The 72,089-nt window shown below is 40.3% G+C and overlaps 1 protein-coding gene across 1 annotated transcript; it reads left to right on the top strand.

Annotated features, from left to right (window-relative positions):
* Positions 1–18,416: 18,416 nt before the first annotated feature.
* Positions 18,417–19,558, top strand: LOC145095854 (uncharacterized). Its single transcript, XM_079033673.1, has 2 exons — positions 18,417–18,720; positions 19,128–19,558. Exons 1-2 carry the CDS (start codon positions 18,417–18,419, stop codon positions 19,556–19,558), a joined length of 735 nt encoding a protein of 244 aa, XP_078889799.1.
* Positions 19,559–72,089: the final 52,531 nt, after the last annotated feature.

Here is a 72,089-nt window from a genome sequence, read left to right as displayed (position 1 = left end):
ACTCCCGGATCTTGTAATCTAAACATGTAATTGGTGTTATAAAGCATCTAACAAGTATTAAAACACATTTAGTAAAGTAGACTCACAATCTGGGATGAAAACCCGAAGATCCGTCAGAGAGAATATGGCTTTTCTCTATTTGGAATTGTGAATAATGAATTAATTTAATTCAGAAAACTATTTATTGTCCTGGAATATTTTGGCAGAAAATATTTTTATTCCCGATATAGGACTGTAATATTATGAAACTTGGAATGCTCAAATTTCACAAAACCAGGAGCATCCACTCTCCTGATATCACCTTAAACATAAACCCTAATGTACACAAACTTTTTCGGAAAAGTATGAAAATCACTGAAACTGGACTAGCTTCTATTGGATAGATAATGTTCGTACAAATGGAAATTTCGGGTTGTCACATCATCCCCCCATTAGAAGGAATTTCGTCCCGAAATTAGAATTTAAGCAAATATAAAGTTACAACAATTAAGCGAAAAGATGAGGGTATTTCAACTTCATCTGATCCTCGCGTTCCCAAGTGAATTCCGGTCCTCGCTTGGCGTTCCAGCGAACCTTCACGATAGGGATGCGACTTTGTTTCGTCTGCTTGACCTCACGGTCCATGATCTCTACAGGTTCTTCCACGAAGTTGAGGCTCTCGTTGATCTCGATCTTGTCGAGTGGGATTACTAGAGTCTCGTCGGACAGACACTTTTTCAAGTTAGATACGTGGAATGTAGAATGTACGTTACGAAGTGTGTCGGGTAGGTCGAGTTTGTAAGCTACGGGGCCGACTCTGGCAAGAATCTCGAAAGGCCCTATGTACCTCGGATTTAGCTTCCCACGCTTGCCAAAGCGTATCAAGCCTTTCCAGGGTGAGACTTTGAGAAGGACTCGGTCTCCCACCTGAAATTCCAAAGGTTTTCTTCGTTTATCGGCGTAGCTCTTCTGTCGGTCTCTAGAGGCTTTCAATCGTTCACGGATCTGAACGATTTTCTCTGTCGTTTCCCGAATGATTTCCGGACAAGTGAGAGTACTGTCGGAAGCTTGCCCTCTTGCTAATTGGGTATCACCCATCTCAGCCCAGCACAGAGGGGATCTGCACTTTCGGCCGTAGAGAGCTTCGAATGGAGCAGCCTTGATGCTCGTGTGATAACTGTTATTATAGGAAAATTCGACAAGGGGTAAATGAGTATCCCATGCCTTCCCAAAATCAATCACACAGGCTCGCAACATATCTTCCAGTGATTGGATGGTCCTCTCACTCTGTCCGTCGGTCTGTGGATGGTAGGCTGTGCTCATGTCCAACCTTGTTCCTAGGGAACGTTGTAGTGATTGCCAAAATCTTGAGGTGAACCTACTATCTCTATCGGAGATAATGGACATAGGTACACCATGCAACCGTACAATTTCCCTAATGTATGTTCTCGTAAGTTTCTCCATCTTGTCGGTTTCTTTGATAGGCAGGAGGTGTGCAAACTTGGTCAATCTATCAACGATGACCCATATGGTGTCAAGTCCACCCGTCATCTTGGGTAACTTGGTTATGAAATCCATAGTGATCCGCTCCCACTTCCATTCTGGAATCTCTGGTTGTTGCAGTAAACCAGAGGGCTTCTGGTACTCGACCTTAACCTTTACGCAAGTAAGGCATTTACTTACGAAGGTAGCAATATCTGCTTTCATATTAGGCCACCAGTATAGCTTTTTAAGATCCAGGTACATCTTATCTGAACCTGGGTGGACGGAATACCGAGTGTTGTGCGCCTCGGTCATGACCAAGTCTCGGAAACCACCGTGTTTCGGTGTCCAGATCCGGTTCATGAAATATAAAGCTCCGTCACCCTTGGCTTCAAAGTTCTTGTCCATTCCCCTAAGGGATTCACTCGACACATTTTCAGGTTTCATGGCCTCAAGTTGAGCTGCCTGAATTTGCTTAGTCAGGTGTGAATGGATGGTTATTGATAATGACTTGACCTTGCGACCAGAATATTCCTTCCGACTTAGGGCGTCTGCTACTACGTTGGCTTTACCCGGATGATAACGAATATCGCATTCGTAATCACTGAGTAGTTCGACCCACCGTCGTTGTCTCATGTTGAGCTCCTTCTGATCGAAAATATGTTGTAAACTCTTGTGGTCGGTAAAGATAGTGCTCTTCGTTCCATACAAGTAATGTCTCCAGATCTTCAGAGCAAATACTACTGCTCCTAGCTCAAGATCGTGGGTCGTGTAGTTAACCTCGTGTGTCTTCAACTGTCTTGAGGCGTAGGCGATGACCTTACCTCGCTGCATCAGAACACATCCGAGTCCTTGATTGGATGCATCGCAATAGACTACGAAGTCTTCTATTCCTTCGGGAAGGGATAGTATTGGTGCGGTGCACAAGGCTCGTTTGAGCGTTTGGATCGCTCTTTCTTTTTTCTCTTCCCAGTCAAAGGCCATGCCTTTCTGGGTCAGGGTTGTAAGAGGCTTCGCTATTCGGGAGAAGTTCTGAATGAACCTGCGGTAGTAACCAGCGAGACCTAGAAATTGACGAATTTCTGTAGGCGTTTTCGGCGCTGACCAGTTCTCAATGGCCTTTATTTTGGATGGGTCCACGTGGATTCCCTCTTTTCTTACCACGTGTCCTAAGAATTCGACTCTCCGGATCCAAAATTCACATTTCGAGAACTTCGCATAAAGTTTCTCTTTTCGTAATGTCTCTAGAACTTGTCGCAGATGATCACCATGCTCTTTCTCACTTCTGGAGTAGATCAGGATGTCGTCAATGAAAACGATAACGAACTGATCTAAGTAAGGTCGGCATACTCTATTCATCAGATCCATGAAGACTGCGGGCGCATTGGTCAATCCGAATGGCATCACCACGAACTCGTAGTGTCCGTAACGAGTTCGGAAGGCTGTCTTCGGTACATCCTCCTCTAGCACTCGTAACTGGTGATATCCGGATCTCAGATCAATCTTGGAAAAATAGTTCGCCCCTTGCAGTTGGTCGAATAGATCATCTATGCGTGGCAGAGGGTAACGATTTTTGATCGTCAATTTGTTGAGTTCTCTATAGTCAATACACATACGGAATGATCCGTCTTCCTTCTTAACGAACAAGAACGGTGCTCCCCAGGGTGAGAAACTTGGTCTTATGAAGCCCTTGCTGAGCAGTTCGTTAAGTTGACCAGAGAGTTCTTGCATCTCGGCTGGTGCTAAACGGTAGGGCGACTTGGCTACTGGGGTAGCTCCTGGGACTAAGTCGATTCTGAACTCGACTTGTCGTTGCGGAGGTAACCCGGGTAGTTCTTCTGGGAAAATGTCGGGGAAGTCGCTCACTACTGGGATGTTCTTTAGTTCTTTCGTTTCTAGGCTCGTGTCGACGACGTGTGCAAGGAATGCGTGGTATTCTTTGCGCAGGTACTTCTGTGCTTGAATACTAGATATAATGCGAAGACTCGCACCAGGTTTGTCGCCGTAGACTATAAGAGTTTCGTTAGATGGGAGGTTTAGATGGACTGTTTTCTCGTAGCACATGATGTCGGCGCGATGAAGGCTTAACCAATCCATGCCGATAATAACGTCGAAACTTTTTATTGAGACCGGCATAAGGTCGATTGGGAATGAATGGTTATCTAAGGTTAGAAGACAACCTAAGTATATGCTATTAGTACTTTCAGTTTTCCCATTGGCCATTTCTACTGTGAATTGTTCATTAAGTGCGTGTGGTTGTTGCTTAAGCATGCGAGCAAATTTGTGGTTTACGAAGCTTCGCTCCGCTCCACTATCGAACAGAATGCATGCATAGGAGTTATCAAGGAGGAACGTACCAGTCACCACTGTCGGGTCAGCAACTGCTTCCCCGTGGCCTATAGCTAGTACCCTCCCTGCTCCTCCAGTATTCCTCGCCTTGGGGCAGTCTCTTTTAAAGTGGCCTGTTTCGCCACATCCATAGCAAGTTGGGCTCACGCCTGAGCCAGGAACCTGGGAGATCGGTTGTGCCGGGAACTTACAGAATCGGACGGTGTGTCCTTTTCTGTTGCAGTTAGAACACTGCATTTCATGGCAGGCGCCGTTGTGGTGGAAGTTGCATTTGTTGCACTTCGGCAAACTTCCAGCATACTGCTTCTCCGGAGCAGAAACAGCAGTAGGGGTTACCGCGGCATGCACTTCCACGATTTGTTGTTTCTTTGCAGCTCGCTGCTTCTTCTTCTCATCCCAAAACTTCCGCTTGGTGCCAGCGGGTTTGGAGGGTTCTGGGATGGCTAGGGTGGTTGTGGTTGCATAGGTCTTGACTTCATGGTCAATGAGTCTTTGTGCCAATCGCTTGGCACTGTCGAAGGTAGCGGGGTTGGATGCTAAGACATTCCCCTGGTACGGAGGCACTAGCCCCCATACGTATCGTTCGATCTTTTTCCCTTCAGTGGGAACCATATTGGGGCAGAGGGCCACCAGTTCGCTAAATCGGGCAGTGTAAGCGATCACGTTGGTGCCCTTCATGGTCAGATTCCAGAGTTCATGTTCTAAATTCTGGACTTCGCCCCTCGGGCAGTATTCCTCAGTCATGAGGTCCTTCATCGTTGCCCAGCCCATGTCGTTAGCCACGACAAGAGTTAGGGCTTTGACGTGGCCGTTCCACCACGTTAGGGCTTTACCCTCAAAGGTGCATGCGGCATATTTTACTTTGCACGCAGCAGGGCATGAACAGATTTCGAAGACTGATTCAGTCTTCTCGAACCATTGCGAGAGAGCAATGACTCCGCCGGTGCCATAGAAAGGCTTCGGCTTGCAGTTTGTGAAATCCTTGTAGGAGCACTCCCTTGAGCGTACAGGGATTTCGATCGGAATAGATTCCACAGGGGTTCCACCTCTGCTGGCATCTGATGAGTGATACTGAGCCATGGCAGTTGCCACTGCTGCAACTACGGCAGCATTCAGGGCTGCAGTATCGATGACCGGAGGCGGTGGAGGCGCAGGATTATTCCTATTCTTGGGAGATTTGCGAGGAGGCATCTTTCAGCTATAAGTTTATAAAGATAAGAAAGATGGTAAGAATCAATTTGTAAGCAACATGAGAGTGACACATGGACTAACTAACCATAGCCCAACAGTTGAATGAGTGTTTGAAATCACAACAAGGAATATTAGTAGGAATACACAAGTGTACAGATTTCCCACAGATTAGATAGATTTCAATAGCACGGGTATTACTGATGTAATAAGTTCAAGGAAAAATCGACCTAGCAGTAGGTCTTACATCATACCAAAAGGATAAGCTTGACAGTTCTTAAATTCCTAATTAGAGTACTGAAAGTTAGGAATATTTTACAGACAAGTGCTACTTAGAGCATAAATGTTTAAAGGCTAATCCCTAAATCAAAAGACAGAGATGTACTAGACATCATCTAATGGCGATGGGAATTCCTCGGGCGAGCCCTGAGGTCGGACACTTGGCGAAACACCTCTTGAAGGTGTCGGTCCTGAGCTCTCTGACGAGCTCGAAGTTCTAAGACTTCAGCACGGGAGGCAGCCAACTGTTGCTGCAGAGTTTCGTTGGTTCTCCGAGTCCGTTCCATGTCTTCTTCAAGACGGCGGATGCGGACCGTATTGACACCTGAATTGGCATCAATCTCCATGACCCGGTCGATGGCTGCTCGACCTTGCTCGGCATTACGAGCTATTCTGCGGATGATAACAGGCAGAACTCTGTCAGCAGAGCCACCATCGCTGACGTTGTAAAAGGTTCGGTCCCCAAAGTATGGTAAGGGTTGACCCTTCTCATCACTCCAGCGATTTAAGTCGTTTGCCCACATGGGAGTAGGAACTGGAAACGCTGGTTGAGGGTTGTCGTTCGGGGCTTGACCTACAAGCGGTAGGTTGTTGACTTCAGGCTCGAAGTCAGATCCATCAGAAAAGCCTTCTGCGAGGTGATCATCCAAAGGAATTGGATGTTCATCTTCGGGCTCTTCATCGATCCAACCGGCATTGCTTTCATTTGGAAAGTACGGGTCGCCATGATGGAATCCAACCATTTAGATCTACGCGAGAAGAGAGGTATGAGAATATAGTATACGTGTAACTAGTAGTACTAAAATACACCTATTGTATTCTAAGTTTAAGTTCTACTGATCTTCTTGTGGTATTGTTGGTAAGGTTTTAGACTTGTTAACATATCACAACCATTCTAGGGCATATGCTAATCACTCCTAGGACCAGCATAGTTGATCAGGCTATGCCATTCCCAGGACTGACCATACATCCCCGAGCTCACTTGTGATATTTAACAATCGTAATACTTTTGTTCTTGTCATTGTGACACGGATTTTAGTATGAATGCAGACTAGTATACTTAATTAAATATTTTAATATTTAAAGTATAGACTCTTGGTCAGAGTGTTTTAATCCCTTTTGGGTTTATAGATTAGTATATCTTTTATGGGTTGATATACTTGATTCACTATAAACAATGCTCTGATACCAATCTGTCACACCCCAAAACCAAGAACGGCGGAAACGTTCTGGGGCGGAGGACGTCATGTATAGTATCACAACACAGTAAATGTAAATAAGCAAACAACATCATCCATTGCATTAAATATATAATTTTAATACAAGTGTGTTCTGTACAGTTATAGACACCAAAATAATGTAAAACAAAATAATATGAGATGAGTCTTGAATGCACTCCATCTTCTCAAAAGCTGGCCTCGGTACCTGTCTACTGATGACCTGAGAATACAAGTTATTTTGAAAGAGTTTATCAGCATTAAGCTGGTGAGTTCATAAGTATTTTAGTGTCAATGTTTGTTGTCAAAATGTTTGAACCTGTCTCAATGTATAAGTTTGTAAAAATGTAAGTAAGTGTTTGAAAGTGTTTGTAAAAGTTTGAATCTCTCAGAAAATCCTATATTTTCTATTAAAGTAACCTTCTACCAAGGCTTAACTGTTTTGTATACTCATTTGTTGTAAAAGTATGTGATTTCCCAAGTGTAACTATCATTTAATAAAATATAGTATGTACATTAATGCTTAAGTGAGGTTATCACTAAAATATGTAATGGGTAAATCATTGTAGTACTGTAGTTTTGTATAATAAGAACTACTGCTGTACTAATTACTACTACCTTAAACCGGATTTATATTAAGGTATAATGTGATAAATTGCACCATGCTATCGACTGGTAACAACGACATAATGAATAGTCGTAATAAAAAGAAATGACGTTTGGCACCCGCAGACCTGCAGGTCCGGCTGTAGCTAGCAGCAAGGTGTAGGATAGTCAATCCAGTATAGATCTATACGCAAACTCATGCTCTCCCTCCAAGAGAATTCTGGCTACAACTCGGGCCATGACATTTAAGGCATGCTCCGACACAGTGGATCACAATTGTTAACGTATTCATGTGTATGTATTGTTTCTCGTTCTAGTATAGATGTATATGTCCTGTTTCTAGTGCAGATGTATATGTACATGTTTCTGGTATAGCTGTATATGTACTTGTTTCTAGTATTGCTGTATATGTACTTGTTTCTAGTATGGCTGCATATGTACTTGTTTCTAGTATAGCTGTATATGTACTTGTTTCTAGTATAGCTGCATATGTACTTGTTTCTAGTATAGCTGTATATGTACTTGTTTCTAGTATATGTTCCTGTGTTACCCCGATGGTAACTAACTATTGATGTACTGATAAGTATGAATATGGAAGTACTTTTATGTCTATACATGTATATATGATATATAAGTAATATGGAAACGACCTTCGGATGGTCACCCGAAATCCCACCAGACCACATCCAAATCGAGAAAAAGGAAATAGGGCGGATGGCCTTCCTAAGCCCTTTAAACATTATTTATATATCTATACATATATGGGCATGCAATTGAATATATAAAAGCATAAATAAGTTTTCATAAGACATTTGAAGCATAAATACAATTTCAAGAGAAGATCGACTTGATGTCGATCTATAAAACAATTTGAAGGCATAAGTTGATAAAACAGTTTAAGTATAAGAAGCATTTGTTTGAATCACAGTCTATAAATAAGTTTGGATAGTAAAAGAGTTTGTAAAACATTTCAAAGTAAAGCAGTTTGATAAACAGTTTGAACAGTGGTAAAAATCGTTGTTTTCCTAGTTATTAATCACATGTGATTAAATGCAATCACATGTGATTGAAGCAATAACTATAAGTATTTGACTTGTATTCCCCCCCATAAAGTATTTAAAACATTTAAAATCATTTCAAAGGTTGATTCAAGGGGTATGAACTCACTTGTGGTGAGTTGTACGAATCGCAGTGTCGGATACCGTGCTAGGTGGCAAACGGAGACTTGTTTACACGCACGAGCCTAGTTATCATATAATAAGCATATATATAACTAATTAGACAGATTATAACTTAATAAATAAGTTAAGACACTTAGGAACATGTAAACACTTTTTACAAGTGTTTAAGGTCCAAATGGTTGCATCTAAGTTGCTACGGGACAAGGCAAAAGGGTTTGAAACATCAAATGGCCTTGCATAAGAGTTCACCACCCAACAAACCCCACCCTTTGGAGTTTACGGCCGTAAACTCATGGGTTTATGGCCGTGAACTCCTCACATGGTGGTTTTGGGTGTTTTAAAGTGTTATCTTGATCCTAGTACACTCCTAGCTTTGTTGGAATAACACATGAAGTAGTTTAAGGCCCTAGAATGCTCCATAGGGGAGTTTACGGCCTAAAGTGCATTTACCCTAGAGTTTACGGCCGTAAACTCCTATGGGGTGATGGCTTTTAATTGTTTTGAGGCACTTACACATCAAGGATGGCTTCCATGATTTTATCTAAGGCTAATGGGGACAAGAGGCACACTTTTGTGCCTTCACTTGGAGTTTATGGCCCAAGATATGTTCCTTGGCCGTAAACTCCTTTTAAGGAGTGATTATGATGTCTTTTTTTCTCCATTCAAGTCCCATGTGTTCAAGGTAAATTGTCTTAAGGCCTTAGGGGTGTTTGGAACGCTTTTTACCCTAGAAAAAGGGGTTTACGGCCCAAGATAGGTTCTTGGCCGTAAACTCCTATAAACTTAAGATTTTGAAGGGTTTTGATGTCTAAAATAGGCACAAGCATTTGAGGGTTAAAGTCCTTAAGCATTAGGGGTGATTTAGGGCACTAAATGCCCTTGAAAAGGGGTTTACGGCCCAAGAAAGTTCTTTGGCCGTAAACTCCAAGATCTTGTGTTTCTTGGTTGCTTTTTAGTCCCAAATGTTTATACACTAACCCCTAAACAAGTTGTCTAACAAGGAATCGGGACTAGGAAGCCTTTAGGCTCCGTTTTGGAGTTTACTCCCCAAGAACGTTCTTGGGTGGTAAACTCCCGGATCTTGTAATCTAAACATGTAATTGGTGTTATAAAGCATCTAACAAGTATTAAAACACATTTAGTAAAGTAAACTCACAATTTGGGATGAAAACCCGAAGATCCGTCAGAGAGAATACGGCTTTTCTCTATTTGGAATTGTGAATAATGAATTAATTTAATTCAGAAAACTATTTATAGTCCTGGAATATTTTGGCAGAAAATATTTTTATTCCCGATATAGGACTGTAATATTATGAAACTTGGAATGCTCCAATTTCACAAAACCAGGAGCATCCACTCTCCTGATATCACCTTAAACATAAACCCTAATGTACACAAACTTTTTCGGAAAAGTATGAAAATCACTGAAACTGGACTAGCTTCTATTGGATAGATAATGTTCGTACAAATGGAAATTTCGGGTTGTCATAGTCTGCATCTCGGGTGGTGCCAATCGGTACGGAGCCTTGGCGATAGGAGCTGCACCTGGCAGTAGGTCAATCCTGAACTCGGGCTGCCTCTTCGGAGGCACTCTGGCTAATTCCTCTGGAAACACATCAATGAACTCTCTGAAAACTGGAACATCCAAAACCGAAACCGGATCCCTGACCTGCATATCCACCACATACACCAAGTATCCTGCACACTCGTGTTGTTATACTGTTGAGCCCTAGCGGCTGAGCAAAACCCTGAACCTAATCTCATTCCCTTGTCGTAGATAACTAGTTCTCCCCCACTTGGGGTTCGAACTACCACCCGCTGACCCTCACAGTCGATCATGGCACCATAACGACTCAGCCAGTCCATACCTACTATCACACACACATCCTCTATAGGAATCAGAATCAAGTCTATTGGGAAGGATACCCTAAGTATCTCCAAAACGCAATCCCGATAGACCGAAGAAGCAGAAACCCCGAGTTTGTTGGCTATAGAGACTCGCAATGGACACTCTAGCTCTCCTACAGGCAAACCAAACTCCCTACAGAACGATCGTGAGACAAATGACCGACTCGCCCCTGAGTCAAATAATACCAAAGTAGGTAAGGAGTTCACTAAGAATGTACCTAATCATTGGTACAAACATATAAGGATAAAACATATATAATCAATAAGACAAAGGATAGAAACATACCAGCCACCATATCCATGTTGTCCTGGCCTCCTCGGCTTTAAGCTAAAAGGCGCATCCCCGAGCCCTCGGGGGTTCTGCTCTACCCTGACCCCCGTCAGTAATCCTAAGTGTAGCTGGTGTGGGAGCGTGCGTCGGCTTGGCGGCTAGCAATGGACAGTTGGCCTTCACGTGGCCAATCTGATCACAATGGTAACATATACTTACACTCAGAACTGGGGCAGGCTGGCGACAATCCCATGCATAATGCCCCTCCTTGCCACATGTGTGGCACCCTCTACCAGATTGGAAAACCCCATAATGAGCCTTCCCGCACTTCCTGTTGGAACCTGAAAGTGAACCTCAAGCAATCCTAAGTTGACATTCCGAAGCTCAAACATTTCGGAGTAGATGTTCTGGAGTCAATTATGAAGGAGTAGTCCAGAACTTAGTACGGACCAGAAAAGAAAGTGAAGAGAAGACTGAAGACATTTTGGAGTGACTCTCACGTCCGGAATGAACACTGATCCGTAAGAACCTTATTTTGTCTTAAAGTATTTATTGTATTTGTACTTGTTTTGATGTAACGTTTCATAGGACTTAGTCTATTATCTTATTTGGACAATCAGAATGTCAGAAATATTTCTTTTGTCCGGTCTTATGTAAACACTTGGGTTAATTCGTTGTAACTTGTACTCCTATATAAAGGAGCATTCAATACAAGTCAACAACAAATATTTCATTCGCTTTTGGCATCTTTACTAAGTTCATTAAAACGTTCTTGTTGTTCTTCATTTATTAACTTTACTTTGATAATTTACTCTCTCATTCTTCACTTAAATGCATTGATCATTTGTTGAATATTCTATCTAAGACTTGACCGGTCTTTCCAGGCTAGACTTGAACTATTATTAGCAAGCATACATTGATCTTAAGCATTTACTCAAGGTTTGACTTCTCAAACCTTGTCCCTACGCATCAATTTTGTTCTCACAATTGGTATCAAAGCTTGAGTGGTTGTCCTTTGAATCCATAAAGATCATATTATAATTGATTTGAAATCACCTTGGTGTTTCAATCATTTCTGTGTCAAGGATAAAATTTCTTCTATATACCACTTTAGCTTGAAGATATCTTAACTTCAATGGCTGCTTCTAATCCTCAGCAAATGATTTCAATGCAAATTGCAAATAGTGTGTGTGGACGTGCCCCATTACTAGTTATGGAAGAATATGATCACTGGAAAGTTAGAATTGAAATATTTTTACTTGCCAAAGATAAAGATGAAGAAATCTGGAGATCCGTCACAAAAGGTCCACATGTTCCTATAAGAACTATTGTAAGAGATGCAGTTGCTCAGCTCATGCGTCCTCTAACTGCTGATGATATCGAGAAGCTACATGCTGATCAAGTTGCTTTCTCAGAAATGGTGTTTGGTTTTCCTCCTTCACTCTTTGAGCACATCAAGCTATGCAAATTAGACAAAGAGATATGGGACACCCTTCAGGACTTGATTGAAGGATCTAAAAATATGAAAGACAAGCGACTCACCTTAGTTGTCAATGACTGACACTTTCACCACCACTCCTGGTGAGTCAGTGGCCTCTGCTTCCAACCATTATCACATTGTGGTAATCAACATGACTGCTCATGGGATTCTCCGAACTCCTTTGGAGTACAATCTCAAATTTATAAACAGTCTGGGCAAAGGATGGGGAAATGTAAAATCTTGTCTCCAAAGTAATGGCTCCTTGAAAAACCTGAAGCTTTATCAACTCTTTGATGAAATTCAAGGCCATGAGTCCAATGTTGCTCAAACCATAAGGGAACTCTCCGGAGGTCCTCTTGCTCTTGTCAGTTCTTTCGAATCAATCATTCTGAACTCATCTACTTCGGATTCCTTCAAACCCATTGTTCCATCTTCTCAAACATCCAGACCTACCTTACCCACACAAATCTATAATGTCGATGATTCCGAAGCTATGGACTCTGAACTCCGTTTCCAAAACCGGTTCCATGCTCCTCACTAAAACAATCCTCAATCGTTTTCAGCTCCTGAACCTAAACCCTCCGAAAATCCTCCTGCATACAAACCGAACCTCCTTAAAACAAGATCTACTTCAGAACCCTCTTAGAGTTCAAAATCAAACAAACCAAAAATTGTGTGTCATAAGTGTGGACATGCAAACCATTTTGCTAAAGATTGTCTGGATGATGCTCCACTAAAGCCAAAGGTCAAGGACTCTGCCTACTACGTCCGAAGAGCACAAGAGATGGCTGAAAGTGAAAAAGCCTTTGTCACAACAGTTTCAAGAGATGTTGAAGGATATTGGTCCTCCGAGGATGATGATGATATGACAACTGGAAGGAATATGTTTTTGATGGCTAGACAAACGGTTGAATGAGATGAAGGGTATTGGTCTTCTGGGTCAGAAGATGAAGATGATGATGCTGAACCTCACTATTGCTACATGGCGACTAACGATCCACCAGGTCGAAGCATCGTTCATCAGATAAATCTATGATCTCTGATAATAATTTTGACTTGTCTCTCTGTGAACCTTATCTGACCCAAATTCAAACAAATATGAACACCATCTATAAAGCCTATGAATCTGCAATAGACGCGAGTGAGAAGAAGGAGTGTGAGTTAAATCGTCTTAGGTTATGTTTCAAGGACAAAAAGTTAAAAATCGAGTCTTTAGAGCATGAAATTGTAATGTTAAGCGATGAATGTATCATTTTGAAAGATAAATGTGAAATCACCTATTCCGCACGTAATGTTTTGATTTCCGATAATAAACGTCTTAATGCCAAAATAGATCCTTTGCATAATTCTGTTGATATGCTTGAAGCTGACATTCAGATGACTCATAATTTTCTACATCCATGGTCTAAAGCACCTGGTCTCGAAAACGAGTTTCTAAAAACAATTGCTAGTCCCCTGAAGGAATTGCAAAATTTGACATTTATGGGAGAAGCTCCGAACATCAAACATTCGGATACCCCTGTTTCTCCCTTGTCACCCCTTCCGGAGACTACATACCACTTTGAGTCCCTAATTCCCGAGTTCAAACCAATTGTTGTCAAAAGTCCTGATTCCACGCAAATTCCGCCTCTGACAAACCTGGACCTGAATCGGACCACGAAATTTCATTACAGTCTCCCAAATTGTGTAGATCATGTTCCTAGGAGAAATCACACTAACAATTGTGTTGTTGAAGAAATTCCTAACCTGACAACTGAAACTGATACCTCTGAGTTTGTATGGGCATCCTTAGATGATAAAGTTGGAAAATGAAGCAGTGTCTCCTCTGATTCTTGCGAATCGGATTCCTTAGTTGTCTTAAAAACTAAGTTGGTTCCCATTACTCCTAAGTTTAATAATCCATCCGCAGGACAAACCTCAAAGTCCTTGTTGCACACTAAGAGAAAACCAATGTTGAATAGGAAGGATATTGTAGATCCCAAAGTAGAAGCTAGAAACGCGCTTAAGAAGGAAGTTAAGACTAGACAAAATTCCAGGTTCATTGCCAACTCCAAACCAAATGTATCCAAGAACTCTCATGCATCAACTCATAGTCAAAAATCCTTTGCTCCCACTAAGATTCTCAAAAGACCTTCTGTATCCCATAGTCGTGTAGAACCTAAGAAAGCAGAAAGTTCTACTCAACCTAAATCTCGTGTGAATGTCACAACACTCCAAAACACCCCTCCTCGGATAAATTCATCTGTTTTTATCGCAAAATCTGATGGCACAATCTTTAAACCAAATCCTTCAAAATCAAATGTGTCATCAAGCAAATCCACAAATGAAAAGAAAACCTCTTCTTCTTTAAAGAAAAATTTTGTGTGAAAAATAAAATCTCCCATTATGAATGTAACAGCCCGGAATTCCAAGTATTGTAATAATTATGTTTTTGGGGTGTTTTAAGAGGGGACTCGGCGAGTTGGAGCCTAGAATCGCCGAGTAGGATCGCAGACCGGGTCGCGGGTTCGCGACTGGACTCGACGAGTCCAGATATTGACTCGGCGAGTCTGCGCTGTTTAGCGAAAACCCTAACCGTTCAGGTTTGGGACGTATAAGAGGCACTTATTGGCCGTCATTGTTCATTTTAGCCTTCTGAGAAGAACCCTAAATCGATTGGGTGCATCTGGAGCAAAGTTTAAGGGCCATTGTTGATCTTGGAAGAGTTGTTGTGCAAGGAAGAGAAGGGCTTGGCTAAAGGAACAACAAGGGAGTCACGTTCTGAGGATTTGGGGACACAGAGGGCACATTATTCAGGTAAGAATTCGAGTTATGCTCTGCTATGTTGATGTGTCATGGAATTAGGGTTTATGGAACCCCTTTTGTGACTAGATTGAATGTTACCCTAGTCCCCCAAACGATTGTGACTCTGTATTAGGACCTTTGGAGGTCCAGAATGTCCCATGTCTGTGCATTTCGGGAATTGATGAAGGCTTTGGATTGGAATCCTTATGCCTTAGGTCAAAATGTGAATTATGAATCATGGGGTGTATCATGAGCACTGAAATGAGGACCTTACGTGGTGGATCAGTCTAGGAAGGCCAGACTTATGAATGGTCGGAGCAGTTCTGACCTTAGAAGGCAGTTTGAGCGGTTGCATGGCATGGACTCGCCGAGTCCGATGAACAGACTCGGCGAGTAGCTTGAAGAATAACTGGGACTCGTCGAGTTGTTCTTCAGACTCGGCGAGTTGAGTCGGGGTGGCCCCGCGATTCTTCCAGGAGAAACTCGTCGAGTAAAAAGGGGATACTCGACGTGTAGAAAGGGAATCTTAAGGAATCGGTGAGTCAAGGGCGAGTGGACTCAGAGTCGTTGAACTCGGCGAGTCTTGGGGTGACTCGGCGAGTTAGGTCACGGGTTAAGTGAAGTTCTGAGTATGGGGACTCGGCGAGTCATAGGGTTGACTCGGCGAGTAGGGTCAGTCAGGGGTTGACTTTGACCTTGTCTTTGACCAAGGATTGACCAGTGGTTCAAGGGGTATTTTAGTAATTGTTGTTTATTGTTTGAGTTCAGTGCATTGGTGACTGTCCAGAGGTGGAGATCATATCAGTGATCGAAGCAGCTTGAGCTATCTGTTCAGTCGGCAGTTTCGAGGTGAGTTATCCTCACTATATCGCTAGGGTTTATGGCACCAAGGCCGACCCTTTTTACCGGATGGAAATCCGGGAAGTTGTCATTATATGTTACAGGTCGGAAGGCATTACTATGTGGACCGGAAGGTCATGGCCTGGAAAGGCGTATGTATGCATTTAGTATGTTGACTGATTCATAGGGTAATGTTATGATAGTGACCGACTAGACCGGTATCTTGTTAGAGTAATGTTATGATATGTAATCTGTTGATCGATTGTTGTCTATGAACTACCATATGATTATTCGTTATGTTGTATATGCATTTTATGCTTATGGGCCGGAAGGCAATATATGTTATGGGCCGGAAGGCAATATGTTATGGGCCGGAAGGCGATTATGTTGTGTGATGGACCGGAAGGTCAGGGCCTGGAAAGGCGTATATGTGGTTGGTATCCTGGGGGTATCTCACTAAGCTTTCGGGCTTATAGTTGTGGTTTTATGTTTCAGGTTCTCAAGAGCCTGTGACAAGGCAAAGGCGTGATCGTACCGTTCCTCGCGTTAGTGTTTTATGAATTGAACCTGGGAAATACTCTGTAAATGATGTATTGAAAACCTTTTTGTAACAACATTATTAAAATGAGTGGCTTTTGAAAAGTTTTAATTGTTTTGAAATTTTGGATGTTACAATGAAAAAACAATTCTGGAAGTAACAAATGTTACCAAAACTCCAGAAGTCAAAAGTCCGAAGCAGACTATTCCGAAACTCCAAGTCATTTAATATGACTACTGGTTAGGTGAAAAGACATTAACCTTTTGTCTATTTCTAAGAGATTCGAAGAATTCCACTCAGAAACACAAAGTTGTTCCAAAATCACAATCAAAGTCCAAAGCCTGTGCCTATGTCCCAAAGTCTAACTTGGAGCCTAAAAACTCCATTACTCACTAATTTTGCAAGCACTTTGTGCTTCGGAGCAAGAAACAATATGGTATATTGATAGTGCTTGCTCCATGCACATGACGGGGCAGAAGGAATTTCTGCGAGACTTAAAGCTTACTCTAAATATTGGTTACGTGACATATGGAAACAACTCAAATTCTCAAATTCGTGGTTATGGAATCCTCACCAATGGAAAATTCTCTATCTCAAATGTGGCTTATGTAGCTGATCTGAAACACAACTTGATAAGTGTTGCTCAGCTCACTGATTCAAATTGTTGTGTGGAATTTTGCAAAAAGTACAACTATGTAATGACCGAAGACCAGAAAGAGTGCCTAATCAAGTCACTTCGCAACAATGACATGTACCCGCTAGACATCAACATGATTATTGGTAAACCACAACTCTGTCTTCTCTCCAAGGCTGTTACTAACGTTAGTTGGTTATGGCACCGAAGGCTCGCTCATCTAAATTTTTGTTACATGAATGATCTTGTATATGGAAAAATGGTTAGAGCTTTACCTCTACTCAAATTCGAAAATGATCAGCTGTGAGCTGCTTGTGAGTGCGGTAAGCAATCAAAGAAGGGTCATCCTATTATCATCGAAAAATCCATTTCGGAACCATTGGAGCTTCTACACATTGATCTTTGTGGACCTTCCACTGTAGAAAGTCTTCATCATAAGAAATACATTCTTGTGGTTGTTGATGATTTTACACGATTCACTTGGGTCTTCTTCCTTCAGATGAAATCCAAAACATCCTCAGAGCTCATTAATTTTATCAAAGGAATAGAAGTTCTCATCAAACTCCCAGTTAGGAGAATCCGAAGTGACAATGGCTCGGAATTCACTAATTCTACCATTGAAAACTTCCTCACCGAAAAAGGAATTGACCACAACTTCTCAGCTCCCTATACCCCACAACAAAATGGTGTAGTCAGAAGACGATATAGAACTCTTGTTAAAGCTACTCGATCCATGTTGAATTTCACAAATCTGCCACTCTACCTTTGGGCTGAAGCAGTATCTACTGCTTGCTTCACTCAAAATCGAAGTATCATCAATCGACGCCTCAACATGACACCATACGAAGTAATGAATGGTCGGAAGCCAACAATCTCGTTTCTACATGTCTTTAGATGCAGGTGCTTCATCAAGAACAACCAAGATCAGCTTAGCAAGTTTCAACCTAAAGCTAATGAAGCCATCTTCTGGGTACTCCTCAAAATCGAAAGCTTATAGAGTTCTTAACCGGATAACTCATGTTCTGGAAGAAAGATTTGATGTTACCTTTGATGACAACGTCGTCCGGAATTCTGGCCCAACTCACATTACTACTCACATCATGGAGTCCGAACCCTCAAACTATCCTCAAAATTGATTTTGAAACACTCTTTGGTCCTTCCGAAACAGCTCTTGATTCGGAATCTCGATCAAGACCAACCCTCATTCCAATCTCCTCTTCGGAAGTTCCTGTCTCACAAAACGTCTCCGGTCTGATCCCAAGCCTCCCTCCATTTGATTTTGAACCATTTTAACCTTCTCAAGTTGAGGGGGAGAATGCTCATCCCTCTCTTGAATCAAATGTGGATGGCTTCCAAGATGCAGCTGCTGAGTTTGATAACTCTAATCCTCTCAACAATGATGAAAATGAAAACTTCTTTGAGTTTACTTCTGATGATGATGTCAATCTCCCTGGTTCAGAAGTTTAGGGGGAGCATCATCCCAACATTCAAACCATTCAGGGGGAGCAAATCAATTCCACTGTTGATATAGGATCAACTGCTGCACAAGAACTACCACGATTACATGTTTGGACCAAGGATCATCCTCCGAACCACGTAATCGGTAACCCCAATGCTGCTATATAGACCCGTTCTGCTACAAGTATCCAAAATGAATGCCATTTTTCAGCATTTATATCCATGGTTGAACCCAAATCCATCAAGGAAGCATTGGAGCATGCTGACTGGATTACATCCATGCAGGAAGAACTGGCTGAATTTGACCGAAATGAAGTGTGGACTCTCGTCCCTCCTCCTCAAAATCATCCCATTGTCAGTAGAAGATGGGTATTTCGCAACAAGCTAGATGATGCAGGAGTTATTATTCGAAATAAGGCAAGACTAGTGGCCAAAGGATTTACTCATATTGAAGGCCTTGACTACGATGAGACCTTTGCTCCGGTTGCACGTCTTGAAGCTATCATAATCTTTCTTGCTTATGCTGGTCACAAAGGCTTCAAAGTTTACCAAATGGATGTTAAGAGTGCATTTCTTAATGGTGAACTTGACACTGAAGTGTAACTTCAACACCCCCCGGAATTATTAATCTTTCCTTTCCAAACCATTGTTACAAACTCCGGAAGGCTGTCTACGGACTCAAACAAGCTCCTCAGGCATGGTACGAGACTCTCACTGATTTTCTCAAATGCTCCGGTTTTCAAAGAGGTATTCTTGATCCCACACTATTCCGAAGATCAAATGGTAATCATCTCATGCTAGTGCAAATTTATTTGGACGACATCATCTTTGGATCTGCGTACCCATCTATGGTTGCTGACTTTGCTAAACTTATGATCAATCGATTCCAAATGAGTATGAATCGGGAGTTAAGTTTCTTTCTTTGTCTTCAAGTCAAACAGACTAACAGAGGAATTTTCTTTCACCAAGAGAATTACATTTTAGAACTCCTCAAGAAATACTCAATGGACACATGTGCCTCTTCAAAGGTACCAATGGGCTTCGGACACAAGATCTTTGCCGACACTTCCGGTGTTCCTATTGATGAAAAGAAGTATCGTGGAATGATTGGATCTCTACTCTATCTCACAGCAAGTCATCTGGATATAATCTTTTCAACATGCCTATGTGCCAGATTTCAAGTCAACCCAAAGATGTCCTATCTTTTGGCTGTGAAAAAAAATTTCGATACCTTAAAGGTACCAAGAGTTTTCGAATCTGGTACCCAGCAAATAAGAGCTTCTTACTTCAAGCTTATTCATATTCGAACTATGGTGGTCTTCAACTTGATAGAAAAAGCACTTTGGGTGGCTGTCAATTCTTAGGTGGTCATTTGGTCAACTGGTCATACAAGAAACAAAACTGCATTACACTCTTTACAGCCGAAGCGGAATACATTGTTGCTGCCAGCTGTACATCTCAAGTTCTGTGGATGAAATCTCAACTCCTGGATTATGGTTACTGCTTTCAGCGCATTCCTATCTATTGTGACTCTCAAAGTGCAATTGCGATTTCTCACAATCCAATTCAACACTCAATGACCAAACACATCGATATAAGGTACCATTTCATAAAAGATCATGTACTTAATGGTAACATTGAACTCATCTTTGTTCCATCTGACGATGAGATTGCTGATGTCTTTACCAAGGCATTAGACGAAACCAAATTCAATGGTTTTATGAACAAGATGGCTATGATGATACCAAATCCTCAGTTCTTTCAAGAGACTTGTTCTCTTTGATAGATGTATTTGAAAGAAATCTAGTTCTGATCTCAAAATCTTTTCATCTCGTAACTACTTTCTCTCGGAATACATAAGATCATTTATCTTGTTATTATATATGACCTTCACTTGAGCTTTTAAGTTGTATAGTTCATTCTGATTGTTTGCTACTCTAAGTCCACATTGTCACCATAATCGATTGTCATCTCGGAACATACTTCATAATGTCATCTCAGAATTCCACTCTGGAAAAGGTATTACATTCTGTGCTCCAGATTTTTCAAATGCACCGGAACTGTTTAAATGTGCTCCAGAATTTCACAATCACTCCGAAAGATTTCTTAAATTTTCAATCAGGAATGTTTTACAAATTTTTCTCAGGAGTTTTCAAATTTGCTCCGAAACTTTCAAAAACAAAACTGAATCTTTGCTTCAGAATCAACATTCACTCCGGATTACTTTCGCTTTCTGGACCTCTTTTCAAATTGGCATGATCCGGAACACAACGTCTTATCCTCCGTACCACACTTTGTTCGGAACACTTCATCCGGAAGCCCAAAGGATAATAAGATGAAACGCCCTTTTCTCTCAACGGTTATTTTTGAAAAGGATTCTTATCCTATCATCCTTGATTCTCGTGTACACATTTGCACGCTTCTATAAGAAACTGTCGAATCACCGTTTGGAGGTTACTATTTTGGGCTACATTCCACCCAACCTTTCATCTCCTAAGTCACCTCATCCCCCATGAATCGCTTTATCATTTAATGTGACCCATTTTCCATCCGGATCTTCATTATCACATTCACCAACCCGACCCATTTACCTTACCTATATATACCCATTCAAAACCTCCTTTTACCTCTTTACGCTCCCAAAACCCTCAATCACCAAATACTCTCAACTGTTCTTCGTGTTCTTCAAGAACTCATAACCTGCAACAATGTCGTCTTCTCGAGAACCCACACCAACTGCTTAAATCCCAAAGAAGTCCATTGCGAAGAAGAAGTCTTCAAAAGGCTCCAAAGGTTCCACCTCCTCTGCTGATGAAGAACCGTTCTTGAGAGACACTGCCCAGTTGTTCTCTCTCAACCCACTAGACTACGATGAATCGATCAGGGTTATGATCGATTTCATTGCAAATCATCCTATCTCCGTTCCACTTACCAAAATCCCTGATCCTCCACTACCACTTCATCATCTTCATCGAGATTTCACCAATATCAGATTAAACAATGGTGCATTGGAGACCACCGTCATTGGAGACATAATTGTTCCCATTTACAAATTGATCTTCCTCAAGGCAATTGGTGTAAAGGCAAACCCTAAGGTTTTCAAGGTCGTTGAACCAACGTATGAAGAGTTTCAGACATTTCTGAACTATATTGGCTACACACAAGACTACAAGGCTAAGGATTTCAAGAAGTCCGTTGTTTCCGGACTTTGGAGTGTTCTTATGCACCTCATCATCAAAGGGTTGTCCGGAAAGCATGGAGGGATGGACACCTTAAGCAAAGATTGGCTCAATGTCGTCTTCAGCATCTACTCCGGACGCACAAATGTTGTTGATCTTCTAGAAGTCTTATGGCAAGACTTCTGCAAATTTGCTACCCAGAGGAGCCTAATGAAATTTCAAGCCCTGGGTTCTGGGCACTGACGCTACAACAAGTATTCAAGGAGCTTTCGGAACCACTTCCGGTCAACACCATTCCTCCAAGAGGTATGTGCTACTTTTAAAATTGTAAAGGCTTATAGGATTGTAGACCAATCCTCATTTGGTCCAGTTAGACGCCTTCCGAACCATATGTTGGCCCTCATCCCTTCCGAATCCATTTATTTAAAACATCATCTTGAGACTTCAGTTGTGTTCGACCGAACACAACCTGCCCCTGTCTCAGTTGAGCCTACTTCGGAAGAGGCCAAACCTGCTATGTATGGACCCACAATCAAGAAGCCAACAAAGCGAAAGGCTTCTCCCACCAAGCCCAAGACCAAAAAGAAAGCCAAAGTCGGTACTTCCTCTCAACAGGAAGGCACCCATGACACTCCGGCAGATTCTGGCCGTCCATACACCCCACCTGCCCATTCTTCCTCCGCACCCCCTCAATGTTTTAAAATCACAAGCACATACTCACGGGGAGTCTCCACATAATCCACCCTCACCCTCCCAAAAGGGTGATGCCAATGTTGAACATAGTTCCTTGCAGCCCCCTAGAACAAACCCACGAGTCACCTTTGATGATCCCATTGTTTCTTCAACACGCACACACTACGGAACCCCTGTTTCAGACCCCAAGCTTTCCGGAGAAGGATTTGTCCCTCTAACTCCAGAAGCCTCAACTGGTATGATACCCGGAAGGAGTATAGGACGACCAGGTGCTAATGATCCACTTTGGGAAGATTATGTTAACAGGGCCGCATCCAAATGTCTGGATCTCACTCGAGCTCAAGTGGAGTCCACGCTCGTTGCCATGAGGAACAGGGCTATTAAAAGGAACTTGCCCTATGTTCCTCCTAGTGATGCAGATGCTATAAACGAGCTCACCTTGGAATAGCCCCCCATTACTACACATCAAAGTGTTTTCTGCACAGATCTAGAAGAAGAGATATCTAAAGAAATCATGTTGGATGAAGATGCAAAATTCCTTCCGGACGCACATCTTATAACTTTAGTTAACTACCAATCAAATGCATCCACATCCAAGTCTACCTATGACTGCGGATCTTCATCTTCTACCACTCCGGATGAAGGTTCAAATGCCAAACTTCAAGAAGATGATGATGCAATAAAGCTGGGTCCTTCAACAAACGTTTCCTCACAAGCTCCTCCACACAACTCGGATTCTGATTCTGAATCCTCCGCTGGTGACTACATAGACCCCTTTGCACTCCTCAAGATCCAAATGAATGTCTCGGACACCATGCAGAAAGTGGCCTCGATTGAAACTTCTGTCACTGCGCTAAATACGAAGATGGATCAAAAGGTCTCCGGACTTGATTCCAAGCTTGATGCTGTTCTTAAATCTCTTTCTCAACAGTCCGGACCATCTGTTACTGAGAGAGAAGCTCAACTAGATAAGCTAATCTCTCTCTGGCTCAAACGAACCTTCTATTCCAAACATGCTCAACCTCTCAAGGAAGTCTGGTCAAGGAAAAGAATCACCAAGGTGGAAGGCTTCGGAAGAAAAATACTTGTGAAGTTTGAGCTCAACTTCCCTCTCTTCCATTTTCACATCCTCCGGAACAAGCCTACTCCCCGGACCGTTACTGATGCGGACTTCCCATCCATGAACCCAAACGACATCCTCACTTTGGCTGCCTACTTCAAATAAAATTAGAAGGATGATATAAGTATGGGAGCATACCACGCCATTCTAAGCTTTCTGAAGGATTACGTTGCAGAATTTTGCCGACATGATTATGAGTTTGCATACCTCTACAGAACGGAACAATTTGTTGCCAAGATTGACTTCGTTCTTCCGAAAGCCGAAGTTATCGCTGATGGTCCTATTGAAGAACCGGTTCTAGGGTTTGTCTATACCACAAGGAAATCTAACAAGAAGGACTACTTCCGGGTCATCAACAAACATCTAGTTCCGATGAAAGCCCTGAAGAAGTTCATATCCCAAGCATCCAAGTCTGATGCTCCGGAGCATGTCAAGGCAAAGTTTGTAAATCAGTTGGCGTGGTACATAGAAATCCGAGAGTGATTATTCCAAGCATACACCTTCATCAGGGAAGAAATGAACTAAGCTTGCTGGATTGCTAAGTTCACTTAGGGGGGATTGTTGGAACCTGAAAGTGAACCTCTAGCAATCCTAAGTCCACATTCCGAAGCTCAAACATTCCGGAGTAGATGTTCCGGAGTCAATTATGAGGAAGTAGTCCAGAACTTAGTCCTGACCAGAAAAGAAAGTGAAGAGAGGACTGAAGACATTCCAGAGTGACTCTCACGTCCAGAATGAGCACTGATCCGGAAGAACCTTATTTTGTTTTAAATTATTTATTGTATTTGTACTTGTTTTGATGTAACGTTTCATAGGACTTAGTCTATCATCTTATTTGGACAATCAGAATGTCAAGAATATTTCTTATGTCCGGTCTTATGTAAACACTTGGGTTAATTTGCTGTAACTTTTACTCTTATATAAAGGAGCATTCAATACAAGTCAACAACGGATCTTTCATTCGCTTTTGGCATCTTTAATAAGTTCATTAAAACATTCTTCTTGTTCTTCATTTATTAAATTTACTTTGATCATTTACTCTCTCATTCTTCACTTAAATGTCTTGATCATTTGTTGAATATTCTATCTAAGACTTGACTGGTTTGATCTTAAGCATTTACTCAAGGTTTGAGTTCAAACCTTGTCCTTGCGCATCGATTTTGATCTCATACTTCCCACAAGTATGTCCGTGCTGACCTCCACACCTAGAATCGGCGGTCTTGGACCGCTTCGGCACCGCTGCGACTGTGTCGGGGCCTACCTCTGCTCTCTCAACTGCAACTCAATCTCAAGCTTGCACCGCCTAGCGGACTCCTATAACTCTAGTAATGTATCACATCGTTGGGTAGCAACAAACTGTCTGATGTCAGTCTTGAGCATGCTCAGATAACGACTCATCAGAGCCCGCTCGGAAGTAAACTCCCGACAACACTTCACCCTCTCAGTGAACATGCAGGTGATCTATGTCACCGTCTCCGTACCCTATCTCAGGTTCAAGAACTCATATGACAACCGCTCTTTCTCAACTCGTGGAATGTAGTGAGCGTGTAACATCTCCCTGAACTGATCCCAAGTTACTGTCGTTCGCTGTTCATCCCAATATGACCTCGTCATCAATCTCCACCAGTCCTATGTGGTAGAGTAAGGGTGAATAAGTCCTTGGTATTGGTCTAAAGGACCGAATGGGTAGGCCAGCACCCTGATATGCTAGGCAAGGTACCGATCGAAAGGACCGAAGGGTTATGCCAGCACCCTGATATGCTTGGCTAGGTACTAGTCGATAGGACCGAAGGGGTAGGCCAGCACCCTGATATGCTAGGCGGTTACCGATTGATAGAGACCGAAGGGGTAGATCAGTACCTGGGTATATTATACAGTATGTATGTTATATGGTATGTGGTATGATGGGGGAACTCACTAAGCTTTGTGCTTACAGTTTTCAGTTTTTGTTTCAGGTCCTTCTTCTTCGAAGGGAAAGGAGTCGGCACGGTAGCAGCGCATCACACACATGATTTTCCGCGTATGAGATTCTTGGGATTTGTACTCTAACATTGTTACTATTTGATGATATGGTTTTGTGACACATAATCTGTTGTTTTTATGAAATAAATTACTTGATGATGTTTTCCTATAAATTGTTTTATGAATCGTTATATTAAAAATGAAATTTCTCGCCTTGAATTTTGGGATGTTATAAGTTGGTATCAGAGCCTTGGTTTGAGTTATTCGGACACACCTTCGGGGGTGTCTGGACTCAAATAAATGGTTTGAAATATTTTTACAAGAAAATAGTTTTCTAAAATCTAAAATAAACAGTTTTGAGAAAGAACAAGGTGTGTGATGCGTGCAATCGGTCGAGCTCAAGTAAGTTTCCCCCAAGATACTCATACACGTTTGTTATGATATATGATATGATTGTGAGAACTGCATGCTAAATTAGGGTTGAGGATCTAGGAAGGATGCCTTATATGCTTGTTATATGTATGAGAACTGCATGCTATATTAGGGCTAAGGATCTAGGTAGATGTCTTATGTGTCTGCTATACGTGCTTATTGAATTACATGCTAGAACTGATTAGTCAGTGTTATGATGGCCTGAATAGAATATGTGTGGTTTGGTTACTCAATACCCGAATGTTTCTTGCTTTGTGCTTGTAGGAGTTCTAGTTTTCAATAACTAAGTGGTAACCGAATACGTTAAGTTACATATTGCAAGGAATAAATAATTTCAGAAGGTTAGGTCTAGCCCTATTTCACAGCTCTTGTTTTAGTCCAACCGTTGTAGGGTAGGATCTCTCATTCGAAGAATTATCTGGTCTTAGTGATATGTAATGGTATTCGCAAGCTAGTTAGGTAAAGGTAGCATGGATTTGTTATGCAGCTGATGGCGGAGAGTAGGTCGGAGAGTTACCCTAGGGAAGCTTAGGATGAGATTAGTGCATCGAGCAGTAGTAAAGAAAGGGACTTGGTGAGTTTGAGGCAATCCTTGAAGAAAGTACGTTTAGATGTGGAAGGTAGTATGGGCCCATACTATGGAAAGTAGAGGATCCATACTCGAGACAAGGACGGTTGAGATATAACCAAGGAACTTGTAGAGTGTGTGAGACCTCTTGAGGTTATGTATAACCCAGACGATTATGTGGTTTGTTTTAGAATTGTGGTGAAACGTCACGGAGCACGAGGTTCAGGGTTTGGGTCAGGACAAGGTTTAGGTTTGGGTGCAGCTTCTAAGCCAGTTGATGACGGACTACGTGAGTTCATCATGTATGAGATCACGAGAGGCATCCTTGAGGCGACCCCGATGATTTTCGGGTCGATCAAGGAAAGGATTATTGAGCTGATGGAGGAGTGACATGGCATCTGGACAGTCAGGGACACGCACACTCTCCTTCAAGGATTTCAAGGGATGTGTGCGCCTGACTTCCACAGGGTGAAGGACCTTATTGTTTCCAGGAGCTGGATTGTAGACATTGAATGTGCACAGTTGACGAGCTTTTTCCCTAAGGGGTCGAAGGTTCGATATGCTACAGGGTACTTGAGGGATAGAACTAGAGATTGGTGGGAGGTGGTCAGTGACTCATTAGGAGCCCCAGCCATTGAGGCTATGACCTGGTCGGACTTTGTGACCAGGTTTAGGGCTGAGTTTGCACAAGCTGTGGAGATTCAGTAGCTAGCCAGGGAGTTTCTTGACATGAGACAGACGACTGAGTCAGTGGTGAAGATTACTTCCAAGTTCAGGGAGAGGGCCTTACCGGTACCTCATTACGCGGGGGATGAGGATATGAGGAAGACCCGATACTATGAAATGTTGAGAGCTGACATTCGGAAACATATCAGCTACTCAACATGCCCGACCTTGGAGGACATGATAGCCAGGGCGAGAGAGAGGGAGATTGATATTGAGCACATCCGGAAGAGGAAGGCGGAGGTTGGGCAGGTTACTGGGATTTCAGGGGAGAAACCCAAGGGATCTAACACTAGGTAGAAGGGCCAGCAGGGCCGGAGCCGCTGTGGGAAATGCGGCAAGACTCATGAGGGAGTTTGTAGATTGGGATCATCGAACTGCTATAAGTGCGACAAGCTTGGGCACTTTGGTAGGGATTGTACTGCCCCTACACCTACCTTTCAGACTTCAAACCTGATTTGCTTCCATTGCAATCAGAAGGTCCATAAAAAGGCCAACTACCCAAGGTTAACATCAAGAGCGCCAGTGACGGCGCCATCTCCAACGACCCTACGGATCATAGACGGCCGACAAGGCAAGACAGATGCTTCAGCGGTGAGGAGCCGAGCCTTCCAGCTGACCACTAAAGAGGCGCGTGCCGCACTAGATGTGGTGACGGGTATGTTTTCTTCTCCCTAAATCTTGTTACATGTCGGTTATGATATTTATGTTCTATGTTTTATGTGTTGTGTTTAGGATCGTTCCATGTGAACGATATCCCAGTACAGGTGTTAATCGACTCGGGGGCTACCTGATCATTTGTCTCTCTTGCACTTAGCAAGAGGTTTTCTGATTCTTCAGGGATGTTGGATTATCCTCTAGAGGTCGAGATTGATGACGACTGATCTGTTCGGGCATCAGAGGTTTTCAGAGATTGCGTGTTGAGGTTGTATGACGAGCGATACCTTGTGGATTTGGTTCTCATTCTGTTGCGTGGGAACAAGGTCATCATCGGCATGGACTAGTTGAGCCCTAATGGGGCAGCGATCGACTGTGCGCAACAGTTGGTACATATCAGGACCCCAAGTGGGGGAGAGCTGGTGGTTCAGGGCGAGAGACCGCATCACGGACCAACCATGTGTTCGGCAGCAAAGTCTAGGCGCTACCTTCATCAGGGTTGCGTAGGGTATGTCACCTATGTTACGGATACCTGGGAGGCGGGTAAGGTGATTGTGAGTGATGTGTCCGTGGTACGAGAGTACCTGGACGTATTTCCAGAGGAGCAGAATGGGATACCTCCAGAGAGACAGGTGGAGTTTAGGATCGACCTAGTCCCTGGTGCGGCTCCGATAGCCAAAGCACCATATTGATTGGCTCCTCCCGAGATGCGGGAGTTTCCTACATAGCCGCAGGAGCTGTTAGACAAGGGATTCATTAGGCCGAGCAATACGCCTTGGGGAGCCCCGATTCTATTCGTAAAGAAGAAGGACGGGTCGCATCAGATGTGTATAGACTACTGGGAGCCGAACAAGGTAATAGTAAAGAACCGTTACCCACTCCTGAGGATTGATGATCTCTTTGACCAGCTACAGGGGGCATATTGGTTTTCCAAGATAGATTTGTGTTCAGGCTACCACCAGATGCGAGTCAGAGACGAGGATGTACATAAGACTGCTTTTCGTACTCGCTATGGCCACTACGAGTCCGTGGTGATGCCCTTTGGGATCACCAATGCCCCTGCCGCGTTCATGGATCTCATGAACTGCATATGCAGACCGATGCTGGATCAGATGTGATAGTATTTATAGCTGACATCTTGGTTTACTCCAACACGCAGGAGCAACACGAGGAGCACTTGCGGGAGGTGTTGGATACCCTGAGGAGGGAGAGCTTGTATGCCAAGCTCTCCAAGTGTGAGTTATGGTTACGTGAAGTGCAGTTTCTGGGGCACCTTGTTAGCCAGAACAGGATTCTGGTCGACCTGGCCAAAGTGGAGGCCGTGATGAGATGGGAGGTTCCGAAGTCTCCATCTGAGATTCGAAGTTTCCTCGGGTTAGCAGGCTATTACTGGAGATTCATACAGGATTTCTCCAAGATAGCAGTACCCTTGATCCGGCTGATGAAGAAGGCCGTTGTCTTTTGTTGGGGGCCTAAGCAGCAGTCAGCATTCGATATGCTAAGACGGAGTTTGTGCAAGGCGCCTATCTTAGCCTTGCCAGAGGGCATGGATGATTTCATTGTATACTGCGACGTGTCAGTCTCGGGTTTGGGCGTGGTATTGATGCAGAGGGGGCACGTCATCGCTTACGTCTTGAGGCAGCTAAAGCCTCTCGAGGAGAACTACCCGACACATGATCTGGAGTTGGGGGCGGTTGTTTTCACCCTCAAGACAGATCGGCAAGGTCACAACAGACAAGGTTGTTAGAACCGCCCCAGGGACTGTGCCCCAGGAGCGAACTCCAACGATCAAGTTAGATCAGCTGATAGATCTGAGATGGTTCTCCTTAGCTGGAGAGAACCATCTTGGTGCTGGTGGTTGTGTATGGTGGCTGACAGCAGTGGGTGGCGGCTGAGCCACCCGACTAGAGTATAGTATGGCGGCTTAGCCAAAGGGGAAGTCTAGGGTGGCGGATGAGCCAAAGGGAAAGAGTCCTCCTCTATGGAGGATGAACTATTCTATTTATAATGGACAATTAGGTAAAGGGGAATTAGGTCAGGCCTTGGGCCAGCCCAATTTAGGCTCAGCTAGCAAGGAGCTGGGGGCAGCCTCGGGCGAGGCTGGCGAGTGCGCACCAGGTAAGGCTGGCAAGCACACACTAGGAAAGGCTAGAAAGGGAGCGCCAGGTCGAGCCAGTAGGAGAGTCCCTAGCAAGGCTAGCAAGGGAGTCCCCAACAAGGCTGGTAAAGGAGTGCCAGGCGAGGCTGGCGCGCGAGAGCTGTCCAGGTCATGCTATTAAACCATATATCATCAAGTCCCCCCCCAATCTGATGTTATTAGTACGCGGCCAATGACATTGGAATGGACTCAGTCATATAAACACTATTTCATCAGGCGACATTACCTCTATGGGGTCCGATGTACCATTTACACGGACCACAAGAGTTTGAGGTACCTCATGGATCAGCCGAATCTAAACATGAGGCAACATCGGTGGCTAGATGTGATGAAGGACTACGACTGTGAGATCCTCTACCACCTGGGGAAGGCCAATGTTGGTGCCGATGCGCTAAGCCGTAAGGCGGCCACGATCAGGGACATTTTCTTGAGGATGACAGTGGTGACTCCGCTTCTGGAGAAGATCCAAAAGGCCCTGCAGGAGGCTATGAAGGAGGAACACCGGAAGAGTGAGCGTATTGTGGGCCAAATTTCATCCTTCGACTATGATAGCCGCGGGTTGTTGACACTACACCGTCAAGTGTGGGTTCCGTACGCAGGTGGTGTGTGCCAGATCTTAACGGAAGAGGCGCACAAGTCCAGATTTTCCATCCATCCCGGGGCGACGAAGATGTATAGGGATCTTCGTCCAGACTATTGGTGGCCCTGCATGAAGCGGGATGTAACATGGTACATCGATAGGTGCTTGACCTACAGGAAGGTCAAGGCCGAGCACTAGACGCCCCACGGCAAGACGCAACCATTGGATATTCCTATGTGGAAGTGGGAGGATATTACTATGGATTTCATCACGAAAATTCCAAGGACCGCACAGTGAGTGGATTCGATCTGGGTCATCCTGGATTGGTTGACCAAGAGTGCCCACTTTGTATCGATTCAGGAGAGAATTTAGGTCGAGAAGTTGGTAGATATCTACATCAGAGATGTGCCAGTTTTTGTGATTTCCGATAGAGATATGCGATTCACTTCCAGATTCTGGAAGAAGTTTCACGATGAGTTGGGTACTCTCTGCAATTTAGCACGACATTTCAACCACAAACGGATGGTTAGAGTGAGTGGACCATCCAGATTCTAGAGGATATGTTGCGGGCGTGCGTCATAGACTTTGGAGGTAGTTGGGATATGTCACACCCCAAAACCACGAACGGCGGAAACGTTCAGGGGTGGAGGACGTCATGTACAGTATCACAACAGTGTAATATAATAAACAAGCAACAACATCATCCATTGCATTATAAGTAAAGTTTAATACATGTGTGTTCTTTCAACATAATAAGACACCACAAATATACAGTCAAAATAAAAGATGAGACTTGTCTGCTCCGTCTTCTCAAAACCTGGCCTCCGTACCTGTCTACTGGTGACCTGAGAATACAAGTTATTTTGAAAGCGAGTATCAGCTTTAAAGCTGGTGAATTCATAAGTATATAAGTGTCATTGCCTTGTTTCTGAAAATCTGTTATGAAAGCCATGTAAACCTTTAAATGAAAATGTTGAGGTAAGTATGAAATCCCTAGAAAAACCCTTATTTTCTATAAGTATGAAATGTAGTCTTCTACCAAGACCCGAATGTTTTCTAAGTATGAAGTGTTGCCTTTCCTTTGTGTGACTAGTACTAAAAGTGCTTAGCCTAACTCATCGTTTATGTGAAAGGTATCACAAAATAAAGTAATTGGAAAAATACGAAATAAAGTAAGTGTTAGCCGGAGGTACTGGTGCTAACATGTACTTGTATAACCTAATGAACATCCGAAGATTGTCCAATTGTCCTCTGTAGCAGCAGCAGGGCGAAGGAAGGGTTAGTCCCCGTAAAGGTACTCCTAGTATAAGTAATAACCGTAGGCATCCGTAGATGTTCATCACCCACTGTTTCTAACAGATGAGTTCCGGAATGGTTAGTCCCGTACGTATATCCCGAGGTACTGTGGGATAGAGGCCCATCTAGGTATCCCGAGGTACTGTGGGATAGGGTCCTGTCTTAGGTATCCCGAGGTACTGTGGGATAGGCAGTAAGATTTACTCAGAAGGTACTAATAAATCATCCTTGTAGTTCTAAGTACAAGTATCCAGGTAAGTAAATACAGGATAATGCACCTAAATAACAGTCTTCCTGTATGGCATTCATGTAAGTGTGTTCATGTAACAGGTAAGTATATGTAAACATATTCATGTATCATATAATCCTAAGTACGTGCACTCATGTATCATGTAAGGCATTAGTATAGACTCATGAATGAACTGACTCTTGTGTGATTCCTTGTAATAGAAGTAATGTTTGATATCTTCACATTATCCATATGATAATTTACTTGAAAGTATGTGGTTGTTCAAGTAGATTTATGCACCCTTGATACACCAGGGTGCGGGAAACTGAACGAAGGATGAAAACTACAATCTCTAACATATAAATGAACATATGTGCCTAAGTATAGTTTGATTCAAAAAGGTAAAATAATGGTTTTGCAAGATATGTAGGAGTTTTAAACAATAATTTAGAGTGACTTGATGTCATTAAACATCTCAAAACTAATACTTCTGTTATCCAAGTATTTTAAGATAGAAAACCATTTCATGTGACACCTTTTGAAATATGTGAAACCTACTGAGTGAAAACACAGTTATAAAATACATAAGATTGATTTAATAACATATTGTTTTCTAGTATTCCCCCCCCCCATTAAAGCATTTAAACTCATTTAAAACATTGATTAAGGGGTATGAACTCACCTGTAGTTGGTGATTGGAATGAACTGAACGGTATAGGATGGCTAGGTGTCAAGCGAGGACTTGTGCACACACTACGATCCTAATGAACATATAATCACACATATATGCACTCAATTAGACTCAAATGACTAATTGATAATGTTTAAGACATCCTAGACATAGTTAACACTTTATATAAGTGTTTTAAGCCGTAAGGATTTCATCTAAGCTATTGTGGGACAGGGTATTTGTGTTTAGGCTTTCCAAAGGACCCTATATGAGAGTTTACTCTCCATTAACCATCACACATGGAGTTTACGGTTGTTAACTCTTGAGTTTACGGCCGTAAACTCCCAAACATGTGTGTTTGGTGTGTTTTGAAGTCCCAAATGCTTTCTAGAATTATTCTAACTTAGTAGCTAAGTTCTTGGAAGGGTTTAAGGTCTAGAAGTACTCCAAATAGGAGTTTACGGCCTCAAGGCCATTTCCCCTTGGAGTTTACGGCCGTAAACTCCCTTGGGGTGTTGTTTTTGTTGCTTTCAAGCCTCTTGCACTTGTGGGATATGTTCTAGACTTTTATTCCTAGTATATGAAGGCATTAGGCACACCTTAGTGCCCTTTTTAGGAGTTTACGGCCCAAGAACCATGTCTTGGCCGTAAACTCACTTGGTTAAGTGATTTTGATGTGGTTTGGTCCTTCCATTAATTGTGTAACAATTTCTTGTAAAGGCCTAGGGCATTAGGTGTCATAAAACACCCCTTATGTCCATTTATATGGAGTTTACGGCCTAAGATACACTTGGGCCGTAAACTCACATTTGTTTGTGTCTTTTGATGTGTTTAAGACCTTACACTACTTGGGAAAATAGCCTAGATGCAAGTCTTTAAGTCCTAGAGCCTTAAATCACCCCTTTTGGGTGTGAAAATAGAGTTTACGGCCTATGAGAGTTTTGGGCCGTAAACTCCCAATCTTGGGTGGATTTTGGCTTGTTTTCTTGTCCCTAACATGCATACATAATAGTCTAAGGCTTTATCATAACACAAGGGTCGGTTTTTGGCTTCGTTTCGGGAGTTTACCGCCCAAGAACACCTTGGGGAGTAAACTCCTAGATCTAATGATTTAGCCAACTAAATCATGTTATAAGCATCTATTAAGTATTCTAACACTACTAGAAAGAGTTACTCACAATCTGGGATAAAAACCCGAAGATCCGTCAGAGAGAAAATGGCTTTTCTCTAGTTGGAATTGTGAATAATGAATTAATTTAATTCAGAAAACTATTTATAGTCCTGAAACATTTTGACAGAAAATACTTTGATTCTCGAACTTGGACTGTAACATTATGAAACTTGAAATGTTCAAATTTCACAAACCCAGGAGCATCCACTCTCTTGATATTTCCTGAAGTGTAAACCCTAATGTACACAAACTTGTTCGGAAAAGTCTGAAAATTACTGAAACTGGACTGGCTTCTATTGAATAGATATTGTTCGTACAATGGAAATTTTTGGGTTGTCACATCATCCCCCCCGTTAGAAGGAATTTCGTCCCGAAATTAGAATTTAATCAAGGAAGTATGCACGAATGATGGAGTCGTGAGGAGGAAACTTCTTAATTGATTTGATCTAGCGCACTTAAGTGAAATCGGGTTCTCGGTTGGAATCCCAACGAACCTTCACTATTGGTCGATGGCGCTGCTTCGTCCGCTTGACCTCTCGGTCGAGGGTCTTTACGGTTCTAATACGAAGGAAAGGATCTCGTAAATCTCGATCTCATCGAGAGGAATTACGAAAGTCCTAACGGAAAGATACTGTGTCGAGTTCGAGACGCAAAGGGGAAAATGTACGTTACTGAGTTCGCGGAGTAGGTCTAGTTTGTGAAACGCAGGACCGATTCTGGTATGAATCTCGGAGGTCCTAACTATATTGGATTTTTAGCTTTCCACGCTTTACGAAGCGTATTAATCCGTTCCCAGAGTGAGGTTTCCTAAAGAATTTGGTCTCTCACTTACTCCCCAGTCAAGGGCCATCCCTTGCTGGGTCAAAGTCTAAAGGGTTTCTGAAATTTTTGGGGAGTTCCGAATGGACTGCGGTAGTAGGTCTGTAAGACCTAGAATTTGGCGAATTTTCCGTCGGTGACTATGGTGCCGACAAATTCCCAACGGTTTTGGATAATTTGACAGAGTACTCAAGAATTCTCACAACACTAAAAGTGTGTCTCAGGAAATTTGACTCTAAATTCCAAAACTCTTGTTCAGAGAACTTTGCGGAAAGTATCTCCGAGGGTAACGTTTCTATGGGTTCTTTCTTACTACGAGGGTAGATAGGTAGTCATTTTATGGGGAAATGACGAACTGATCCCAGTAAGAAAGGCGTACTCTACTTATTCAACTCATGAATACTATGGGCGTATTGGTCCTATCCGAGGGGTATCACTACGGACTCGAAGTGTCCGCATCGAGTTTGGAGGGTAGTCTTTAGGATATCCTTCCCTAACACTCGAACTGGTGATATTCGGATCTGAGGTCCATTTCTGAAGTAATTCTTTCCCTGTGGTTGCTTAATCGGTTCTTCTAAGCGAGGCAGAGATAACGATTTCTAAAGGAAATCTAAACGAAGTCTCTGGTCGTCGAGGTACATATGACGCACTCCGTCGACTTGTGGTAAGAATAAGACCGGAGCTCTCAAGGGTGAGAAGCCTGGTCTTCTAATTCTATGGTTGAGTAGTTCGTTGTGTTGTCCGGGTTGTTCTTGTATCTTCCGTAGGTGTTTAGACTGAAAGCGGTCTGGTTCTAAGAGTCATACTGATTCTAAGTTTGTTCCTATGCCAATGCAATTACTCGTACTCCTGGACAGTCTCCGTCCTGAAGTTCATATTAGAATTCACGCGTGATTCAATGATCACAAGTTCGTGTATACGAGTCGTATATAATTAAGACTGAAAAGGTAGTCGAATAACTGATTCTTCCTTAATCTCACATCCCATCGAGGGCAAAAAAATTTAAAGTGGAATCATCAATTTTAAACCTGTAGAACATTGATTATATATCACTCTCATGTATACATTCTTCAGTGATAGATCATCCGTATGAATCCTGGAATTGAACTTGACGTACTGCATGAGCAATAATGTGGAGATTACTTCGGAAAGGAAAAGAACTATAAGGTATTCCTTGTATGAGTACTTCGGTGTTCTGATATGACGGCTTTGCTAAAAGACGTTCACTGAGAAAGAGATGTACTTATGAAGCTGGTATTGCGAGGATCGAATTGAATCGAGTCGTATGATAAAGTCGGAAACATATGAAAACTAAAGACATTAGATTTGAACATAAGGCGTTACAGACAAAACACAATAGTGCAACCATTAACAGAGTTACTGAACTTAGGATTTACTACAAGACTATTGCTGCGAACAAGGTATACTACAAAAGACAAGTATACGCAGCACGAGCATCCTTAAATGGACAGGATCTCGCAAAAGATAAGATTCTGGTTGCACTAGTTTTGGGATGGTGCATAAGTCTGTTACAACGAAATGCCTAAGTTACATTAACGTGGGTCCGGAGTAGACTCTCCTGCGGCGGTGGTTGGTAGTAAACTTTCGTCTGTGCCAGCAATTTCTGCCCTTGGGCAGTTCCTTTTGTAGTGACCTACCTTGCCACAACCGTAGCAAACCTGGTCCATACTGGAGTTTGGCACTTGAGTGGCCAGAGCTGTCGGCGTCTTGCAGTAACAGGCTGTATGCCCCTTCCTGTTGCAGTGTGAGCACTGCATCTCCTTACAATTTCCATAGTGGTGGAAACTGCATTTAATGCATTTTGGGAGAATTCCAGCATAGAGTTTTGCTGGTTTGGGGACCGTTAGGACACCCGAAGGAATGGTCATAGGAGGTGCAGATGTCGTAGCTGTGTTCTTATCCGCCCCTCGAAGCGATTTGTTCTTCCTTTTGGCCCAAAACTTCCGGCTGTTACTCCTGGCCTCGGCACTCGGGGTACCGTGGTAGTTTGTTGGTCGTTGCGGGGCTGGGTTGTTACTTGGGTTGGAATGATTGATAGCGATCCTGCTAACACTTGCGTTGTTAGCGTTCAGGTGGGTCATAACAGCTGACACGGCAACCGAGACTGCAGCTTGAAAGGTAGCTGCATCAATCTGAAGAGTTGGTGTTTGGTTGATGGGCTGATCGTTTTTCTTGGGATTCATGATTCTGATACACCGAAAGAAAAATGAATTTGTGAGCGAAAATGGTTGAATCTAAACGTAGTTCGATTGCTCATGTAAAGAATATAAGTATGTTCTCTAAGGTTCGACCTACATCCCTATGATGCAGTCCTAGTACGGAACGGAAGTATGTTTACGAAGGTTTGACCTACATCCCTATGATGCAGTCCTAGCAAAGATCGGAAGTAAGTTCATGAAATGGTCTCAAGATGTTTGTCATTCTTGTTGAGGTATTGGTGGTTGGTGAATAACGTGATCCAACCATTGTAAGAGACTTGGAGATGTCTTCGGAGTTAAATTGCTATAGTCCAATGACTTTGACTAGGGCATGTTTCAAATAGACTCGAATGAAAGTATAATAAGAGTATTCGAATAGAGAACGACACAAAATTTAGCCGACTGTCAAAATCTTTGATATTCATGACGTATAAGTTCGGGAGAATGACCTTGTAAAAAGGTCTTACATCATAACCAGAGAAGATAGTTCCTGACAGTAAAAAGACCTAACTAAAGTACTTAAAGTACAAGATAGTTTCATAGAAAATGCCACATCGGGCATAGATAGAAAGACGATTCCTTTCTAACAAGGAATATAAAGTAAAGTACCTACTATTAGCGACGGTCATCCCTATGGTGAACTCTCAGTTCAGCCAGTTGGCGTTCTGCATCAAGTAGGTATCTTTCGTACACTCTCTGGCGTACCCGAAGTTCCATGACTTCAGCTCGTGATTCAGCCAGTGCTTGCAGTAGGGTTTCATGGTGTCTCTCAGACCTCTCACGAGCATGCTCAAGGTGACTGGTGCGAAGCATATGCATTCCTCCATTTGTATCGACTTCTGCGATGCGTTGTAGAGCTGTCCTGCCCTGAATTTCATTTCGGGCAACTCTTCGGATCAGGATTGGCATGCTTCTGTCTGCTGAGCCCCCATTGCTCAGGTCATAGAAGCTTCGGTCACCATTAAATGGCATGGGCTGATCTTGTCCTTGGCTCTATGCTTCCAAACATTCCACCCACTCAGGCGTCGGGCCATGAAAGTCGGACGAGGGTTAGGAATCGGAAAGGGAGCTGCCTGGGGTAAGTTCTCAACCTCGGGTTCGGAGATGGCATCGTCTGAAAGGTCGTCAGCATGGTGATCATTCAGAGGGATTGGATGATCATCATCTGGTTCTTCTCCAAACCATCCAGCAATCACTTCGTTCGGAAGGAACAGGTTGTCGTGGGGATGGAATCCAGCCATGTTATCTACGCGAGAAAACGGATATAAGAAATAGCTAAAATAGACGAACTAACTAAGCTAATTATAGTAAGATCAAATACCCATATGGTATTTCTTTATGGTTGTGTTGGTAAGTTTTTAGACTTGTTGCCATATCACAACCATTCTTGGGCATATTCCAATCACTCCTCGGACCAGCATAGTTGATCAGGCTATGCCATTCCCAAGACTGACCATATATCCCCAGGCTTACTTGTGATATTCAACAATCGTAATACTTTTGTTCTTGTCGTTGTGACACAGATTTTAGTATGAATGCAGGCACGTATACTTACTTAAATATTTTATTATTTAAAAGTATAACTCTGAGACAGAGTGTTTTAATCCCATGTATTTATAGTTAGTATATCTTTTATGGGTTGATATACTTAATTCACTATAAACAATGCTCTGATACCAATCTGTCACACCCCAAAACCACGAACGGCGGAAACGTTCAGGGGTGGAGGACGTCATGTACAGTATCACAACAGTGTAATATAATAAACAAGCAACAACATCATCCATTGCATTATAAGTAAAGTTTAGTACATGTGTGTTCTTTCAACGTAATAAGACACCACAAATATACAGTCAAAATAAAAGACGAGACTTGTCTGCTCCGTCTTCTCAAAACCTGGCCTCCGTACCTGTCTACTGGTGACCTGAGAATACAAGTTATTTTGAAAGCGAGTATCAGCTTTAAAGCTGGTGAATTCATAAGTATATAAGTGTCATTGCCTTGTTTCTGAAAATCTGTTATGAAAGCCATGTAAACCTTTAAATGAAAATGTTGAGGTAAGTATGAAATCCCTAGAAAAACCCTTATTTTCTATAAGTATGAAATGTAGTCTTCTACCAAGACCCGAATGTTTTCTAAGTATGAAGTGTAGCCTTTCCTTTGTGTGACTAGTACTAAAAGTGCTTAGCCTAACTCATCGTTTATGTGAAAGGTATCACAAAATAAAGTAATTGGAAAAATACGAAATAAAGTAAGTGTTAGCCGGAGGTACTGGTGCTAACATGTACTTGTATAACCTAATGAACATCCGAAGATTGTCCAATTGTCCTCTGTAGCAGCAGCAGGGCGAAGGAAGGGTTAGTCCCCGTAAAGGTACTCCTAGTATAAGTAATAACCGTAGGCATCCGTAGATGTTCATCACCCACTGTTTCTAACAGATGAGTTCCGGAATGGTTAGTCCCGTACGTATATCCCGAGGTACTGTGGGATAGAGGCCCATCTAGGTATCCCGAGGTACTGTGGGATAGGGTCCTGTCTTAGGTATCCCGAGGTACTGTGGGATAGGCAGTAAGATTTACTCAGAAGGTACTAATAAATCATCCTTGTAGTTCTAAGTACAAGTATCCAGGTAAGTAAATACAGGATAATGCACCTAAATAACAGTCTTCCTGTATGGCATTCATGTAAGTGTGTTCATGTAACAGGTAAGTATATGTAAACATATTCATGTATCATATAATCCTAAGTACGTGCACTCATGTATCATGTAAGGCATTAGTATAGACTCATGAATGAACTGACTCTTGTGTGATTCCTTGTAATAGAAGTAATGTTTGATATCTTCACATTATCCCTATGATAATTTACTGGAAATAATGGTTTTGCAAGATATCTAGGAGTTTTAAACAATAATTTAGAGTGACTTGATGTCATTAAACATCTCAAAACTAATACTTATGTTATCCAAGTATTTTAAGATAGAAAACCATTTCATGTGACACCTTTTGAAATATGTGAAACCTACTGAGTGAAAACACAGTTATAAAATACATAAGATTGATTTAATAACATATTGTTTTCTAGTATTCCCCACCCCCCCCCCCCCCCCCATTAAATCATTTAAACTCATTTAAAACATTGATTAAGGGGTATGAACTCACCTGTAGTTGGTGATTGGAATGAACTGAACGGTATAGGATGGCTAGGTGTCAAGCGAGGACTTGTGCACACACTACGATCCTAATGAACATATAATCACACATATATGCACTCAATTAGACTCAAATGACTAATTGATAATGTTTAAGACATCCTAGACATAGTTAACACTTTATATAAGTGTTTTAAGCCTTAAGGATTTCATCTAAGCTATTGTGGGACAGGGTATTTGTGTTTAGGGTTTCCAAAGGACCCTATATGAGAGTTTACTCTCCATTAACCATCACACATGGAGTTTACGGTTGTTAACTCTTGAGTTTACGGCCGTAAACTCCCAAACATGTGTGTTTGGTGTGTTTTGAAGTCCCAAATGCTTTCTAGAATTATTCTAACTTAGTAGCTAAGTTCTTGGAAGGGTTTAAGGTCTGGAAGTACTCCAAATAAGAGTTTACGGCCTCAAGGCTATTTCCCCTTGGAGTTTACGGCCGTAAACTCCCTTGGGGTGTTGTTTTTGTTGCTTTCAAGCCTCTTGCACTTGTGGGATATGTTCTAGACTTTTATTCCTAGCATATGAAGGCATTAGGCACACCTTAGTGCCCCTTTTAGGAGTTTACGGCCCAAGAACCATGTCTTGGCCGTAAACTCACTTGGTTAAGTGATTTTGTTGTGGTTTGGTCCTTCCATTAATTGTGTAACAATTTCTTGTAAAGGCCTAGGGCATTAGGTGTCATAAAACACCCCTTATGTCCATTTATATGGAGTTTACGGCCTAAGATACACTTGGGCCGTAAACTCACATTTGTTTGTGTCTTTTGATGTGTTTAAGACCTTACACTACTTGGGAAAATAGCCTAGATGCAAGTCTTTAAGTCCTAGAGCCTTAAATCACCCCTTTTGGGTGTGAAAATGGAGTTTACGGCCTATGAGGGTTCTGGGCCGCAAACTCCCAATCTTGGGTGGATTTTGGCTTGTTTTCTTGTCCCTAACATGCATACATAATAGTCTAAGGCTTTATCATAACACAAGGGTCGGTTTTTGGCTTCGTTTCGGGAGTTTACCGCCCAAGAACACCTTGGGGAGTAAACTCCTAGATCTAATGATTTAGCCAACTAAATCATGTTATAAGCATCTATTAAGTATTCTAACACTACTAGAAAGAGTTACTCACAATCTGAGATAAAAACCCGAAGATCCGTCAGAGAGAAAATGGCTTTTCTCTAGTTGGAATTGTGAATAATGAATTAATTTAATTCAGAAAACTATTTATAGTCCTGAAACATTTTGACAGAAAATACTTTTATTCTCGAACTTGGACTGTAACATTATGAAACTTGAAATGTTCAAATTTCACAAACCCAGGAGCATCCACTCTCCTGATATTTCCTGAAGTGTAAACCCTAATGTACACAAACTTGTTCGGAAAAGTCTGAAAATTACTGAAACTGGACTGGCTTCTATTGAATAGATATTGTTCGTACAATGGAAATTTTTGGGTTGTCACAGGATACCTACCTTTCCTTGGCAGAGTTTTCTTACAATAATAGCTACCACGTGAGTTTCGACCATCCTCCCTTTGAGATGTTATATGGGAGGAAGTGTAGGACACCGATATGTTGGGGAAAGGTTGGGCAGAGGGTCATGGGGAGTACCGAAGTGGTGCTCAAGACGACGAAAAGGATACAATAGGTCAGGAGCAGGCTTCAGACTGCTCAGAGTCAGCAGAAAAGCTACGCCGACAGATGCCGATTGGACCTGGAGTTTCAGGTTGGGGATATGGTTTTCTTGAAGGTCTCACCTTGGAAAGGTGTCATTCGGTTCAGGAAACGGGGAAAGTTGGGCCCCATGTACATTGGTCCTTTCAAGGTTGTAGCTCGGGAGGGCAAGGTGGCGTATAGGCTGGATCTGCCAGCTGAGCTTAGTCAGATCCACAGTACCTTCCATGTCTCCCAGCTGCAGAAGCGCCTGGCAGTTGACTCCACAGTGGTACCTCTAGAGGATATTTAGGTGGATGACAGCCTGAACTACATCGAGCGGCCGATATCCATCCTCAACAGGAAGACGAAGGATCATAGGAACAAGAAGGTCGAGTTGGTGAAGGTGTAGTGGTAGCACCGCAAGGGGTCAGAATGGACTTGGGAGCCGGAGGACGAGATGAGAGAGCACTACCTCGAGCTATTTCCAGATGCAGTAGACTTCGAGGACGAAGTCTAAAATAACCGGGGGAGATTTGTAATGCCCGGTTCCTGGTATGTATTTTAATAAAGAATTATTCATTTTTGCAAATGAAATCAACGAGTTGGAGGCCCCAGATTCGTCGAGTAGGAACGAATGAATGGACGCAAGACTTGAAGTCTACTCGAGGAGTCGAGAGGCCTCAACTCAACGAGTAGGGTTGTCAGAGTGAAACCCTAATTTTTAGGGTTTGCACCCTATTTAAAGACCTTAACACCCCCATTGTGGCCTCCCTCATCGCCTCCCCTAGTCCAGAAAACCCTATCTCGTGATCTTGAGCTTTGTGAGTGTATGTGAGTGAAAAAGAAGTGATTTCTTGGTGATTTCTTGAAGGAGGGAAAACTAGAAGTGCTTGGTTGAAGGAACGAGCTTTGGATCCAGAAGAAGAACCCCACTTCTAGCTCATTTGAGGTATAAAGTTTGTACCTTGTCCATTCATTTACTAGATCCCTTAATGGAGTAGTTTAGGGCTTTAAGGAGCTAGGGTTAAGGTGCCAACTATATGGTCATGGGAGTCCCATTCATCATAAGAACCACTTTTAGAGCCTATTTGAGCTAAACAATCCATGCATGAACGTAAAGTTTGTAACTTTACGAGTTATATCGACCCTAGGAGGCCAGATCTATGTTTTGGATGCATTAAGGCCGACTAAAATTACTTGTATGGAATTAGAATTTGGGGGACTCGACGAGTCGTTCTTAGGACTTGGCGAGTTGGGTCGTGGTTCCCTCACCATTTCTATTACTGAGCAAACTTGTTGAGTCTAGAAGATAACTCAGCGAGTTGGACGTGTTTATGGACTTGAAAAATCATAGAACTCGACGAGTCCAAGTATGAACTCAGCGAGTTGATAGCAAATGTCCTGACCTGTATGAAGGAGAACTCGACGAGTCCAAGGAAGGACTCGACGAGTTCAAATGGAAAGTCTCGATTCTTTCATAAGGAGATACTCGACGAGTTAGAGGGTAACTCGACGAGTTCGAGATTCTCTGAATCATGGGACTCGACGAGTTGAGTCAACCAGAATGTTGACTTGGACTAGAAAGTTGACTTTGACCAGAAGTGTTGACCTTGACTTGACCCTTAAAGGGGTTATATGTTTGAAAGAGTAATTAAAAGGGATGTTATGTGTAGGAGTTTGAGGAGAGTTGATCCCATCACTAAGGATAGTTCAGCTACTTCACGACATTGAGGTGAGATACCTTCCAGTAGAAGTGGGTCTAAGGCACCAAGGTCGGCCCACTAGTAAGAGTTATAGTAGAGATGATTGTCTTTGTGATAATTATCTGGTATGTTGCTATTTGTTATGATTACATGCTAGTATGATATGATGTTATGTGATAGGGGGTAGGATAGACCCCAGTACTGGTCGATAGGGCCGAAGTGGTATGCCAACACCCAGATAAGCTAGGCAGTATATGATTATATTTTATGCACTAGGATGCTATGTGGTAGAGTATGGGGTGAAGTAGTCCCCTGTACCGGTCGAAAGGACCGAAGGGGTAGGCCATCACCTTGATATGCTAGGTAAGGTACCGGTCGAAAGGACCGAAAGGGTATGCCGGCACCCTGATATGCTAGGCTAGGTACCATTCGATAGGACCGAAGGGGTAGGCCCGCACCCTGATATGCTAGGCAGTTACCGGTTGAAAGAGACCTAAGGGGTAGATCAGTACCCGGATATGTTATACAATATGTTTGTTATTTGGTATGTGGTAAGATGGGGGAACTCACTAAGCTTTGTGCTTACAGTTTTTCAGTTTTTGTTTCAATTATTTCTTCTTCGAAAGGAAAGGAGCCGACACAGTAGCAGCGCATCACACACATGATTTTCCGCATATGAGATTCTTGGGACCTGTACTCTGACATTGTTACTATTTAATGATATTGTTTTGTGACACGTGATCTACGGTTTTTATGAAATAAATTACTTGATGATGTTTTCTTATAAATTGTTTTATGAATCGCTATACTAAAAATGAAATTTTTGGTCTTGATTTTTGGGATGTTACACGGATCCGGTCTCAAATCACCTCGTATTCACCATACTAAAAATATACCAGGAAGATATCATATAATCCACATAAATAACGGGGAACCAACTCCCAACTAAACCCTAGGGGTTGTGACTTCCTTGCTACGTGTATGGGTCTTTTTCTTTCAGTAGTACGAGCCCATACTACCTTCCACACCTACCCATATTTGACTCAAGTGTCATCATAATGCCCTAACAATGTACATGCGCAGAGGTGAACACTTAATCCTCACTCCTAAAGGAAGGCTAAATATCTCACAACTGGCTGACAGACCCCACAAAAGTCATCATGAAACTTCCACCAACCCTGCAACACTCGTTTATGCTAGTCAGACATAACGTTGGACGCTATAGACATTCAAATATATGATCCTAAGCCCTTCTTCAAACAAGAACAAGAAATAAGGCTAAACCAAACATTCTCGGGCTATAAGATCTTAATTATGTACAACTATGATGCATAAACTAAGCAACTACAATAATGATGTCAATTTCATACAAGGAAAACTCTAGGCTACCAGGCATCATATAATCAGGCAATTCTATCATGCAATTCCTAAAGATCCCTAGTCTAACTCTAGCATGATGTTTTAACATATCACAATATCAAATAACAGTATGGTATTTTGGAGTCTACTTATTGGCTCCGACTGATCGTACACTCTGCGTCCTCCTTTAGTATTTGGAAAACCATTTGAAAATCATTTTGAAAACCTTTTTCCTTGGTTTGAGACTGGATTTACATGTTCCTCCAATTCACTCAAACCAATGCTCTGATACCAACTTATAACATCCATAAATTTCACAAAATTTTAAACTTTTTCAAACATCCAAAAATCATTATTTATCACAAAATGTTTCCAAAATAGTTTCATATCTGAGTATCCTTGAAATCAAAATCATAAAATGTGAGGAGGTGTGCGATCACTCATTCACCTTCCCGCGATCATCCGATGTACCTGAAACAAAATCCCAAACTGTACCCCCAAACCTTAGTGAGTTCCCCTAAAATACCGATACATAACAAATAGCACACATAATAACTGCATGCAATGGGTCCACAACTTCACAAACTGGATTACCCCTAAGCCCACAGTATGATTCTAGCTTGCCTTTTAGTCCTACGGCTCACATTTGGCATGCTCCCGAGCCCACAACATAAGTCTGGCTTGCTCTCGAGCCCGCAATTTATGATTAGCATGCCCCTTCAGTCCTAAGACTGGAATCTAAATCATCAGCCCTCGGTGCGAGTCTGGCATGCTCTCATGGCCCTCAGCTCGTATCTGGAATGCTTAGAAGTCCTTGATATGAGTCTGACATGCTTTCCCTGGCCCTCAACTCATATCTGGCATACTCCAGGGTTTGTTGGTTACCGCACGGAGCAGTACAACCTCAACCCTACCCACACAACATAACACAACATTTCGACATGTAACAGCTAAATGCACACACAGATAATCAGACAATATCACAGGTAGTCCTACAGGCCTACCAGACTAGCATAACAAACTAGCATGCATAACTAACTCATAATCAACATATCAACAACTACTAGGATATCAGATTCAATGGGCCGGCCTTGGTGCCTTCGACCCCTAAGTATAGTGAGGACAACTCACCTCACAATGTTGAACTGAACTGGAAAGATCGAACTCCCAAAACACAGCTCCAAACTCAAACTCCTACAACCACCAATGAACCAATTCCATCAAGTCCCAAATTAACAAAATACCGTCAAAAGTCAAACTTGGTCAACCCTTGGTCAAAGTCAAAGTCAACGATCAAGGTTAATAATCCATGTTAACCCAACTCATCGCGTGCAGCATACAGACTCATCGAGTTCCTTCAGAACTCAGAAAACCGCGAAAGCCCGAGTGAACTCGCCGAGTTACCAAGTAACTCGTCGAGTCTATGCAACATCCAGAATATCCGGAAAACCCTAACCAACTCGTCTAGTTATCTCGCCAACTCACTGAGTTCACTCAGAATCTAGAAAACGGGTAAACCCTAACCAAATCATCGAGTTGGCTATGCAACTCGTCAAGTTCTTCATGTCTTAACATGTTCAGCCCTTTCTAATCGATTCCAAGGCCCCAAACTACAGATCTACCTTCATGGAACTGAGATACCACGTAAAGTTGCCAAATTTATGTTCATGCAAGACCTCAAAGGGAGTAAAACACAAAAAGTAGCCTTAGGAAGAGGTTTTGGGCATGGAGAAGGGCCAAAGCTTCATAAAGCTTGATTCTTTATGTCCATGAGGGCCCAGAGGAGTCCATATTTGAATTCGTCACTTCAAAACGTTCCCAATACTAGAAATGCCTCAAGAATAAGCTAGAAATGGCCCTAAACTCTTGAATGGAGAGATCTAACATGAAATTGATCAAGGTAGTGGCTTTTTACCTTCAAATGAATGCCAACAAAGTAGATGTTGGATCTACAAGCTCCTTCTTGTTCCAAGCTCCTCAATCTTCAAGTCTCTTCAAGAAAGCACCAAACACACACTTTTAGCCTCTTACACACTCAAAATAGGAGGTTAGCTCAATTAGGGTTCGCTTCTGGATATGAAAGGTGGAAAGGAGACTGGAAGGAGGACTTAAGGTCCTTTAAATAGGGTGCAAACCTTAAAATTAGTGTTTTCATCCACAACCTCTACTTGTCGAGTTAGGGTCCTCCAACTCATCGAACAGGTTCCATAAACCACTCGACCTGATCAGTCTCTACACGACAAGTTGGGGCATCCAACTCGTCGAGTAGGTCTAAAAATATGAATATAAAGCTTTAAGTTGGGGCATCCAACTCCATCACAATTGTGTTAGATTCTCGAATCTTCAAGCAATCCTCCAAGTGTTCTTGAGTCGAACACTTCTCTCCTTCAACATCCATCCACTGAAATCACATAAGGTGAGTTCATACCCCCTATATTTTCATGTTTTCTTAAGTTTTAGGTGGGGAGTGGGGGGGGATACAAGTTAAAACACCAAGAACACAACTAAACTTTTCCAACAACTTTCATCAGGAAAGTTTAACTCTATTCACAAACTATTTTGGTCAACTTAAACATTTTACTATTCAAAACTGTATTAGATGAAAATAGTTCAGGTTTACACCTTTAAAATGACTACTTGTACATCTCCATACGATTTTTCTACGATTTATGGTGATTTTTACAAAACAACCTATCATTTCAAGAACAAATCCAGACCAGTCTGTGAACATGGACATTTTAACACAAGTTAAAGACTTCCAAAAATCATAATAAAAATTATGGATAAACCAGACACATTTTATGAACTCTCAGTATTTACGGATTTAGTTTTCGACTTCGTATGATTTTTCTAAAACAGTGCAGAAAGGTTAAAAACTAGTTAACAGCTTATAACTTTCATAACACTTTGTATTATGTTGAGCAAAGTGTATAACAATAAGTACTAAATATTGAATGTGTTTTCTTGTTAGTTTATCATCATAAATTGAAATTTAGTCATTCATGATAAGATTCTTCATTCGTTTAGAACACATATAATTAGTTATAATAAACATAATTTATGGATTCATAGCACTAATGTATTTTCATAAAAGAGTTCTTTTACATTACAAACGTTTTGGATAAACTATAATAGGTATAGTTTATGTATCATTTACATTTCAAACTTATTTCCCAAAGGTTTTCAGTTCAGTTCACGTAAATCTGTTAATGGATAAATTTATGAGTCATTCCCTTCGTGTTACCTTCATGGTAACAAAGTCAAAAGTCCTGTAAATTGTAACCAGAGTATCTTCTAGGGAGAGCGTGATAGTTGTGTATAGATCTATATTGGGTCTGACAAGCCCACACCTGAGCTGCTTGCAACAGCTAGACCGGCAGGTCTGAGGTGACAATTGTCATTTAACGTGCGACGCCTGAAGAACGTCGTATTACGAGGCCGTCTGAGTCTTAGCATGGTTATAATAGCTCACATGTGGTAATAACAAATGATATGTTTTACGGGTTCTACTTTTAAATTCGCGAGTTATGTCGATTTAACTCATAGGAATTACTTTAAGTATGGAAAAATACTTGTACAGTTTTATGTCAAAAAGGGTTTTATGCCGATTTAAAATCACTTTTATATCTTTAAGTATGGAAAATACTTGTTTACTTTCGGTCCTAGGATTTAGGACTACCTAACTCTTATAAGGAAAATATTGGATTTTCTTTGGAAACATATTTCTGTTAAAACTACATTCATCTAGAATTGTTAGGCTTCAGCTATAATTGCTAAGTGTATATGTTAGAGTTATATAAGAATATACTCATAATCGACTTAGAATTGGTGGACCCGCCTTTCTTCCTGTTCCTTGTTTGGTTGTGGACCTAGGGCAAACCCATTATATTCGACGGTTTATTTAATTTAAATTTTATATAACTTATATACACTGGGTGATTATAGAAGGAATCTACGGGTCTTTCTATGGTTCATTATCACATAACATAGAAGCATTCATTTCACATTTAATAAAGAAAATATTGGATTTTTTGAAAACATACTTTATCGCTTTTACAAGGAAAACAGTTTCTTTCTAAAACAAAACTCTTATGAACTCACCAACTTAATTGTTGACACTTTTTCAAAACTGCTTGTATTCTCAGGAAATTAGTGAAACAGTAAAACCAACAGCATTTTGAGGATGGGATGATAAATAGTCAAATATTTCATTTTGTCATCATAATGTAATTGATTTTGAAACATGTAAACTTACTATGATGTAACTTTTTCAATTATCTTTATGATGGTTGTATTTACTTTGAGCACTATTATATTCGTTGTTGTGATACTATACATGAACTTCTCCATCCCTCGAACGTTTCCGCTATCCTTGGATTGGGGGTGTGACAGATTGGTATCAGAGCATTGTTTACAGTGAACTAAGTATATCGAACCACATAAGATATACAAATATAAATGCATTGGGACTAAGGTCTCTGATTTAACATTTTCAAATAACTATACTTTTAGAAATAAAAAGTTTCTTGTTAAAAGTATACATGCATGCATACATACAAAGGTCAGCATCATCCTAGAACAAAACAAAAGTAATGATTGTTGAATGACACAAGTGGGTTTGGGGATGTATAGTCAGGTCTGGGAATGACATAGCCTGATCAACTATGTCTGACCCAGAAGTGATTAGCATATGCCCGGGAATGGTTGTGGTGTTGCAACAAGTCTAAAAACTTACCAACCCTATCTAAAATCAAACGCTGAAAACACAAGACAAACATTAAAAAATACTATAGGAGTACTTTGTAGTACTATAACTAACTTAAGTGAAAACTAAAGACCCCTATTAGTAGGTCTATAACAACTAAGTGCATATGCTAAGGTTATACATAATTAAAGATATTATAGACTCAGAATCTATGACTATTGCTCTACTTCCTGTTCCTTGTTTGGTTGTGGACTTAGAGTAGAGTCATTTATTCGAAGTTTTATTCTATCTCGGATTATGTATAACCGGTATGCACTATGTGATTATAGACATGACTGATAAGGATCACCCCTATAAGTAATTATTTATAGGATTAGACGCCTATTAGTTACCTCTCCCACCCCTATTCTCGCACGGAAAACAAGACAAAATCTTACATCCCAGGAAACCCCTACTTTCCGAACACGGAGAGTTAGTGAGTGATGAGGATAAGAGTCGGAGGAAGAGCCAGAGGTCGACAACTCTCCTCACATAGCCTGGGCAGCATCGATCGAGGGATGGAGTCGCCGTCAGCAACAACAATTCGCCATTTGGGGACGTATTATCGTAAGCAGAGTTCATTTTACTCACAAGACCTTGTAGATTACGTCTATGAGTATGCATTAGCGTTACTCCCCTCCATGTGTAGGCCCGACCCCACGAGTTAGTGATTACACTAGTCGAGAGATTTATTTGCGGTCCAAACTTTTCTTGTAATGATGTGGTATGGACCTGCATCAGGTTTAAAACCTTCCCCTAAAAAACTAAATATGCTAAAATCATAACAAATAAACAGAGCATGCGTATTATTTCTTTAGGAGCAATACTACCAAAATCCATAAGTTCATCATATATAGACTCTCATTATGAACTATTTTCAGAATACCATAAACAACCGGAACACGATGCACTCAGAACTAAGATAAATAACTCCCGACGTATAAACCCTTATTCAAGACTCACTATCATCTCACCTTTTTAACTCTCATAGTTAAAAGGTGCCCTTTTCGTAGACCTATGGGGGTGCGATCATACCAGCACTAATGCACCAGATCGCATGAAAACTCCTCAGATAAGTGTGTTTGAACAAACATGACCCCAAGATGAGTAAAGCTTAACGCCCGTATGAAACCTACTTCTACCCACTACCATAATTCTGTCTTAGGGACGTTAGCAGAAACACCGAGAATAGTTCAGTAAAGTGAGAAATTTATATGTGTATATAAATGGTAAGGATATAACTAGAGATAATCGTCCCTACTCACGACATCGTTTCTCCTCATGCAACAGGATTATGTCTTCACAAGAAGGTAACCAGCCGATAAGCAAGGTAGCAATCCTGCAGATAGATCCTGCTACTTTTCAAGCTGCAGTCACGACAGCCGTCATGACGCAACTCAATGCTAACAACACCAGCAGAGATGGAAGCGGTACCGACAATACAAATTGTTGTAACAATCAGGAGCACCGGCGGGTGTCTGCCCATGAAGGCACCTCAGGCCACAAACCTACGAACAAGAAGCGAAAGTTTTGGAACAAAAAGGAACGCAACCAATCTCAAAGATTCGTTGAAAGACAACAACCCATGGCCACCCCTGCCGTTACAAAAGCAGTCACACCACACGCCTTGACACTAGCCACAATGTCTGTCACCCAAGCACCGGCCAGACCATATAAGGGATCATTCCCAAGGTGTAACAAGTGTGGCTACCATCACACAGGAGCTTGCCGGATTTTACACTATAACAACTGCAACAGGAAAGGACATACTGTTCGCTTCTGCAGGACCCCGACTCAGCACATCACTTCCATCACCATCACCATGGTAGGCCCAGTATGCTACCTATGCGGTGAAACGGGACACTTCAAGAGAGAATGTCCAACTGAGAAGAATGACGGGGGAGCAGGAGGAGTGTGATGAACAAACCAATAGGAGCAACAAGGGAACCATATTAGGACTTTTGTAATGTTCCCAATGACAAAACGTTTAAGTACCATATGTTTGTAATGAATTTGGTATGCTTGCTTAAATTACCGTCTTTCTAAAAGTAGTTAAAATACTCTCTCATTCAAATCAATTCAAAGACACTCATATATGACCTTAGGTTCATTACCTGTAAGCTGTGATGACTTTGTACATACATCGGGGTTAATTATAATCAAAATTACTTAAGACTTAAAGCAAATGATTCCATCATGACTCCTATTCCATGTCTAGTAGTAGGATTAGGGTGGAGCCTCCCACTCGGCAATTTCACCAATATCAAATTACATACGACGTACATATACCGGTCGATCATAGAGTGACCTGTCAGGGATCATGATATCAAGTATCATTGGTAGCTATCAGAACACACTCACTACCAGTGTTAGACACTATGATATGAATCATCTACAATAATAATAACATCGAACAAAACGGAACACAATGAAAAGAAACACAAGATACTCTATCACTCTAATGAGCACTTCTTACGAATACATCTTAACACATGTTTTACCTAAAAAGATATTGTTGTCACCATTCAATTTCGATTGGTATAGTCCTCATCTTCCCGATTTAACGGCTACGAAAGGACCCTTCACCTAACCCACCGAATATCGAAACCTTCGTCTACCATAAACACATCCAGCACGGACCTCCGGGTCATCTCTCGCTGTGAAACCTCAAACACTTCCAGAAGATCCTTCGGGAATGTCACGCATGAAACAGATAAGGTTCAAGCACACAAGCTTGAGACGAATACGGTTAGTCTACCACTACTATGTGTATATGCGAGGATAATGTATAATTAAGATTCTACGAACATTGGATGTGTTCTTCTGCCCTATTTCCTGTTCCTCGTCTGGTTTTGGACTTGGGGCAGAGTCACCCATCCAACTGTCTTGCCATCCTTAAGTACATACGACCTATATGCGCAAGTTAATGATATATGGACCAGGCACGAGTCCGACTGCGAACTTCGGGACAAGGCTACCCAGGAGGGCGAGTGAACGTCCTATCATCCGAATAAGTCTATTTGTGTAAACCGAACCCATATGTTCCCCACTGATCTAATCAAACGAGAAACACTACAACAGGCCCTATTGCAGCGCTCCGAGGAGAAGTTATTACTTATGACTTAAGACTGCTAAAGACGTACGGGGTCAACTAGGTCACGCATGACCTCAAAATAGGAGCAATAGTACTCACCCTAGAGATCTAGAGACACCGTATCTACGAAACAATATGTACAATCTTTACCAATCAGGAGAACCTAAAAGGGAAGAGCGGTAGGTCATGTTATCTTATGAACCGGATCTGGACACCGAGGTTGATGGATTCTGAAATAATGTCACGAACGAAGCACATGAAAACTCGCTACTCCCTTCATCCAGGCTCGGAAAAAATGTGTCTGGACCTCAAAAAGTAACATAAGTGGACGAATAGGAAAGCTGACATCGCTACACATATGGGCAAGTACCGAACTTGTGCCAAGGTCAAGGTAAAACAACATAAGTCTTCAAGTTTCCTACAAACAACCAATGATAATCGAATGGAAGTGGAAGCGGATAGCCATGAACTTCACAACCAAATTATCCAACTCAAAGGGTAGTCTCAATACCCTTTGGGTAATTGTTGATAGGTTGACCAAATCCGCGCACTTTCTACCAATCAAAGGAACTAGCAAGATGGAGAAAATCGACTAGAACGTACATCAAAGAGATTTTATGACCGCATGGTCTGTCAATATCCATTATCTCTGACAGAGATAGTAGATTCATTGCGCGACTCTGGCAACCCTTACAGGGAACTAGGCTAGGCTTGAGTATGGCCTACCACCAGCTAACTGACACGCAGAACAGAAGGGACTATTCAAACCTTGGGCGACATATTAATAGCTTGGGCGACTGACTCCAGTAAAGCGTGGGAAACTAAACCCAAGGTACATTGGACCATTCGAAATCTTTGCCAGGATTGGCCCATTGGCGTACAAACTCCGATTACCATAAGAACTAAATCAAGTACCTCCTACCTTTCATGTATTGAACCTAAAGAAGTGTTTGTCCGACAAGACTCTCATGATACCACTCGACAAAATTGAAGTTAATGAGAATCTCCACTTTGTGGAAGAACCAGTTGAAATCAAGGATCGGGAGATCAAAAGAACGAAACAAAGTCGTATTCCCATCATGAAGGTTCGTTGGAACGCTATGCGACGACCGAGTTCACGTGGGAACGCGAGGATCAAATGAAACAAAAATACCCACATCTTTTCTCCAAATTCTTGAAGTCTCGGTCAAAGTGCTAATTTCGGGACGAAATTCCGTCTAACGGGGGGATGATGTGACAACCGTCAATTTCCAGTCAAGTCAAAGTCAACTAAAGTCAACAAGTCAAAATTGGTCGACTCATTTAACCCTTGTGTACTAGGGCTTACATTAGGTAATTACTATACAACTCCCTATGCTAATGAGAAATCATCAATTGAAAAGTTCGTATATCTAGATTTCATTAACCTAAAACTTTGGTAGGTAATGAACCAAACCGATAAAACAATGTTGCATACTCATCGGGAGTATGTAAGATCCTTAAACACGGATTAACGGGGTTTATAAACCTCGCGTTGCGAAGTCAAACACTCAAAAAGGTCACAAAAGAAGCCTCTCCCAAATCTCTCTAAGTATGTGAAATCTCTCTAAGTATGAGAAATCTCTCCAAGTATATGAAATCTCTCCCAAATCTCTTGTGTACTAGGGCTTACATTAAGGACCGGTCGACTCATTTGCATCCCTAGCTTCGGATGGTGTCTCTTTGACTGCTCACGATGTGAATCAATCCTTGTCACGTTGTGAGTTTGGATCTTATCCACTTGTAGCCTCGTCACACCTTCTAGATTCCGAGATGTGCCAAAATGACTCCTCACCTCGTGAGTTCAGTCAAATTAGGGTTTCTCACACCTGAATCTTCGAAAGGTCATAACTTTCACATACGAAATCCATTTTTGACGTTCTTTATATGCACGCGTGGGTATTTACGAGTAATACAACTCTCTTTTAGACTCCAATAGCTAATTCTAAGTCTATTTTAAATTCCTCTTATTATAGAGATTTATATTGTTTGGTTTATCATAAATTCTTCACACGAAGTCAGATTTAGATGTTCTATATATCTTTGGAATCGTATGGCCATATACTTTGAGTTGTATTATAAAGTAAGTTCATATTTGTATTAGAATTTATCATGAACTACATAGTAATTTCATCACATTACTAATCACATTACATGATTGGCATAATCACATGTGATTGTTATTGACCTATTTTGACTAGTGTTACACATCACTAGTAAATGTCATGGGAAGCATTCTCAGTAATACTGCATCTCTTGAAACGTTTGGAACATTGAAATAATTATCAATGTCTAAGACTTCATCGATATGGTTGAAAGCATCTTCATACTCTTTCCCAGAAAAAGGTATGTCGTTGAGCATTGATGCCCATTGAGCTCAAACCCCTATCAATTGGAATCTTGGGATGTACAAGAACTGGACTGTTGTCATTGTGCAACCTTTTCTTGTACTCCCCCATCATCATGGTTGTGATATTCACCATCTCTTCAACCACACTTCTTATGTCTTTTTCTATAGATTCTCTTTTTGTGCCCGCCTCATATCCAGTCCCCTTTGCGTTAAACGTTCTTTCAAAACTTTCAAACTTGTCCACATGAGAAGTACTACTTGATTTGTCAAGCGTTTTGTCCTTCTTTTTCTGGAAAGTGGATTCTGAATCTTCAAGTGGTGGAATGATCAGAGTTCTGGATCCTCGGGTCATAAAGTACTGAAATAAAACAAAATGGAAATGCGTAAAAACAAACTAAAAAGATAATAAACGAGAAATTCGAAAACACTCAACTCACGCCGTAAGGTGTATCCTAACGTTGTGAGAACTGAACAAACATAAAAAAAAAAAAAAAAAAAAAAAAACTTTGAAGAAAATTAACTTTTTGCAGTTTTTACCCCACAAAAAGAATTGATTAACCTAAAACAATTACATTAACAACTGAAATTGCCATTCCCCGACAACGGCGCCGAAAACTTGACGTGCAATTTATATACTACCTAGTTTTAAATTTATATATGGCCCCAAACTCTTGAGTGTAAATAAAAACCCTTTTATCTAAGCACTATATTGATTACTTATTATTCATTGTTTCCATTTATCAACTTAATACTTGAATTGAAACAATAGTCATGCCATGCACCAAGCATGCATATTATGTTTACCTATGGTCCTTTCTTTTGTGAAATAGATCAATTGAACACGACTCCAATGATGCTCAATTCACAATACCAATCCCTTTTGTAAATGTAAGAATACCAAATTCTTGTCGTTTACTGTAATATGTTAGATTCTAAACTTATATGCAATGATTCTCTTTTAATGACTATGCACAAAAGTGACAATCACTTGGCAACAGACATTACAAAGTATTCCAATGGAGATCAATTCCATGGAAACAAAGTCTGATATTCAAAGTACATTCCTTTGAACATCCTTCTTTGCATTAAGTTTTATAATCTTGCACAGATTCAGAGAATAACTTCCACCTTATAGAAACAATTTCATATTACCATTGTGACTATCACTTCTAAACAAGAGTTTCCCCTTTTCAGAATATGTCAATATGGTCCTTACTCTATACTTCCAACTGTCCATGAGCAACCAATCTTTGGTAAACCTTCGATTGTCCTCGACAATTGCATAATCATTTTAGTCATATCCAAAACTAGACCTTTTCCCCTCTCAATGCCCCCAGGCATTTGGAAAATTTAGAATGGATGAATATTATAGCACATGTAATCAATCCTATACCCGAAGCATATGGGACACGATTTATGCTATAATTTTTTTTATTTGCCATGTTCTCAAAATTCAAACTATGAAGAGGGATGCCGTAGTCATAAACAAATTCTGAGAACGCAACATATATAGAATTTCCTTATGTTGAACCATTCCAACATAACATTCATATATATCCTTGACTAAAGTTGATTAAATCTCAATCTAAACTTGTAGAATTGGAATGAAGTATAAAATCCTGTCCCTTAATTATAGTAAAACAACTTTTCAAAGCGAATTGAACCTTTTGTTTTCTATAATTAACATTGCTAAATTGCAATTCTTAACATAATGATCATGCTCCTACTAGCATAATGATTATTATCTTACTTGCATAACATTTATGCTCCCACTAGCTTTGACATGTACCCAGAAATCAACTGGACTTCTAGAAATCAATACTTTATTGAGTTTCTTACCAAAATTCAGATTTCTGATACGAGATGCTTTGATAAGACTTTATCAAAACATACACCTTTCCTTAGATAACTCACATGCGTGTCTAAACAATTATGAAGAGGGATGTCGTAATCATAATGTTTAGACCTTATGTCATTCTCACAATTGCTATCTACTCAACATCTACTTAGTGAAAGAGTTTCCTTACCATCATTTTCATGAATCGAAGATAAACCTTATGACACTTAGATTTTATGGTGTAAATGTTCCAATCCATGTGAATTTTTCATAAACTTAATCACAATACAGGATTAGTGACAAATCCAAACTCATATGGACTGAACTTGTTCAATCTAAATTTCTTGACATCTGGCAGCACAGGGGCCTACCATTGCTTCCAAGTTGTTATACAAACAACTAAGAACTCTTAGAACTCACATGCATGGACAACTTTAACTGGAATGGTCACAGAAATAAGAATGTGTCAACACGATAGGTTACAAACCCCAAGTCGTGGGCTAGTGATTAACAATACTCTTGATTAGTTCTTGAAACTATCTCATGTTCTTTTAAGACTCCCACTGTCATATTGACATATAAGATTCTCTTTGTCAAGAACCATTCCTTGACAAAACAGATATTCAAGAGTTGGTGAGGATTCTTATCAAGATTAACACTTCACACAATTGATCTTAGTTGGTCTTTGTCTTATCCAAAACATCACAACCTACCAATCCCAAATGTACAAGAGTAAGAAACATGTTACTCTACATTTAATAAGTGTTAGAAACCTTTCTTAAAATTATATCACTCAAGTTACAATCTTAGAGTATGACTCTAAGACTTGATTTTAGAACGAAGTGTGATTTATATTTTGATTTAACCATTTCAACAATTCACGATTCCTCTCCTTAGCCAAACAAATGCACTAAGGTTTCCTTAGAGGATCAATTGTGATATGGTTCCATAATCACTAAGATAATCATAAAAGAAGATACTTAAGTACTCTCCCATCTCTTCATATTGGAGAAACTTTTATCTTTCTGCCTAATTTGATTCTTCTTATTCATTATGTTAATCATTGAAACCTTTCCAATGTTTCAGAATTACACTTAAACTTGTAAGCATAACCATATTTACTAAACTTTAGTAAATCATGACAAATAGAATTATTGATCCTTTGTGGTGGACTTTGACTAGTACACAAGAATGTGTACTTGATCCCTTAGTCCTTCACTTGAGTCACATATACATGTGAACAAGGACTTAGTCTTAATTTCCCAAAGATGAAAAATTCTCATTCATCACATAATACAACTTGCATAATTCCAAGTTTCTATCCAACTGAAACTTGGGTGATGAGAATCTTTCCTTATTTGGCAAATTATGACACTACCACAAATGAAAGAATCTAATCCATTTTCCAATATTGCTTATCGATGGAAACATATAAACAACAATTTTCACAAATGCCATTGTAAGGATACTTAAAATAAATAAAATCAAAACCTGTTCTTTTATTTTAACACTTGCAGAAAATCTTATCCTTACAATGAAAATACATATGAAAAACATGTTGTCTATTCCTAAGAATATATCATAACTCTTAAGTAGCAGCTAAAAATTCTGATCACCGAACCATGTGATCGAAATCCATCTCCGCGATCAGAATCAGCATAATCTTTCTTTAAGCTACCTTTGATTCTTCCAAAAAATCAAAATGTAAGTGGATTACATTATGTATTAAGAATCTCCAAAAGAGACTTAATAGAGTTAGATAATGGACTTTACCTGAAGCAAAGTCAAACTTTTGACTTTTACCATCCTTATGAACTTTCAGGTAAAATTGCCAGCTTCGCAACCAATGTCCCTTCTTTTGGCAATGGACTCTTTGGAAATGGTACACTAGACTATCTCAGACTTAGCCATTCTCTTTACCATTAGGTCAAGTGACTTGACCATGGTCGATCCCTTTCCATTGGGAAGAGAAAGCTTTTCTGGACTTCCAATGTCACTATTGTCAATGTCTAACTAGATTCGGGAAGTAGATCTTCCAATCTAATTTACTTTATTAATGCCCCAAATCATTGTTGATTTAGCGTTATCAAGCAAATAGGTAAGATCACTAAGGGTCATGTCATGATCTGTCATCAGAAAGTAACTGAAGAACCAAGTCAACAGTCAGCTGCCTCGAGATTTTGACACCCGACTCTCCCAGCTTGCCAATATGGATTGAGTGACTTAGAATTTTCAAGTATTTGAACTTGTGGGATAGGGAGAACAATAGGTGGAGGTGGAGCATGATTTTCTAATCCCATTAATGCACAACTTCCAAAACTTGAGGGCAAGTTTTGAAACCTTTCAAAACTCTTCAATTTCATACATATGAGTTTAATATAGGTTTTTTAAACTTTTAATGAAGAGACTCTTGGAAATCCATAACTTGAGGACAAGTTATGGAGGCCATAAAACAATTTATGGAGAAAAAACTTTTCAAGTTCATAACCTAAGTTTTTTAATAAAATTCATTAATGAGACTTTTCATTTAACTTGAGGACAAGTTAGAAAAACACATTTTATGAATAAATTTTAGATCAATTTGGATCAAAAACAACTATCACAAACATATCTAGCAATATTCATAATCTTGATTAACCTCATATGAATAAGACAATTCAAATCAAACAATTTTCAAGTAATTAGCCTAAACATTAAACTAATACAAAACATGAAACTTTTGACAATTATCTTTGAAATTTGATTAGAATGAACATTACCACATCAAAAACAAGTTTATAGGTTCAAAAACAGCTTAGGGTAATGACTCTAGTCCAATTCCAGCCTTAAAAGTCAAAAATATGATGTCTGGGGCTCCTACTTGTTGAGTGTATGAACCTACTCGACAAGTAGGATGATTTTCTTCTTGGACTCAACAAGTTCATTAGTGGACTCGGCGAGTCCAGTGCCCAAAAAGCCAGGAAATCGATTTTTTCAGCATTTTTCAGCACTTTGCATCAAGTATAATTGAAAACAAGCCTAGGCTCTGATACCACTGTTGGCTTTTGAGCATTCTAACACTCTTAAGGTGTTCATGCAACCCTAAATACCTTGGATCTATGTTTTCTCTATTATACATGCAAATATGAACTTTCCAAGGTATTACCTATACCTAGCATACAATTATCATATATAACACAAGAATCTAGTTAGGATAACATACCTTATTGTGGAGCTTGAAGTCTTGATGTATTTAGTCTTAAGAACTTAGCCCCAATAGTATGGAAGCCTCAAGTGGAATCACAACACATCATGAACAAAGGATGAACTTGAGAGATAATCTCCATGTACCCAAAAGCCACCATGAACTCCAAGAATGCACTAGCTGTGATTTTGGGCAATGAAGTATGTATTTATATGTGTGATTTCTAGGGTCATGGATATAACCCAAATCCATACCCATGGGTCTTATGATCCATGGTTCATGTGGGCCAACTCTTTATGTATCCATACATAAAGTTAGTCCAACATGGATCATAAGCCCAACACATATAAATATAACTAATTAACATAATTAGTCCCCATAGATTTAATTAGTCTCTATTGATCACCAAATTAATTCCAAATTAATTCTTGATCAATTTTAATTAACTCATATGATTTCATATTAATATATTATAACTTATAATATATTAATAAATCATATATAACATCTTCTCTCAAAAGTCCATCCTAACAAATTGTCCTGATGATATGCAATCCAAATGGACCATGCTACTCTCGGGTCAAGTACATACCAATAATATTTATGGGCTTAGACATCTAATCCAACATAAACCCAAGTGGGTTATGATTTTCAGAATTCACCTCATTCCAAAGAGAATTTCTAAAATTCCCGTCCTCCCCCTCTCTCCTCTGAAGCCTCAAATTTGCTAAGGTTTGGGTGTGAGCCATTTGAGGCACAAGTCTTCTAGTCCTTGCTTTATGAAGACCAATAAAGAAGGATTACTAGTTTCTTTGCTATAATAAACTAAAGGTATGAATTTTCTAATAACCCTTTACTAATTTCGAAAAAAGCAACATACTTTCAGGGTTATTGATATTCAATAGTTGTTTACAAATCATAGTGAGAACATACATCCCTTAGGGTTTATGTTTTTCCGCCAAAATAAGACTTTTGTAACATATAAAACCCATCAGTGGTATCAAAGCCATTGATCTCATTGATCTTGCACAAAGTTGAATAGATTAAAATTAGGGTTTATAGAAACTAAACCCTAAGAAAGTGATTTTAAATTTTAGTAAGGGTTCTAGGAACCCTAGCCCCCTTTGCCTATTTTCAAAAATTGAGGTGCCCTTTCAGGGTTTACCTTGTTTTCTTATTTGTTATTTTAAAAGCCTTAAATTTTGAACAATTAAAACTTGATAAACCCTTGCCTATTTTCGAAAATTAAAAGGATTAGGATTATGATTAAATTTAAATTATTTTTGTTAATAGGTTAATGGTAAATAATTATTTAACCACAATGATTTAATTAATTTAATTAATTGTTAAATAAAAGATAAAGATTAAATCAAAATTGGTTTATTTTTGAATTAAATTAATATTAATATTAATTTCGAAAATTTAAATTTAAACCTAGTATTTTAGAAAAGTTTTAAAATACACCTTATATGCATACTATTAAAAGTTAATATATTATACGTATAAGAAAAGTCATTCAAATCAATAGTAAGCCTCATTTACGAAACCATGCTATAAAGAGGGTATAAGGAATCGACCTATAAAATGGTCGTTGAATGGGTGTCCACTCTCACCCACTGCTCTCATGTGTGGTGGAGGGTCGTTAGCTGAAAAGGTTTGATAGGATGTAATATCATGAATAAGTATAATGACATAAAGTAACTAAACCATTTTTAGAAATCATACTCTTAGTTACTTTAGGAAAAATGTGAAAAGTATGCTAATCCATGAAAACACACATCATGCTTTATATGTCGTTAGTGGAGCGTGTGTGGTTAACCGACACACTAATAGGGACTATAAATAGATATGATGGGATCTGGAAAATTATCATTGGTTATGGAGCATGTGTGGTTAATTGGTACATCAATGTGAGATGATAAATGGTATCGAGGTTGTCAAGCGGGTTTGCATGGTTATTCACATCTCGTTTGTGATCCTTAGTATCCCAGTCACAAAAGTGAGAGCATAATACGAGATTAAACATGTTATTGATAAGATTTAATGAATCTCAAAGGATCTAGGAGTTTCATAATATTGGAATTGGTAAAAGCCTTACCTACGTAAAATAGATTCGAATTTGATTACGACATCCATCTTCAAAGTTCGAATAAAAAATATGGTTCCAAGCCTGAATTTAATATTTGTGTTAATAATTAAAGATTAAAATCATCTTACTTGAATTATCTGTTCTCTCAAATTTTAGATGTCTTATGAAGATAGAAATGGTCTTCCTCATTTCAATGGAAATGGTTTTCCTCGATCCTCTAGAGATGGTATTCCAATTTCAAGTCAATGTGAAATTGTTTTCCCTTCCTTAGGAAATGATGGAACTAGACATCATATCTCTTCAAACCTCCTCCTCATGTGACTCTCCCAATGTCATGATTTCTTCAAGTTGAAAGATACAATACTACTAAATCCCTATTAGCATGTAGACATTAAGATGGAAACTTTGTGTGTACATATGTTTTGAAAATGAAATCATACATTGACAAGTTGGATGGATTGGGTGTCGTTTTTCCCAAGGGAGCAAGCCATTGACTTGGTTCTTCTCTCGCTTCCAAATTCATATGATTAGTTCATTGATAACTTTTATATGAGGAATATCGACATGAACCTAATTGATCTAACCCAAATATTAATAGTTACTGAAGCAGAAATGCTTAAGAGCACATGTAAAGCAAATATGCTTATTGAGTCTGATTCCAAGGTTTGCATGAATATTGGAAATGGTGACAATGGTGGTCCAAAAAAGATTTCTCTTCACAATAAAAAGGGGTATTCCAAGATCAAATTGTTTGATCGTATGGTAAAGAGAAAAGGCTAGTTCTAGGATCGTTCCATGTGTTGACCCCAAGGTGTCCATTTGTTGTTACTACCATTTGAAGGGACATCGGAAACAAAGGTGCCCAAAATACCTTAAAGATATTAGAGATAGTAAATTCAATTTATGTGACTCTACTTCAGGCACATCCATTATCTGACTCCATTGTTTTATAAGTTCCTATTTATAACCTCTTAATACATGATGTAATGATCCTATTTTGATGGTATTAAAGGAGTTAAGAGAAAGAAGGAAACTTGAGCAAGGTGAGCTAAATCTGATCATGAGAAATGGACTTCAGTCACATGGTTTGAAGATCGGAATTTGGAGCTACTACTAAGGAGTTGGAATAATTTAATAGATTACTATTAGTCTTCGGAGATGTCTAGAAACATGGTTTTCGTTTTATACGTTATAAGGATAAATTCCAAATTTCCGTTTATTTTCAATAAAAGTGAAATTGTGTTTATCTGGTTTCCTTATTTATATTTCCTTGTAATGGAATTTATGAAAGTGATGGTTATATTTATGATAATAGCAATATTAATTGTGGATTTGATTCTTATAATATCTCTTGTGGTATTCTCAAATTAACCAAGTGAAAAGAAATCCCATCACCAACTGGACATATACTTGGTGTTCTACAAGTCGTATTGTATAGTATATGAGAATCTTGTTCATTGGAAAATTATGACTAATTCATTGATCACATGTTTATGTAAGCCATGTGAAGGACTAATTGATCTAGTATATGTTGATATAGACTATTCAGATCCACCATAAACGATGATAACTCCATTCGTCATGATTTATTGATGTTTCAGTAAATATGGTTTTGTTTATAAGATTAAGCATAATTCAGATACTCTGTAAAGATTCAAAGACTATCAACACGAATATGAAGAACCTATTAGGCAGAAAGATTAAAGTTTCTCCAATCTGAAAGGAAAGGAGAGTACTTTAGTATCACATTTTATGATCATGTTAGTGATTGTGACTTTATATCACAATTGATCCTCAAAGAGCATCTTTGTGCAATTGTATGACTAAGAAGAGGAATCAAACATTGTGGGAAATGGGTCGTTCATAGATTATTCATACTTTGTTCCAATCAAATTTAGATTCATACTCTAGTAACTAAAAATCGTATCTTGAAACTCTTTTCAAACAAAGAAGGTTGAAAACACCTCCAAATATGTGGAGTAAAAATGTTTTCTTACTCTAGAAAAAATAGAATTGGAATTGTGATGTTTTTGTTAATCGAGAAACAAAAGATAAATTAAGACCTATTCTATAAAGTGTTTTCTTGTCAAGAATCCACACAAACTTTTGAATATTTGTTTTAGCTCGTCGAGGAATGTTCCTTGAGAGGGTTGAGATGATGGAGACCGCTGTTCAGGGGGCTCTTTTGCATCGGTGGAGACTACACTCCGTGCTGACGCTCCACAGCAAGCAGATGCACTTCATACACTGTCAGACGTGCTCGGAGCTCTATGATTTCAGCTCAAGTTACAACTAACTCTTGCAGTAAGGCTTCATTGTCTCTCATTGCTCTGTCACGAGCATCTCCAAGATGACGAATGCGGACTGTATTAACTCCTGCATTGGAATCAACTTCCATGATTCGGTTGATGGCTGTCCTACCCTGTATTTCATTTCGAGCAACCCTGCAGACGAGAATTGGCAGGACTCTGACTCCTGAGCCTCATTCGCCTAGGTTGTAGAAGCTTCTGTCTCCGTTGTATGGCATAGGTTGACCCTGCTCTTGACTCCATGTTTCCAAGCTTTCCACCTACAGAGGCGTTGGGCCTTGAAAAGTCAGACGAGGGTTAATATTTTGGGCAACTGGTGGTGGATTATAGGCTTCTGATCCGAAATCGTTGTTTTTAGGAAAATTTTCTGGAAAATCATCATCTAAGGGAATTTCGTGATTTTCTTCTAGATTTGCATCTTGTCCTTGATCAGGAAGTATGGGTCTCTAGGTAAGTGAAATCGAGCCATTGTTATCTAAGCGAGAATAGGGATAAGAGATATAGAATATAGTTAGTAACGATAGATTAAGGATAAAAGTTTCTACGAGAGAGACCTACAGTTAACAAGTATTGTATTTTGTATGACTTGTTCTCGGTAGTACTATAACTATAAAGTGTATACTAATTATATATAACTTGGGTATATTCGACCTTTAATTAAATGACCCATCTCTAAATCCACAACCAAACAAGGAATAGGAAATGAAGCTAGATCACTTATTCTAAGTCTATATAACTTTAATTATATATAACTTTAATTATGAAAAGAAAAGTATAAACCACAATTTATGACCTAAAAATCTCCCCCTTCGTTTATAACTTTCTTTTTGTCACACCCCCAAACCAGACGGCGGAAACGTCCGGGGCTGGAGGACTTCATTTGTAGTATCACAACACATGCATTATAGTAATCAGAGTTCAAAACAACCAATGTATTTAAAAAGTATAAGTATTTACACGTGTTTCATCATGGTATACTGAAACCAAATAGTTATACAAAAGAAGAAGACAAGACATAAATAGCTCCAACTTCTCAAAAGCTAGGGGAGTACCTGTCTACTGGTTCCCTGAGAATACAAGTAATTTGAATAGAGAGTATCAACATAAAGTTGAGTGAGTGCATAAGTATTTATGTTTGAAAGAATGTTTAATGTTTCTTAAATATGTAAACTGTTCCAGAAAATCCTATATTTTCTGTTGTATATGAAAAGTAGTTTTATTTACATAAAACTGTTCTATTTGTAAACCAATGTTCTGTATTTGTAATCCTTTTGTAAACTTGTATCTGAGAGTGTGTCTGATTTCATCAACTGTTATTGTAAACTTTAATGTAATACTGTCAATTGTATCTTGTAAACTAGTACTTTTAAAATGTACCTTGGTTTAGTTAATTATACACTAACGTATTGTTAATATCTTTTATATGAGTTATTATAGCCATACTGACTAGATGGCCTGATCCAACGCTATGAGTGCGCTGAAAACTATTGATAACAATTTTCACTCACAGGCGTGTATGCCTGACTGTGCCTAGCAGTCCGAGTGCGGGGTTGTCAATCCCTATATAGATCTATACACAAATTGTTTCGAACCTCGACTGGAGATTCTGGTTATAATTTCAGGATTTTACTATATTGTTTAAATGAATTAAACAACCTGTACCACTTGACTCATAAAAAGCATATAAACGTTACAAGTATAATAGTTTAAGAAAAACCTAATCGTTATGAAATAAATGACAGACTGTATGTTCTTGAATTGGTATACTTAACATGTATCTGAAAGGTGTATACTCTTGATTGGTTTTGAATAAAACCTTTATTCTTATAAAAAAAATGTACTTTAGTATACTTGAGTAGTGAATTAATGTTCTGTGAATCAAAAATTTTACCTATTATAATTTATATGTACTTTTTGAACTGATACTGAGTATTCATGAATGCAACCCCTTGCTCAACATGTTACAAAGGGTAATTGAAACTTAATGAGCTAACTTTTATACTTGTATACATATACAAATATATATATATATATATATATATATATAAGTAAAATTTAAATCACACTCGGACAAATAACTGATGCTTATAATCCCACATCCAAACAAGGAAAAGGAACCAAAGTGGGTTATCAGTCCTAAGCCTTTTAAATCTTATATATATATATATATATATATATATATATATATATATATATATATATATACTAGTATGCTTTTTGGGGGAAATATAAGTTTACAAAAACATTTAGAAGAAGTTTGATATTTTGAAATTCATTTTGGTTACTTGATGTCATTTTGATACAATCTTTGAAAACCATTTGATTTGATGATAACTGAAATCCATTTTGATAAGATATTTGAAACCATTTGTTTATAACACAAAATATTTGTGTTAGACTTGTATCCCCACCCCCCCTAAAATAGTAAAAACTATGAAAATACGGGGGTATGAACTCACCTGTAGTGAGTGATTCGAGTGGAAGGTCGAGGTAGGATGCTAAGTGTCAAGTGATGTCTTGAACACAATGGATCATGTTAAGCATATAATGATACGTATATGGATATAATTAGTGTAGATAACAACTAATTATGATAGAAAACCACTCTAGGGACTATAAAACACTTGAATTGAAGTGTGACAATCACATGTGATTGCATTAAAGGGGTTTATGGTCACTTAAGGGAGTGTATGGTCTTGATGTGTACGGCCCATGATGTGTACGACCATGATATGTATGGCCATGGAGTGTACGGCTGTACACTCATTAAAGAAACATGCAAAAATGGGTGTTTGATCCTTGGGTAAACTGGTGTGATAATTGCACAACAAGAGGATGGACAAAACTATCATTTTGGAAGGTTTTGGAGGTGTGTACGGCCGTACACCCTTGATGATATAGAGTTGGATGATGTTTCAAGGCTTTGAATCAAGTGTTTAACATGTCTAACTAGATGATAGAAGGAATACTCATACTTTTGAGGGTCTTTAGGGGTTCACGACCCAAGAACAAGTGTGTGTTCTTGGTGAAATGGGTGAAGATTTGAAGATCTAACCAAAAGAGATGATTTCATGGATGAAAACATGGATCTTCACTAGATAAAGCCATGTATCAAAAGTTCAATGGAAGGAATACTTACATCTTTGAAGATTAAGGTGTTGAACTTGATGATAGTTGAGAGAGAATCGGTTTTCTTGAGGTGAAAGTGTGAAAGAGTGTGAAGATATGAAGGTAAAGTATATATATATATATATATATATATATATATATATATATATATATATATATATATATATATGTTTGGGTTCACGGCCACCTTGGGTGTACGACCGTACACTCATGTGTACGGTCGTATACACATGTGTACGGCCGTGCACATGTGTACGGCCGTACATTCCTCTAAATGGAGTGTTTGTCCCGAATGCAATACGCTGAACTTAAGTTAACTCATCCCTAAAACCAAACCTTGAATGTACTAGACTTAGAACACTCAAACAGACCCTGAAAAATGCTAAAAGATAGCAGAAACGAGTCTGATTGTGATTGAATTTGAAAGACTGTACAAGATAGAATTTCGGGTTGTCACATTATTAGAGAGAATTTCGTCCCGAAATTAGAGTTTAAGCAATTAAGCAATTACAGATAATTAAGCAAAAGGATGTGGATATTTCAGTATCATTTGATCCTCGCGCTCCCAAGTGAATTCAAGTCCCCTCTTGGCATTCCAGCGAACCTTCACTATAGGAATACGACTTTGCTTAGTTTGCTTGACCCCAGTCCATGATCTCTACTGGCTCTGCCATGAAGTCGAGTCTCTCATCGATCTCGATTTCTTCAAGTGGGATTACAAGAGTCTCTTCGGACAAACATTTTTTTCAAGTTCGAGACGTGGAAAACAGGATGTATGTTATTTAGTTCTTGAGGTAGGTGGTGTTTGTAAGCTACTGGACCGATTCTAGAAAGAATCTAGAATGGTCCTATATACCTTGGATCCATCTTGTCATGCTTTCCAAAGCGTATCATGCCTTTTTTGGGTGAGACCTTTTACATGATGCAGTCACTAACCTAGAATTCCAAAGGTTTTCTTCTTTTGTCAGCGTAGCTTTTCTGTCTATCTCTGGAAGCTTTAAGTCGCTCCTGGATTTGTACAATTTTCTCCGTAGTTTCGTGAATGATTTCCAGACCACTGAGAGCACCGTTAGGAACTTGGCATCTAACTAGCTGCGTGTCACCCACTTCAGCCCAGCACAAAGGCGATCTGCACTTGCGGTCATAGAGAGCTTTGAAAGGAGCAGTCTTTATGCTAGCGTGATAACTATTGTTGTAAGAAAATTCGACAAGAGGTAAATGAGTATCCCATGCCTTTCCAAAGTCTATCACACAAGCTCGCAACATATCTTCTAGTGTTTGAATTGTTCTCTCACTTTTTCCGTCAGTTTGTGGATGGTAGGCTATACTCATGTCCAGCCTAGTTCCCAAAGATTTTTGTGGAGACTGCTAGAAATGAGAAGTGAATCTACTATCTCAGTCAGAAATAATAGATATTGGCACACCATGCAGTCTAACAATTTCTTTGAGGTAAGTTCTTTTTAGTTTCTCCATCTTGTCGGTCTCTTTGCTTGGTAAGAAGTGTGCGGATTTGGTTAATCTATCGACGATTACCCCAATTGTATCATAACCACCCGATGTCTTGGGTAACTTGGTTATGAAATCCATTGTAATCCACTCCCACTTCCATTCAGGGATTTCAGGTTGTTGTATTAAAACTGAAGGTTTCTGGTATTCTACCTTGACTTTGGCACAAGTAAGGCACTTACCCACAAAGGTAGCAATTTCGGCCTTCATGTTAGACAACAAGTATAGTTTCTTGAGGTCTAGATACATCTTGTCAGAACCTGGATAATGGAGTATCGGGTTTTGTGTGCTTCATTCATAACCACGTCTCTGTAACTACCGAACTTTGGTATCCAGATCCGTTTCATGAAACAATAGACTCCATCATCCCTGACTTTGAAGTTTTTATCCATTCCTCTCAAAGTTTCACCTGCCACATTTTCAGGTTTTAAGGCCTCGAGTTGAGCCTCTCTGATTTGTGTGGACAGATGTGAATGGATTGTCATGGTCAATGACTTTACCCGACGTCCTGAGTATTCTTTTCTACTAAGGCCATCAACTACTATGTTAGCTTTACCAGGGTGATAAAGAATCTCACAATCGTAGTCATTCAGTAGCTCCACCCACCATCGTTGTCTCATGTTCAGCTCTTTCTGATCGAAGATATGCTAGAGACGTTTATGGTCTGTGAATACTGTGCATTTCGTGACATATAATTAATGTCTCCAGATCTTCAGAGCAAATACCACTGCTCCTAGTTCAAGGTCATGTGTTGTATAGTTGACTTCATGTGTCTTTAGCTGTCTTGAGGCATATGATATAACCTTTCCTCTTTGCATAAGAACACATCCAAGCCCTTGATTAGAAGCATCACAGTACACTAAAAAATCCTCTGTCCCTTCAGGAAGAGATAAGATCGGTGCACTACACAAAGCTCGTTTCAAATTTTGGAATGTTGTTTCTTGCTTTTCTCCCCAGCTAAAAGTTACACCCTTTTGCGTCAGCGTGGTATCAGGCTTAGCTATTTGAGAGAAATTCTGGATAAATCTGTGATAGTAGCCAACAAGACCTAAGAATTGACAGATTTCTGTAGGTGTTTTGGGTGCTGACTAGTTTTCAATTACCTTTATTTTGGAAGGGTCGACGTGTATTCTTTCTGAACTGACCACGTGACCTAGGAAATCAACCTTCCTTATCCAAAATTCACACTTTGAAAACTTCGCATAGAGTTTCTCTGATCTAAGAGTTTGCAATACTTGACGAAGATGTTGGCCATGTTCCTCTTCACTTCTTGAGTAGACAAGTATGTCGTCAATGAAGACTATGATGAATTTTTCCAGGAATGGACGACACACTTTGTTCATTAGGTCCAAGAACACAACAGGTGCATTCGTTAATCCGAATGGCATCACTACAAACTCATAATGACCATAACGAGTTCTGAACGCGGTTTTGGGAATGTCATCCTCCAAAATCCGTAGCTGGTGATACCCGGATCTTAAGTCTATTTTTGAGAAGTAGCTCACACCTTGAAGTTGGTCAAACAGATCGTCAATGCGAGGCAGAGGGTATCAATTCTTAATGGTAAGTTTATTCAGCTCGTGGTAGTCTATGCACATATGAAATGATCCATCCTTCTTCTTCACGAACAAGACCGGTGCTCCCCAAGGTGAAAAGCTTGATCTTATGAAACCTTTGCTAAGGAGTTCATTAAGATGGCTGGATAATTCCTGCATTTCAGAAGGTGCAAGACAATAAGGTGATTTGGCTACAGTGGTATCCATAGGGATTAAGTCGATTCTGAATTCGACTTGTCGTTCGGGAGGCACTCCTAGAAGATCATCGGGAAAAATGTCGGGAAAGTTGCACACCTTAGGAATGCTGGCGATATCTTTCACTTCTTGCTTTTTGTGTACCACGTGAGCTAAGAAAGCACAGTACTCTTTGCGAAGGTACTTTTGTGCCTTGATGCAAGAAATGATCTGGAGGTTTGTTTCGGGTTTGTCGCCATAAATAACAAGAGTTTCGTTAGTTGGAAAGTTCAGACGAATGGCTCTTTCATAGCATAGGATGTCAGCATGGTTAAGGCACAACCAATCCATACCTACTATGATGTCGAAACTTTTGATAGAGATCGACATAAGGTCTATTAAGAAGGAAAAGTTATTCAAGGTAGGAGTACACCCTATGTATATATCGTTGGTGGATTCGGATTTCCTGTTAGCCATTTCGACTGTGAATGTTTCTTTTAATGGTTGGTAGTTTTGATTTAGCAAGTGTTTGAAATTATGGATCACAAAGCTCTTCTCAGCACCACAATCAAATATAATGCATGCATAAGTGTTTTTGAGAAGTAACGTACCAGTGACTACTGCGGGGTCTGCTACCGTTTCTTCGTGACCCAAGGCTAAAATTCTCCTAACTCCACTAGCATTTCTAGCTTTAGGACAATCTTTCTTGAAATGCTCCACTTCACCACATTGGTAGCATGCTTGACCTACTCCGGCAGCAGGTACTTGGTTAAGTGGTTCAGGTGGTGTTCTATAGAATCGGGCAGTATGCCCTTTTCTATTGCAGTTACGACACTGCATCTCCCGACAATTTCCATTATGGTGATAATTGCACTTGTTGCACTTGGGGAGGTTACTAGCATAAGGCTTAGCTAGTGCAGGGTTAACAGGAACAACAACTAGTACACTAGCAGTGTTGATTGCAACTAGTTGTTGCTTCTTTGAGGATTCCTGTGAAAACTTGCCCTTCCTCTTGTTCTGACCCTTCTTCTTCTTGTTGTTGTTGTTATTTCCCTTCGGTTGTTCTAGTGTAGCAACCACTGATTTTTGACGGGCTCCGTGGTCAGTAAGAGATTGTGCCAGCTCTTTAGCACTGTCAAAGGTAACAGGCCTCGAAGCTAAAACACTTGACTGAATTTGGGGCGACAGTCCCTAAATATATCTCTCAATCTTTTTGCTCTCCAGAGCAACCATATCCGGGAAAAGAATTGCCAGATCACAAAATCTACTAGTAGAGGTTGATATGTCAGAACCAACCATTGTAAGACCCCAGAGCTCTTGCTCGAGTTTCTGAATTTCCCCTCGCGGACAGTATTCTCGCATTAGCATGGCTTTTAAGTTCTCCCAGCTTATCGAGTTAGCCACTACCAGAGTAAGTGACTTAACGTAGCCATTCCACCACGTTAAAGCTCTATTCGAAAAGGTACAAGCAGCGAATTTGACTTTGTTGCTCTCTGGACAAGAGTAGATTTCTA

This window comes from Lactuca serriola, chromosome 3 (genome assembly GCF_051521515.1).
Source record: "Lactuca serriola cultivar US96UC23 chromosome 3, Lser_US96UC23_V15, whole genome shotgun sequence".
Taxonomy (NCBI): Eukaryota; Viridiplantae; Streptophyta; class Magnoliopsida; order Asterales; family Asteraceae; genus Lactuca; species Lactuca serriola.
The sequence above is the reverse complement of the archived record's forward strand: the minus strand, read 5'-3'. Positions and strand labels throughout refer to the sequence as shown.

Bases quoted from the DNA above. Each gene is read 5' to 3' on its own strand.
- LOC145095854 (XM_079033673.1), top strand. From the start codon at position 18,417: ATGGTTGAACCCAAATCCATCAAGGAAGCATTGGAGCATGCTGACTGG. The intron at 18,721-19,127 runs GTCACAAAGGCT...TTTGTCTTCAAG, and splicing joins AATCTTTCTTGCTTATGCTG to TCAAACAGACTAACAGAGGA.